The 69,103-nt window shown below is 46.2% G+C and overlaps 1 protein-coding gene across 1 annotated transcript; it reads left to right on the top strand.

Moving 5' to 3' along the window:
• The first annotated feature begins 8,592 nt into the window (after nucleotides 1-8,592).
• Nucleotides 8,593-52,666, top strand: TTLL8 (tubulin tyrosine ligase like 8). Its single transcript, XM_012556577.1, has 12 exons — nucleotides 8,593-8,599; nucleotides 8,750-8,841; nucleotides 16,386-16,524; nucleotides 17,212-17,285; nucleotides 17,488-17,616; nucleotides 18,964-19,078; nucleotides 20,587-20,709; nucleotides 31,200-31,389; nucleotides 42,669-42,817; nucleotides 48,770-49,013; nucleotides 50,193-50,628; nucleotides 51,815-52,666. The coding sequence occupies exons 1-12, from the start codon at nucleotides 8,593-8,595 to the stop codon at nucleotides 52,664-52,666; spliced, it is 2,550 nt and encodes an 849-aa protein (XP_012412031.1).
• Nucleotides 52,667-69,103: the final 16,437 nt, after the last annotated feature.

The raw sequence follows: 69,103 nt of genomic DNA, 5'->3' as shown, positions 1-69,103 counted from the left end.
AACATCATTTTGTGTTAGTTTGGATAGGTACTGTGTTTCTAGAAATTTATCCACTTCTAGGTTTTCAAATTTGTTGGAGTGTAGTTTTTCATAATACTCTGTTATGATCCTTTTTATTTCAGTTGGGTCTATTGTAATGTCCTCCATTTCATTTATTATTTGGTTTATTTGTGTCCTCTCCTGTTTTTCTTTTGTCATTTTGGCCAGTGTTTGTCGATTTTGTTGATTCTTTCAAAGAACCAAACTTTGGCGTTGTTGATTCTTTCTATTGTTTTTCTATTCTCTGTTTCATTTATTTCTGCTCTTCATTATTTCCATTCTTCTGGTGGCTGTAGGCTTCTTTTCCTGTTCTCTTTCTATTTGTTCGAGTTGTGTAGCTAATATTTTGATTTTGTCCCTTATTTCTTTTTTGATGTGTGCATCTACTGCTATAAATTGACCTCTGAGCACTGCTTTTGCTGTGTCCCAAAGATTTTGGTATGATGTGTTTTCATTCTCATTTGATTCTATGAATTTTTTGATTCCATCTTTGATTTCTTCTATTATCCAGTGATTTTTAAGCAAGATGTTAGTTTCCATGTAATTGATTTTTTTTTCCTTGCTCTTCCTGTTGTTGATTTTTACTTTGATAGTGTCGTGATAATACTTTGTATTATCTCAATGTTTTGGATTTTGTTGAGTGTTACTTTGTGGCCTAAGATGTGGTCTATCCTGGAGAATGTTCCATGTGCATTGGAAAAGAATGTGTACCTTGCAGCTGTTGAGTGGAGCATTCTATATATGTCTGTGAATTCAGGTAGGCTGATTGTGGCCTTTAGATCTTCTGTATCTTTGCGTGAGTTTCTTTCTAGATATTCTGTCCTTTACCGAGAGTGGTGTGTTGAAATCTACTATTATTAAGGAACTGTCAATTTCTCTTTCCAAAGCTGTTAGAGTTTGTTTTATGTATTTTGGAGCCCTGTCATTGGGTGCATAGATATTTATTATGGTTATGTTTTCCTGATGGATCATCCTTTTAATCATTATATAGTGCCCTTCTTTGTCTTTTATGGTGGATTTTGTTTTAAAGTCTATTTTATCTGAGATTAGTGTTGTCACACCTGCTCTTTTTTGGTAGCTGTTTGCTTGATATATTTTTTTCCATCCTTTGATTTCTAATAAATTTAATGTCTTTGTTTCTAAGGTGTGTCTCTTGTAGACAGCATATTGATGGATCTTGTTTTTTCTTTTTTTTTTTTTAATCCATTCTGTCACTCTGTGTCTCTTTATGGGTGCATCTAGGCCATTTACATGCAGTGTAATTATTGATAGGTGTGAGTTTATTGCTGTCATTTTGTAGTGCTTTTTTTGTGGTGCTGACGTTTTCTTTGTTCCTCTTACTCTCCTGTGCTGAATTCCTTTTGTTTGTGGGTTTTTTTTTTTCATTTCTTTTATTTTTGTAGACTTTGTTTTTACTGAGACTTTATGTTTTTCTTCTTTATTTTGATGAGTAGGTTTGTTAACTTTCTCTGTGGTTACCTTGAAATTTACCGTTATCTTCCTAGGTTTGAACCAGTCTTTTATTACTTGATATCACCTTGCCTTCCTCTTCATTAGAAAGTTTATACCTATACCGTTTATTCCCTCTTTTATTGTTTTGACATTGTTGTCATTTACAGATTAACTTCTCTGGTTCCCTGTTGTAGACATTTTAGTTTTGATAGTCCTTGAGAGTTCATTTCCTAGGTTGGTATCTGGCTGATGCGATCTTGCGTCCTAGATTTAGGCAGTTGTCTGATGTTGTTTGTTCTGAAAATGAAGGACTCCTTTTAATAATTCCTGTAAGTTTGGTTTGGTTTTTACATATTCCCTTAATTTCTGTTTATCTGGAAATGTCCTAATTTCATTGTCATATTTGAACAAGAGTTTTGCAGGATATATTATTCTTGGTTGGCAATTTTTTTCTTTCAAGGTTTTATATATGTCATCTCATTGTCTTCTTTCCTGCATGGTTTCTGCTGAGTAGTCCAAGCTTAGTCTTATTGCCCCTCTGTATGTGACTTTCATTTTTCTCAAGCTGCTCTCAGGATTCTTTCTTTGTCTTTGGTTTTAGTGAGTGTGATTATGATATGCCTTGGTGATTTTCTTTTGGGGTATATCCTATATGGGGTTCGTTGAGCTTCTTGGATGGTCAGCATTTCATCTTTCATGATATTAGGGAAGTTTTCTTTCAGCAATTCTTCAATGATCCTCTGTGTTTTCTGTTTTCTCCCTCTGTTCTGGAGCTCCCATCACTTGCAGATTTTTACTTTTGATTGTATCCTACATCATTCTCAGGGTTTCTTCATTTTTCTTCGTTCTTTTTTCTGATTTTTCTTCAAACAGAGTGGTATCTAAGTATTTGTCTTCAATTTCACTGAGCCTGTCTTCCATTGTTTCAAACCTACTCCTCAGGCCTTCTATGACACTGTCCATTTCTGAAATCTTGTTGTTTATATTTTGGATTTCTAATTGTTATTTTTGTATGATTTCTAGTTGTAAGTTTATTTTGACATTTTGTTCCTGTATTATTTTCCTGAATTCTTCCATTGTTTTGTCTGTATTTTCCATGATTTTGTCTGCCTTTTCCATGAATTCGTCTATTTTTTCCTCATTTTTGTCTGCTTTTTGCTTCAACTCTTGGATAGCTCTGAATATTAGAGATTTGAATTCTCTATCAAGTAGTTCCAGTGCCTTTTCTTCTACTTGAAAGTTATCTGGTATTTATTTTGGATGCCTACTGGAACCATCCTGTCCTGTTTTTCTTAATATGCTTTGATATTGTCAGCTGTCTTTGGGACACTCGGTGGTTATTTTCTTCATTTATTGATTTTAGATTTGTTTGTTTTGTCCTGCTGTATTTGGTTATGCCTGAGCAGGCAGGCTGTGCATTCTTTGTTGTTTGCTCATCTGTGAATATGATACTTTTCACCTCCTTCTCCAATGGGCGGGGTCAGTTGCTCAGCTGTGGTGCAGCAGGGCAGGTCCAGCTGAAGGGGAGGGGCTGGGATGGATTGTTTGTGGCACGTCCTGGGGCCTACACGGCTGGGAAGTCAGTGCAGGGCAGGTTCCGGTAGGCCATGCCTGTGCTGCTCAAGGGTGCGATGTTCAGCATACAGTGCAGATAGGCAGGAGGGAGGGGATAGATTGTGATGTGTTGGTATGGGAAAGAAGAGAGAGAGGAGAAAGAAACAGAAGCAAAAAAAAAAAAGTGCTGAGGGGTCTGCTGTTGGAGTGGATAGATGGGAAACCAAGAGATAAAGAAAAAGAAAAAAAGAAAAAGTAAATAAATAAAAATTTTTAAAAAAGAAAGAAGTGTCCGCAGAGATCCCCCTGGCGACCAGGGAAGTGGCTCCCAGGCCTTGAGGCATAGACTGTCTAGAAGAGGCAGAGATGGAAACACAGCATCAGGTATTCAGGAGGCAGGAGAAGAAGGAAAGTAGAGATGAGAAACAGAAACGAAGAAAAAGTAAAAGAAAAAAATTAAAAAAAAAAAAGAAATGCCCCCAGGGATCCCACCTGTGTGACTGTGCAGACTAGAGAAGTGGCTCCCAAGCTGCACAGTACAGATATTCAGGAGACAGGAAAAGAAGGTAAGTAGAGAAAGACAAGAAACCGAGAAATGAAGAAAAACAAGAAGGAAAAAAGCAAACAAACAAAGCAAAACAAACAGAAAAAAAGGCCCCAGGGATCCCACCAGCCTGGCGGAAGCAGTTCCCCAGCTGAGCGGCACTTCACAGCCTGTCAAGAAGAAGCAAAAATGGCACATGGGGCCAAGTGTTCGAGAGAAAGGACGGGAGGAGGTAAGAGGCAGGGAAGAAACCAAAATCAGCCAAAAAAACCACCATCAACAGCAAAGAGATGGCACTGAAGGAGCCGGCCAGTATGGGTGGGGCGAATCCAAGCAGCATGGAGCCAGTGCCTACCAGCCAAGCAACCGTGGTCTGCTGGGAAGTGGTGGAGGCCGATTAGGGGGAAGAAGCGTGTATAGCTGGTTACCAGGTGCTCTGTCTCCTGCTGGCAGCTTCTTGAAGCTGCTTTCCTGTACTCCCTGTCTTCCGATCTCCAACAGAAGTCCAAGATGGTGAATCTGTGCTGCATCAGCTGATAGTGGACCTCCGCTCATTATCTCTCCTTGCTCTCTGTTCTCTGTCAGTTTCTTATTCCAGTCGGTGCTTGGTTGAGTTCTTTATCTCTTCATTTGACGCTTAGGGTTCCAGGATTGATGTTTGTCTCTGTTTTACTTAGTTTTTTGAGTCTTTGCTGTGGAGGGTGGGCGTGGTGTTCTGTCTATACTGCCATGTTGGCTCCACTCTATCTTATAAACATTCTTGTGCTTGCTTTTTCGTCAGACATGACATTCATGTGTGTTGATAAATACCTAGGTCATGGGGTAAGTGTATATTTAGCTTTAGAAGGTACTACCAAGCAGTCTACCATCTGGGATGGGAGTTGCTCCACATCCTCACCAACAGTTGGTATTGTCGGTCATTGTCATTTTGAGCATTCTGGTGGATGTGTACTTGTATCTCACTGTAGTTTTAGTGGGCACTTACCTGACCAAGAACGATGTTGAGCACCCTTTCATGTTCTTATTGTTGGTCATTTGGAGTGCTTCTTTTATGGGGTGCCTGTTCCAGATCTTATGGCCATTATTAAATTGGGTTGTGGGCTTTATTGATTTGTAGAAATTCTTTGCATTCTGGATAGAGTCCTTTGTCAGATAAATGTATTATAAATATCTCCTGCTAGTCTATGGCTAACCTTTTCACCCTCTAATGATTCCTTTTGTAATTGGAACTCAATTCTAATGAAGTCCAATTTGTCAATCTTCTATAGTTAGTGATTTTTGTGTCTTATTTAAGAAATATTTGCCTATTCCAATGTCCAGAAGGTATCTTATGTTTCCTTTTAGAAGTTTTATCATTGTATTTTTCACAGTTAGATTTCCAAGCCATTGGAATTGACTGTCATTTGTGGGGTAAGGTAGGGACCCATGGGTCAGTTTTCATTTTTTTCCCATATGAATATCCAGTTGATCCAACCTCTAAATTTCAATGCCACCCTGTTGAAAATCAGGCATGGATATATTTCTGGGTTCTCCATTCTGTTCTATTGGTCTATCTGTCCATCTTATTCCAATACCACACTGTTTTATAATTCTTGATATCTGGTAGTACAAGTCCTCTGACTTTGTTCTTCTTTAAGATTGTTTAGGTTTTCTTAGCCTTTTGCATTGCTATAGAAATTCTGGAATCAAATTGTCACACCCACCTCCTCAACACACAAATCTTGCTGAGACTTTAATTGTGATTACACTGAATATATAGATCATCTTGTGGAAGGATTAACATACTAACAATATTGAGTCTTCCAATCAGTGAACATTTAGTTCTTCTTTAATTATCTCAGCAGTGTTTTGTACTTTTGAGTGTACAGGTATGCAAGACCTCTTTTGTTAGATTTTTTTCCCCTAGGTATTTGATTTTTTTAAAATTCTGTAGTAGATGGTACTGTTCTTGACTTTCATTTTCTAATTGTTTCCAGTATTTAGAAATACAATTGACTTGGTATTTGGTGACCTTGCTAACTATATGTACTACTTCTAGTAGTTTGTAGACTCATTAATATTTTCTACATACACAATCATCTGCAAATCTTTTCAATTTTTATACTTTTATTTCCTTTTCATGGTGATAGTGGATATCATTGTTTTGTTCTCAAACTTGGGGAAAGTGCTCAGTATTTCGTCATGAAATATTATGTTACTATAGCCTTTAAAGGAAGTTCCCTTTTATTCCTGATTTACTGAGAGCTTCAAAAATGAAGTTATTACATTTATAATATGCTTTCTTCTGTCTCTATTGAGATGTTACTGTTTTTTCTCCTTTAGTCTGTTAATGGTGGATTATGTTGATCAATTTTTCAAATATTCAACCAACTTTGCAGTCTAGGAAAAACCCACGTGGTCATGATGTATTATTTTTATATACCACCGGTTTCAATTTACAAATATTTTGTTTAAGATTTTGTGTCTATGTTTATGAGAGAAATTGACCTATACTATTTCTTGTCCTTGTCAGATTTTGGTATTACTTTTATGGCCTCATAAAAAGAGCTGGAAAGAGTATTTTATTTTCCTATTCACTGAGGGGTTTCTATAAGATTGGTATTTTTTCCCCTTAAGTGTTTGGAAAGATTCACTAATGATGCCAAACAGACTTGAAGTTTTTGTTGTGGGAAATGTTTTAATTATGGAGTGTTTTTTTTTTTTAAAACAGATATTGGCCTATTGATACTTTCTATTTCTTTTATATCAGTTTTGTTAAGCTGTGTTTTTCAAAGAAAGTGTCCATTTCATTTAAGCTGTTAAATTATTGGCATGTAGTTGTTTGTAATATTATTATCATTAATTTCTGTGCAATCTGTAGTGATGTTCCATTTCAAGTGTACAATTCCATGACATTAAGTACATTCACAATGTTGTACAGCCATCACTACTATTTCCAAAAACTTTTTCATCATCCCAAACAGAAACTCTGTATCCATTAAGCAATAACTCCTCATTCCTCCCTCCCACCAGCTCTTGGTAATCTCTAATCTGCTTTCTGCCTCTATGAATTTGCCTATTATAGATATTTCAAATAAGTAAGACCATACAGCGTTTGTCCTTTTGTGTCTGTCTTATTTCACTTACCATAATATTTTCGAGGTTCACCCATGTCACAGCATATATCAGAACTCCATTCCTTTTTATGGCTGAATAATATTCCATTGTATGAATATACTACGCTTTATCCATTCAGCTACTGAAGGACACTTGGGGTGTGTTCACCTTTTGGCACTTGTGAATAGTGCTGCAATGAACATTGGTGTGCAAGCATCTGTTTGAGTCCCTGCTTTCAAGTCTTGTGGTTGTACACCTAGGAACAGAACTGCTGGGTCATATGGTAATCCGAGGTAATTAACTTTTTGAGAAACCACGAAACTGTTTTCCACAGCAGCTGCACCATTTTGCATTCCCACCAGCAATGCACATGGGTCCAGATTCCTCCACATCCTCACCTCATTAAAAAACAAACAATCAAACCAGTTGCCCTTGGTTGATTCTGACTCAGAGCGACCCTACAGGACAGAGTAGAACTGCCCTACAGGGTTTCCAAGGCTGTAATCTTTACAGATGCAGACTGCATGAAGTAGCTGGTGGGTTTGAATCACTGACGTTTCAGTTAGCAGCAGAGCACTTAACCCCTGTGCCGTTGTACCACCAGGGCTCCTTACATCCTTGCCAGAGCTTGTTCTTCTCCATTTTTATGATAACAGCCATTCTAGTGGGTGTGAAATGGTATCTCACTGTGGTTTGGATTTGCAATTTCCGGATGGCTTGATGATGCTGAGCCCCTATCCCATGTACTTATTGGGCATTCATGTATCTTTTTATTTTTTGTAAAGCATCTGTTTAAGTATTTGCCGATTTTCTTATTGGATTGTTTGTCTTTTTATCACTGAATTCTTGGAGCTCATTCTTAATGTACTCTGGATATATGCCCTTTGTCAGATGTCTGTATTGTGGATATTTCCCCCAGTCTGTGGTTTGCATTTTTGTTTTCTTAACAGAACATTTTAACGAGCAAAACATTTTAATTTTGGTGAAGTCCGATTTACCAGTTTTTACTGCTGTGGTTAGTGCTTTCTGTCTAAGAAATGTTTGTCCAGCCCAGAATAGTGAAGATACTCTCCTGTGTTTTCTAGCAGGGGCTTTGTTTCAGCCTGTGAGCCATCTCATATTAACTTGTGTGCATGCTGCCAGGTCAGGGTTATGGCTCACCTTTTCCGTGTGGCTGTACAGTTGTTCCAGCACCATCCCCTTGGACTTGCTCTAGTGCTTTGGTGGAAATCATGTGGCCCCATATACGTGGGCTTCTGGAGGTCACCGCTGTGGAGGAGAAGCAGGTGTGAGGGCAGAAAGTTGGGTCTGGGCCTGGGTCTACAATACCTGGATTGCTTCTTGGGCGTCCTGGGAGACCGTGGATTCAGGAGCATTTGGAGGTCAGGGAAGGTCTGGGGGCATGCATGTATGAGACTGCTCAGGGAGTGGGGTGGCAGGCAAGCACAGAGGTCTGGGCCTCAGGCCCCACTTCCCTGTGCAGAGCTTGGGAAGCAGCTCTAGAAGCACCAGGATGGCAGGGAGGGGTGAAGCCAAGGGGAAAGAGGGGTGGCCAGCTGCGTATGCAGTGCTTCAGGAGGCCAGGATGGGGGCAGAGGATGGGTGGGAAGTGACCAACTGGCCTGAACATACTTATATTAGCCTGAGCTGTGTCTAGTGGAGGCCAAAAAAGTGAGTTCTAGAGACGGGACCAGGGAGATGAGCTGGGAGCTGTTGAGGTGTGTGGGTACAAAGAAGTGTTTATTTTTATTGTGGGGTGTGAGAGGAGGGGTCTGGGGGGAGGGGTGTGAGAGGAGGGATCTGCGGGGAGGGCGCAGTCGGCTGGGGTGATGGGACTGAATGTGGGCCCTGGGGTGGGCCGTGGAGACCCCTGAGGGCCTTGTGCTCTGAAGCAGGAGACAGCGCAGATGGCAGGTGTGTGGCTGGGCTGTGGGCAGGGACAAGGCAGAGGTGGAAGGGGTGAGGATGTTCACTAGACCTTGGTATCCCTGGTTTCCGGATGTCCCTCGGTTAGAGCGCTTTGATGCGCTTGCTTTTGCCTTGATGTTTGTTTCTCTTTTGCAGGATTAAAACGAGGAACTTCTCAAGACTTGGCCTCTTCCCCCAAATTAGACAGATACAAATTAGCAAAACAATTAACTGACAAAGCCATCAAGGTAAATGCTCTCTGGGACGCAACAGGGAGGGGGACTCTTTTAAAAATAGAAATTTGTGTTGGAATTTGGAGAGTCCAGTGGGTGCCCCAGGGTGGCGGTGTACCCGATGGTCACCCACTGTAGCCTCTGCCCTGCCCCTGGGCCTGCCGGCCACACTCACAGCCACCACGCCGAGACTGCACTAGCATTATTTTTTTATTTCAGTTGCACGTTTTGAAACAAGTAATACTTTCAAAATTCAAAAAGTACAGAGGCAGGAACTGTAAAAGGCCCCTTCCCCAGCCACCCGAGGTGATGTATCCACTGCGATGTGGGCGTACACCCTGAGTCCCCCTGCTTAAGAACACAATTAGTAACATGCTCTGCACCGGGCCTTGTACCTTGATTTTTCACTTACTGATCCTCGGTCGCTGTGAGTTGGAATTGACTCGATAGCAACAAGTTTACAGGGTTATATCCTGGAGATTGTTCCAAATTGTGAAGTTTGTTTATTTATTCTGGCAGGAAACACGTGGTTTCTGGATCAGGAACAGACTTTTAATGACTCACAGAGCATCTTGTGTGGGTTCCCCACACCCCTGTCCCCCCCGGGGGTGACTTGGTGGGGGCAGATGTCAGCTGTGTGTGCAGGGGGATTTGCACCAGAGGAGAGAAACCCCAGAATTACGTCTCTTGGAGCTTATACAGGGCAGCTGGTGCACCTACCCCTCTTCCCCTGGAGAGAGAGAGACCTGACCTTTTACCTTAGGATGTGAATAGATCCTTTCTAGGGCAAGGAGAAGAAGGCCCCCACTGGGAATATGTGTGCATAGTTCTGGGGAAAATAAGGACGGTGCTGTTATTTTTTGATAAGGAACCCTGGTGGTGCAATGGTTAAGTGCTTGCCTGCTAACTGAAAGGTTGTCAGTTTGAACCCACTATTGACTCCATGGGAGAAAAGACCTGACAATCTGCTGTTGTAAAGGTTATAGCGTAGGAAGCCCTATGGGGCAGTTTTACTGTCCTACAGAGTTGCTGTGGGTTGGAATCGACTTGACTGCGCATGACAGCAACAACAACAGTATTCTTTGAACAGGAGCCAATGTCTCCTCATCTACCACCCTAAGGAGCTGAGGAGCGAATGGCCCTGAGAAGCTGGACTATGTGAAGAAGAACATGGTATCAGGATTGGTGGAAGACTCATTAACAACCTGCATTATGCATATGACACAACCTTGCTTGCTGAAAGTGAAGAGGACTTGAAGCACTTACTGATGAAGATCAAAGACCACAGCCTTCAGTATGGATTACACCTCAACGTAAAGAAAACAAAAATCCTTACAACTGGACCAATAAGCAACATCATGATAAATGGAGAAAAGATTGAAGTTGTCAAAGATTTCATTTTACTTGGCTCCACAATCAACACCCATGGAAGCAGTAGCCAAGAAATCGAAAGATGCATTGCACTGGGCAAATCTGCTGCAAAAGTCCTCTTTAAAGTGTTGAAAAGCAAAGATGTCACCTTGAAGACTAAGGTGCGCCTGATCCAAGCCATGGTATTTTCAATAGCATCACACGCATGCGAAAGCTGGATGATGAATAAAGAGGACCAAAGAAGAATTGATGTCTTTGAATTGTGGTGTTGGTGAAGAATAGTGAATATACCATGGACTGCCAAAAGAATGAACAAATCTATCTTGGAAGAAGTACAACCAGAATGCTCCTTAGAAGCAAGGATGGTGAGACTACACCTTATATACTTTTGGACATGTTGTCAGGAAGGATCAGTCCCTGAAGAAGGACATCATGCTTGGTTAAGTAGAGGGTCAGCAAAAAAGAGGAAGACCCTTGATGAGATGGATTGACACAGTGGCTGCAACAATGGGCTCAAGCATAACAACGATTGTGAGGATGGCGCAGGACTGGACAGTGTTTCCTTCTGTGGCACATAGAGTCGCTATGAGTCGAATCCAACTCGACAGCACCTAACAGCAATAGTCTTATTGACTCCCCTTTGTAGGTGACTTTTCATTTTTCCCAAGCTGCTTTCAGAATTCTTTGTCTTTGGTTTTGGCAAATTTGATTATCATATGTCTTGGTGACTTTCTTTTGGGATGTATCCTGTATGGAGTTTGTTGAGCTTCTTGGGTGGATATCTTCTCATCTTTCATGATATCAGGGAAGTTTTCTGCCAGGAAATCTTTAACAGTTCTTTCTGTATTTTCCACTGCCTCCTCCCTGTTCTGGAACTCTAATGCACAAGTTTTTCTCTTGATAGTATCCAACGTAACACTTTCTTCATTCTTTTTTCTGATTTTTCCTCAAACAAATTGATGTCAAGGAATTTGTCTTCAAATTTACTGATTCTGTCATCCATTGTTTCAATTCTGTTCCAATATCCTTCTATTGAATTGTTTATTTCTGAAATTTTATTGTTAATCTTCTATATTTCGAGTTTTTTTTGTATAGTTTCTAATTGTCTATTTTGTTGTTTTGTTATTGTTTTCATGAATTCTTCTATCATTTTGTCTTTGCTTGTTTTCCTTGATTTCTTTCTTGATCTCTTGGAGAGTCCTGTATATTAGTCTTTTGAATTCTTTATCAGGTGGTTCCATTGCCATTTGTTCCTTTGGAAGACCTTCTGGTTCTTTATTTGGGTCACTTGCTGGAGCCATCTTGTCCTGCTTCTTTATGTGATTTGATATTGTTTCTTGTCTCTGAGGCATCAAGAAGCTATTATATTTATTTATTGTATGTTTGTTTGCTGCATCCTGAATTTTTCTTTTATTTTGATAAATCCAAGTAGGCTGGGCATGTGTGCTACCCTTGTCACTAATCTGGCAGCATTGAAGCTGTCACCTCCTGTCTGTGTGTGGATGGGGTAGTGACTGGATGTGTGAGTGTTTGAGTTCCTGTTTACTGGTGTTTCAGGGATGCTAAAGATGCAGCTGATATTTCTGGTGGGGTGATGTATCTGGCTGGCTGGTCACCTGGCCATGGGTGCAGGGGGCATTCTCCCTTGTCACTGGGTTGGGTGTTGGTGTGTGCGCTTGGCCGACTGCAGGGTGGTAGGGGTGAGGGTGCCCTGATCATCGGTCACTGGGTAGGTGGTGTGGAAATTCTCACCAGTGGTCCCAGGCATGCAGGGATGCATGAGGTTTTCAGAGCGGGCACAAGCCTCCAGTTGCAGGGGAGTGATGCAGGGGTGAGGCAGAGGGGGATGTCACCTGTCCACAGGAGCATGATTGGAAGTCATGCCCCTGTTCACTAGGGTGCATCGCAGGGGAGGTTTTCCAACCAGTAGGGAATAGGAGGCACCACCAGTCCTTGGTTCCCTGGCTCAAGTGACTGGAGGTAGTGGGAAGCACCACCGGTCTTCAGGCCCCTGGCACAGGCAGCTGGAGGGAGTGAGAGGAACTGCTGGCCCTCAGGCCCCTGGCACTGGTGCCTGGAGGGAGTGGGAGGCACAACCGACTCTCAGACCCCCAGTGCAGGTGGCCGGAGGGAGTAGGAGGCACCGTTGGTCCTCAGGACCCTAGCATGAGTTTCTGAGCAAACGGTGGGTGCCTTCAGTCTGTGCGCTCCTAGCTTAGGCGGCAGGGTGGTGGTGGACGCTGCTGGACTGTGATCGCATGCCAGGAGGGGGGATGGATGAGAAGGGTGGGGGGCCCCACAGGCCTGCAGGCCTCTGGCACAGGGGGTTGGGGTTGGTGCGATGGGTGGGGTGCATGCACTTAACTGTCTTTCACAGGGCAGGAAGCACCCCTGCTGGGCTCTGGATGTGAATGCAGAGTCACTCCTGCTTGGCTGCACCAGTTGATGAGGGTTTCAGTTGGAAACGTTGTTTGCTTTGTCTCAATATGGCTGTGCTGCGCAGGTTTGGCTAGCAGGGCGCCAGTGATCCGTACTTCTCCATGTCCACTGTTTTTATACTGTCTCTCCTTCCACTGGGTGCTCAGTCCAATTCTTCAGCCTTGTCTTTGGTGTTCAGGCTCTGAAGTCGTCATTTGCATTGGATTCACTTGTTTTCTTGGATCTTTGTTGTAAGAGGGATGTTATGAAGCATCTGACTACTCTGCCATCTTGGACCACCTCTGAAATCTGGTCTATTTAATATTAATATAGCCACTCCAGCTTTTTTTTTGACTAGTGTTAACATTGTATGTCTTTTTCTTTTAACTTATTTGTGTCTTTATACTTAATATGTGTTTCTTGTAGACAGCATATAATTGGGTCCTGCTTTTTTAAAAATTCTGTCTGACAATCTATGCCTTTTGATTGATTATTTTAGCCATTTACCTTTAATGTGATTTAATGTGATATGGTCTGGTTAAATCTGACATTTTGCTACTTGTTTTCTGTCTGTCCAATTTCGTCTTTGTTCTTTGTTTTCTCTTTTTTCTGTCTTGTTTTGGATTGATTGAGCATTTTTTATTTCTTTTTATCTCTTTTATTGGATTATGTAGTATGCTTCTTTTGTTTCTTTACTGGTTGTTTTAGGGTTTATGGTATACAACTTTATTACTGCCTACTTCAAATGTTATTATATCATTTCATGTATAGTATAACAACTTACAATAATATACATTTCTATTTTCCCTTTGGTGTTGTTAGCATTCATTTTGCTTCATTATTTTTGCTTTACACAGTCAATTATCATTTGCAAGATTAAAAAAAAAACTTTTCAAGTTACCCACTGTCTTATTCATCTAGTGGTGCTGTAACAGAAATACCACAAGTGGATAGCTTTAAAGAACAGAAGTTTATTCTCTCACAGTCTAGTAGGCTAGAAGTCCAAATTCAGGGTGTCAACTACAGGAGAAGGCTTTCTCTGTGAGCTCTGGAGGAAGGTTCTTGTCATCAATCTTTCCCTGGACTAGGAGTTTCTCCTCAAAGGAACCCCAGGTCCAAAGGATGAGCTCTGCTCCTGGTGCTGCTTTCTTGATAGTATGAGGTTCCCCTGTCTCTACTCACTTCTCTCTTTTATATCTCAGAAGAGATTGGCTTAAGACACAATCGAATCTTGTAGGTTGGGTTTACAAAATACTGCTAATCCCATCTCATCAACATCATAGAGACAGGATTTACAACGCATACAGAAATTTCATCAGATGACAAAATGGTGGAAAATCATACAATACTGAGAATCATGACCTAGCAAAGTTGACAGATATTTTGGGGGGACATAATTCAATCCATGATGCCCACATATTCGCAATGTCAAGTACTCTTCATTCCCTTGTATAGATAGATAGAGTTTTAAAAATCCAGTATGGCACACTTTGCCTTTAACTGGAGCATTTCAAATTAAACTAGCGCTAGTATAGCCAATGTCTTAGTTCATTCATTTGGTATGACCTGTCTGCTTGGTTGCTTGGTTTTCTTTTTCTCTCTTTTCATGCCTTCTTTTGGACTGATTATTTTTTTCTCATTCCATTTCTTTTTCTCTTATGAGTTAGATATCATACACTGTTTTATTCTTTTTGTGGTTCCCCTAGGAATTGTATTCTGCTGACTTATTATTAAAATTAATCAGTTTTCTAAAGTTAACCGATTTGACTAAAACTAAGCAGAGTGTTGGGGATGCCCAGGCAATCTTGCCAGAACCACGTCTCATCCACATCCCTGCTTGTCCACCTGCACAGCCAAGCAGTCTAAGGAGTCTCAGAGATGGCCTCTAACCTACCAAGTCTCTCTTGTGGGTGCCGGGACTTGAACTCACAGCTTCTAGCAGCAGGCACAGACTTTCTCTTGTACAGGCTCCTGGGTGTGGGTGTGCAGGTCCTATTGGGGCCTGTGTTAGTTAGCTATTGCTGCATAACAAGTTACCATAAATTTAGCAGCTTAAAGAAACACCCATTTATCATTTCAGTTTCTGTGGGCCCGAGTCTGAGCATGACTTAACTGGGTCCTCTGCTCAGGGCCTCACAATGCTGAAATCAAGGTGTTTCCTGGGCTGTGATCTCATCTGGAGGTTCAGCTAGGAAAGGATCCTCTTCCAAGCTCCCTCTGAATATTGGCAGAATTCATTTCTTTGTGGATGCAGAATTTGTGGCAGGTTGCTTCTTGAAAGCCAGCAACAGAGAGCGAGTCTCTGCTGCTTTGAGTCTGTATCATCAGGGAGGGCTTGGACCATCATTTAAAGGACTCACCTAATTAGGTCAGGCCCACTCAGGATTACCTGTCTTGATTAACTCAAGGTCCACTGATTAGTGACCTTAATTACATCTGAAAAATCTTACCACCTTTGTTCTATACTGCAATATAATCACAGGAGTGATATCCTACCACCTTTTCAATGTCCTGTTGGTTTAGAAGCAGGTAACAGGTTCCATCCGCAGTCAAGGCAAGGGGACAACATGATGGCATGACCCATTGGGTTCACTTAGAGTCTATCCACTGCAAGCATTGTTTCTTGCTCACACCAATTTCCATGGTAGCTGGGCAGCTTTCCAAGGCAGCTGTCCCCTAGACACCTGCTCCCACACACTTGGGAGACCCTGCTGCTGCTCCTCTGGCCCCCCTGGGCAGCTGATGACTCCCCAACTCCCTGTCCTCAAACCTCAGGCACCCACACACCCCTCCCCACTCACAAAGTATGAGGGACACTCACCCTTCACAGAGAAAGGCACCCCTCGGTGCCCATCACAATCCACAGACCCCCTGACTGCATGGCCCTGCCGTCTCTGCTCCCTCCTTCCGAATCCAGCCCTTGCCTGGAGTTCAGGATCAGCTCTGGAGGTGTCAGGAAGGGCCACATTCCTGCTTGCCTCATGGCCTCCTAGTCGTGTATGTGTGTGTGGTGAATGTGTGAATGTATGTGTGAATGTGTGTGCAAGTGTGTGTATGCATGTGACTTGTGTGAGCGTATACGTGTTTATATGTGTGAGTGTGTGTCTGAGTATGCGAATGAATGCATGAGTTGTGTGTGTGAATATATCCTTGTGAGCTTGTGTCTGCTTGAATGCATGTATGAGTTTTGTGTTTGACTACGGGTGTGTATGAGTGTTAGTTGTGTGAGTGTATATGTGTATGTGAATGTGTGAGTTGAGTGTATGTGAGCATATATGTTTGAATATGAGTATCTGCACATATTAATGTGAGTTGTGTGTGTGAATTTGAGTGTGTATGAGTGTGACTATGTACATGAGTTGTGTGTGAATGTGACTGTGAATGAGTGTGTGTGTGAACACCTCTGTGTACAAGACCCCATGAGGAAGCAGGAACACACAGAACAGAGTGACTGTCCTTCAGCGCCCCTCTCTTGCCGCATACCTGCATGCACACCTGCAGCCTCACACCTGCACGCACACCTGTGCCCACACACCTGCGTCCACACACCTCTGCCTGCACGCCTGCGCCCACACACCTGCACACACACCTGTGCCCACACACCTGCATCCATGTCCCTCAGGTGCTCCTGGAGTTTCTCCTTTAGCAGAACTGTGGTGTCTTCCTATTGGTGTATGGGGTCAATCTTATTCTGCTTTAAGAACTTCTGCCAAGAAATAATTAACCTGCTTTTCAATTCTTTAGTTTAAAATATGTTCTTATAATTTTAGGAAAAAAAGATTTTTTCTATCTATGGACACTACCCGGTGATCCGGGCGGCTCTGCGAAGGAAGGGCTGGGTGGAGAAGAAGTTCCACTTTGTACCCAAGGTCATTCCACGTGTGGAAGACGAAAGTGAAGGGGTGACTGGTAGAGTATTTAAGGCGTTTTGTCTCACTGTAAGATGTGTGGTGTGTGCTTTGTTGCAAAGACAAGAAGTAAGTGGACCCCGTCCGGGGCAGCAATGCTGGCCTCTCCTGGCATGCTTGGTTTCCTGGTTCCATGTCTGAGTCTTACTCGTCCCTTCCTTTGGGGGTGGAGCACCTTGGAGAGGCCCTTTTGACCCCTGGTGTTGGTCACATCTTGGTGTCCCTAATGTCCATGCCCAGGCCAGGTCTCATTCTGTGTCTGGACAATTTCTGCTGACCTCCAGACCCCTGACCACCCCTCCTCCATCAGACATCCCTCCTTCATAGAACGTTTCCCCCATAGAACAACCCTCTCCCAATGGGATGCGCCTCCATTAGACGCCCTGCCTCCATTGGGATTCCCCTCTCCTGATGGGACACCCGTCCTCCAGTGGGATGCCCCTCCTCCCCATCCCCTCACTGTCCATCATGCCTCACTGCAGGACGTCTGGGCCTCAGGGGAGGGAGAGAGCCACTCCAGGTTCTTGCCCCAGCGCGGTGTCAGCAGCGGACTTGCCTTGAGCCCGACTTGGATTGGTCAGGATGGGGCCAGGCTTACAGAGGGGTGCTGCTCTGGGAGGGGGTCTACCTGTGATCAGGCGCTCAGCCTTCACTGTCCCCGACCTCTCTCCCTGTGCTTCATTTGCAGATAGCAAAGGCACTGAACACAAACAGAACCCAGAAATGACTTTCAGGAAGACAGAGGACATCCATGACGTGATGGTAGGCCCCTGGTTTCACACTCGTGGGGCATGAGGGGTGGTGCCAGAGCTGCCCCAGGACCAGGCTGAAGCCAGGAGGGCGGGCGGGACCCTCTGTGGACATGGGGCTGGGTGCCTCCCCATCACACGTTCTTTCCTGACACCCCGACTAGTCTAAAGAACATGAACCGAGTTCTGGGTACTGATAGAGTTTTTCTTGCCAGTCTAGGCTGGTAAAACATGAAATGCCTTACTTCCTCTGGACCATCAAAAGGGACATCGTAGATCATCACAGTCTGAACTGCGACCAGATGTTGAACCACTACGGGAAGACAGCCTCATTCACCACCAAGGTGCGTGGGGCCCCGCACACCCGCCAAGAACCTTCCGGCCCCCCAGCTCTGCCGGGGCCAGAGGTCGACCGCTGAGTTCCCACTTGCTCCCGGGGAGGGCAGCAGGCGGGGCTGCTGTAAAGAACAGACAGCTGTTCTCTCACAGTCTGGAGGCTAGAAGTTCAAGTCAGATCTGGCCCAGCTGATTCTTCTGTGGCCTTTCTCCTAGTCTCTGGTGTCTGCCTGCAATCCTTGGTGTTCCTTTGCTGGTAGACAGGCCCTCACATGGGGCCTTGCCATCCACTGGGAGTGGTAGAGGGGCCTCCCTCGGGGTGCAGGGTCACATGTCGTCTTGGGGATGAAGTTTCTGCTCTTGTGTCCCAGGGGACCCACCTTGATGTGTGGGCAGGATGCCCCTCCCTGGTCACTGCCCCTGCAATGCAGGGGTCAGTCCACACCCTGCCACCCCCAGGCTTCTCCGCTAGTCAGGGTTACCCCATTGTGGGCCCCGGGCTGATGTGTGCAGCCACGCCCCGGGGGGCCCATAGAGGGAGGGCGGCCATTGGTCAGGGGTGGACGCCCTGCTGTGCTGGGGTGACCAGGTGTGGACAGGGCATGGTTTGGCCAGTTCTCAAGGCCAGACAGGTGGGGCCAGGGCCATGCCCAGACACGCTCCACCCAGCCAGACTCCTTTCTGCCCCTCACCCTGTACCCTGTTGGTGTCCTGCGTGGCCCCAAGGACCAGGGTGGGGGAGTGTGGCAAGGAGGAGTATGGTGTGGCTGGAGCTGGCCAGGGGCATGAGAGTGGGGTGAGTGCCCCCCAGCTGCCCGATGAGTGAGTGAGTGAGTATGGGGCTGGGGCAGTGCAGGAGGCCCTGCAGGCGGGAGGGGTGGGCTGGCTGAGCTACAGGAGAGTTGTGGGGAGGCGAGGGGGCAGCGCCTGGCTCCCGAAGCGCAGGGGCCTGTGGGTGGGAGGTGGCTCCGGAGGCCAGGCCTGGGCCTTGGTGGCCCTGGGGCTGGGAGAGTGGCTGTGGGGACTTACCTCCTGCTGGCCTGGTGGGCTCCTGCAGCCATGGCCACAGGCCAGCATTGATCAGCACTGCCCCACCCACCTGCGACCCCTAGGGCCCCACTGTGGCCCTCGTCCTGCGTCCTGGGCCTGAGTGGACAGGAGACCACAGGCGGGTCTTCCCAGAGGGGCTGCCCCTGGGCCTGGGGGGACTGGCCTGCATGGCTGGGGGCGAGGGGCTGGTCTGGGGGCCTGGAGTCCCCTCCAGGAGGCAGGCCCAGGGAGCACCCAGTCTGCCTGTGGATGGCCGGCCCTGGGTTTGTGCACGAGGTGGCCCTGACTCCCCTCTGTCTCCGGAGATCGGGCTGTGTGTGAGCATGCGGAGCCTGCCATGGTACGTCCAGGCCAACCCTGACTCCTTCTTCCCGCGCTGCTATGGCCTCTGCACAGACAGCGAGAAGCAGGAGTTCCTGGGTGAGTGGACGGCAGTGTAGGGCCTGCAGGGCCGTCTGGGCAGGGCTGGCCTCTTGAGGCCTCTTGGCCTGTGGCCTCTACTGAAGGCCCGCAGGCCGCCTCTGAATGGGGGTGTGACACGCAGGGGCACGCGGGAGGCCGGTGGGGGAGGGGGGAGGGAGGCCAGGAGCGGGGCGTCTCTGTCTTGCTCTGTTGACCTCAGGGATGGCCCACGGCCCAGTCTGGCATCCAGGGAAGGTGTGCATGGCAGAAGTCAGACCCCTGTCAGGTCCCTGGTGGGGATGGAAGGAAGGGTCCCTGGTTAGACCTAGTTAGACCTGGCCGGGAGGCCACAGGAGAGAAAAGGGGAAGGTCAGAGCAGGTGGGGCGCGTCCACTCCAGGGAGGGACCCCATGTCCCACGATCACCCGCCTGCACTATGGCCCTGACCCCACCCTGGGGCGCCTCAGGCAGCCAGCAGCTGCAGCCTCATAGACCAGGTCCCCGGAGAGCATGTTCCAGCAGAGAGGGAGCAGGAGAGAGACTCATGAGCAGAAGAGGGGGGCCACATGGAGGGGGTGCTGGGCGGGGGTGGGATGGGGGAGGGCCGTCAGAGTAGGGGCAGGGGGGCAGCAGCAGACGTGTGGGAGGGGCCCAAGGGGAGCAGGGGGAACTTGTTCTTAATGGAGGCAAGAAGCGGGCATGGGGTGAGCTCTGTGATTTAGGGGTGGCAGCAGCTCTGTTGCAGGGAGTGGATGTGCAGTGCAAGCTGAACAGCAGGAGGGAGGGGCTGCCTCCACTTTGATGGGGAAGGAGCCGGCTTGGGCGGGAGGATGGGGGGTCCGTGATCTCCACAGATGTCCGGAGGGGGCCGAGGGGGCAGCAGGCAGTGGGAGGCAGAGCCTGGAGGGGTGGCGCCAGAGGCACGAGGAGGTGTGCAGAGTGCTCCCAGCAGCCTTGCCGGCCTTCCCAGGATGCTGACCGGCTGTGTGCAGCCACCCTTCGGTCAGAGCCGGCCCAGCCCTGCCTTCCGCCTTCTGCACTTGGTAGGCACGGGCAGGAGGTCCTGGGGAGGGCAGGCTTCCTGAGATGGGAGCCATTGGTCCTGCTGCTGTCAGCCAGGGAGATTCTAGAAAGATCCCTCTGATGCAGTGTGAATGACAGACTGATGGGGGGGGCGGTCTGAGGACAGAGGACCAGGGAGAGGACCTCGTGGCTGTGGAGAGAGTGGCCCTGGGAGGGAGGAGAGGCCGAGGGGCAGGAACCAGGCAGAGAGTTCGAGGGTGGGGGGGGGCGTCCCAGGGCTGGGCCTGTTGATGGGGGCTGGAGGCCTGTTGGTGTGACCAGTCGAGGCAGACCTTTTTCAGCCCTCAGCCCCATCCGTCATAGTGAGAGGGAGGAAGACAGGGTTTGGGGGAGGCGGCGGGCCTGGGGGAGCCACTGGGCTGCGGGGCAGGAGCGAGGCCCACCTGCCCCTGGAGCCACCATGACCTGGCAGGCAGAGGGGGCGAGGCCTGGTGTCCTTCCAGATGACTTCCGGCGCACTGTGGCTTCCAGCATCCTCAAGTGGGTTGTCAGCCACCAGAGCTGCAAGGCCAAGCTCAAGAACAGGCGGGAGGAGGCCGGCGACAGTTACCCCAGCCACAGGAAAGGTGCGTTGGGGCAGGGCAGGCATGGGTGGGGCCTCCCCCTGGGCATCTCCCCTCTCAATCCCAATGCCAGCAGGGTTGGTTCCTCCTGGAGGCTCTGACGGAGAATCCATTCCATGCCTTTCTCCCAGCTTCTTACAGCTACCAGTGATCTTGGTTGTTTGCCGGTACAATCTACAGTCTACAGTCCCCAGGCTTTGACTTGTAGCTGCGTCACTCCAGTCTCTCCTCCATTTTCTCTCTGTTTTGTCGTATTCACCCCTATCGTGTGCATCTGCTTCAGTCTGGATACTTTCTAGTGACCTGTTTCAGATTCACTGATCTTGCCCATGCTTTACCCAGGTCTCTGTTAAGCCTATCGAATGAATTTCTCATGTCATATTTTCCTTTGGGAGCCCTGGTGGCGCAGCGGTTAAAGTACCTGTCTGCTCACAGAAAGGTCAGCAGCTTGAACCCACCAGCTGCTCTGTGGCAGAAAGATGTGGCAGTCTGCTTCTGTAAAGATTACAGCCTTGGAAACCCTATGGGGCAGTTCTGCTCTGTCCTCTAGGATTCCTATGAGTCTGAATTGACTCGATGGCAGTGGGTGTGGGTAGTACTTTCATTAGGTTGGTTTAAAAAACAGTCTCCATCTATCTGATCAAATTCTTCATCTCTTCAAGCATGTTGTATTTTTCCACTAGACCCCTTAGCCTTTTTATCTTAGTTATTTTAAAATACCTGTCTGATAATTCCACAGATCAGGGCCATTTATAGGTCTTTCCCTTTTGACTGCATCCTTTCTTGACTCCCATTTTGTTACTTTTTCATGTGTCTTATAATTTTCGATTATATGCTAGACAGTTTGCATTAAAGAACAGCAGAGACTGAAGTGAATGATATTTATCTCTGTCTGGCCTCCAGAGTGGGGATGAGCCCATCTCATTTGTAGTTAAGCTGAGTGTGGGCTTTGTGGGTGCTTTAGTTTTATTCCATTCACCACTGGCTTCCAAATGTTTTGATGATGGGATCAGGGCTTTCCCTTGAGCAGGACTTGGGATCTGAGCACTGGTAAGATTTTGGAGATCTGCCTGTGCTTCACAGCAGAGCAGACAGTTTCAGAACTGCGGGATAACTCTCTGCCTTACAGCCTGGCTTCCAGGTTTTGGGGTTGCTGGGGGTGTCTCTTTGCTCTCATCTGTGCCCCCTGCTTTCTGTACCTGGCAGATCTCTTTCAGGCCCATTGCCCTTTCCCACTTGAACTTGATGAAGGCCTAGGATGCCTGGGAGGGATTTTTCTCATCCCTCCTGCCCTATCCCAGTCTTTCCTAGCTGAAATCCTGGAATACCTGGAGACTTTCCTTCTGCTCTCCTACCCTCTTCTGGGGATGGCAGACTTGCACTCTAGGGAGGCATGTCTGGGGGGCCCTCTCTCAGCCCTCTTTCCCTGCCCCAACTTTTGGTGTGTGATCCCTGATACTTGGAGAAGAGCCATGGGAGTTCCTTGGGGTTAGAATCTGTCATGCCAGCACACGTGTCCACTCATGATCGCCAGAGTCCTACTGGCCTCATATCTGTACCTCTGGCGGATTCCTCTTTCTCCTACTGTTCCACCAGGGATGACAGCATTCCTGGGTCTCCTCTGTCTATGAAGATCTCATCATTTTTTTTTTTTTTTTTTTACTTTATTTAGATTTCTTTGTCTCCTCAGTTCTTTTATGCGTCTTAAAAACCATGATTTTGTAGCGTATCCAGCGTGTTTTGATTGTTAGGGTGGGAGCCATGGTTTTTTAGGGTTTTCTACATCAAAACAGAAACAGAGCTGTCCCATAGGGGTTTTAATTTGCACTTTCCTGTAATTATTAAGGTTGGGCATTTTATTGGCCATTCATATTACTTCTGTAAGATGTCCATGTCTTTTGCCCAGTATTCTGTTAGACTGTTTGTCTTTATCTGATTAATTCTCGGGAATTCTTTATATAGTCTGGATAGAAATCCTTTGTCAATTATATGTGTAGTAAATATTTTACCCCAGGTTGTGACCGATCTTTTCATTTATGGTGTCTCTTGATGAATATAATTTCTTGAATTTAATAGAGTCAAATTTATCATTCTTTTCTGTTTGGGTTTGTGCTTTGAGAATCTTATTTAATAAATCTTCTTCTATCCCATAAAGATATCCTTTTATACTTCTATAAGTTTTAAAGTTTTCCTCTCTTGTTTGAATATCTGATTCATCAAGAATTGATCTTTGTGGATGAGGTAAGGTAAGGATCCAATAGTTTTCCTCCAAGTGGACAACCACTTACCCCAGCACCATTCATAGAATGACACAGCCTTTCACCTGGGATGCCATCTCTGTCCCTTGGAAAGTTTTCATATATTCAGAACTTGTTTCTGGGTTCTCTATTCTGCAATATCGCTCCATTTGTCCACCCCTTCACCACTACCCCATAGTCTTAACTGCTTTAATTCCAAGGTATCTTGATATATGACAGGAAACGTCCCCTCATCCTGTACTTCCTGTTCAAAATTGTCTTGTTTTCCTGGCCCTTGTTCTCAACTAGCCGAGTTCCATTAAGATCCTGTTGCAATTTTGATTGCAGTGGCATTGAATCTATAAATAATTTGAGGAGATATGACATCTTTACAATATTGAATTTCCTCACTCATAAACAAGCCATTACTTTGTGTTTATTTAAGACTCCTTTAATATCTGTCAACAGAATCTGAAAATGTTTTCCCATAAATGTCTTGCACATTATTTTCAAATTTTAACCCTAGATGCCTTTATATTTTGTTGTTATTAAAAATATCTTATGGTTAAGTTTTGTTGTAGGTATAAAGAAATGAAATTTCTTTTAAATAATATACACAGGATTTTTGCTGTTGTTGGGTGCCATTGGGTCGGTTCCAACTCATAGCGACCCTATGTACAACAGAACAAAGCCCTGCCCAATCCTGCGCCATCCTCACAATTGTTGCTATGTTTAAGTCCATTGTCGCAGCCACTGTGTCAATCCATCTCTTTGAGGGTCTTCCTCTTTTTCTCTCACCCTGTACTCACCAGTCATGATGTCCTTCTCCAGGGACTGGTCCCTCCTGATAACATGTCCAAAGTACATGAGACAAAGTCTCACCATGCTTGTTTCTAAGGATACTCTGGTCGTACTTCTTCCAAGACAGATTTGTTCATTTTTCTGGCAGTCCATAGTATGTTCATATTCTTTGCAAACACCATAATTCAAATGCATCAATTCTTCTTCAATCTTCCTTATTCATTGTCCAGCTTTTGCAAGCACATGAGGCAATTGAAAAATACCATGGCTTGAGTCAGGCACACCTTAGTCCTCAAAGTGACATCTTTCCTTTTTAACACTTTAAAGAGGTCTTTTGCAGCAGATTTGCCCCATGCATTACATCATTTGATTTCTTGACTGCTGCTTCCATGGGTGTTGATTGTGGCTCCCAGTAAAATGAAATCCTTTACAATTTCAATATTTTCTCTGTTTATCATGATGTTGCTTATTGGTCCAGTTGTGAGGATTTTTGTTTTCTTTATGTTGAGGTGTAATCCATACTGAAGGCTGTAGTCCTTGATCTTTGATCTTCATCAGTGTTTCAAGTCCTCTTCACTTTCAGCAAGCAAGGTTGTGTCATCTGAGTAACTCAAGTTGTTAATGAGTCTTCCTCCTATCCTGATGCCGTGCTCTTCTTCATATAGTCCAGCTTCTGGCATTATTTGCCCAGCGTACAGACTGAATAAATATGGTAAAGGGATACAACCCTGACACACACCTTTCCTGACTTTAAACCATGCAGTATCCCCTATTCTGTTCAAACGACTGCCTCTTGGTCTATGTACAGGTTCCTCATGAGCACAATTAAGTATTCTGGAATTCCCATTCTTCACAATATTATCCATAATTTGTTATGATCCACAGAGTCAAATGCCTTTTCATAGTCAATAGAACACAGGTAAACATCTCTCTGGTATTCTCTGCTTTCAGTGACTATGACATCAGCAATGATATTCCTGGTTCCACATCCTCTTCTGAATCTGGCTTGAATTTCTGGCAGTTCCCTGTTGATGTACTGCTGCAACCATTTTTTAATTATCTTTAGCATGATTTTACATGCATGTGATATTAATGATATTGTTCAATAATTTCCACATTTTGTTGGATCGCTGTTTTTTTGGAGTGGGCACAAATGTGGATCTCTTCCAGTCTGTTAGCCAGGTAGCTGTCTTCCAAATTTCCTGGCATAGACCAGTGAGAAATTCTAGTGTTGCATCTGTTTGTTGCAACATCTTAATTGGTATTCCATCAATTCCTGGAGCCTTATTTTCCGCCGGTGCCTTCAGTGCAGCTTGGACTTCTTCCTTCACTACCATCAGTTCTTGATCACGTGCTACCTCCTGAAATGGATGAACATCAACCAATTCTTTTTGGTACCGTGACTCTGTGTATTCCTTCCATCTGCTTTTGATGCTTTTCCTGCATCATTCAATATTTTGCCCATAGAATTCTTCAATATTGTAACTCAAAGTTTGAATTTTTTCTTCAGTTCCTTCAGCTTGAGAAATGCTCAGCGTGTTCTCTTTTGATTTTCTAATTTCAGATCTTTTCACATTTCATTATAATACTTTACTATGTATTCTTGAGCCACCTTTGAAATCTTCTGTTTAGCTCTTTTACTTCATCATTTCCTCTGCTCACTTTAGCTATTGTACATTCGAGAGCAAGTTTCAGAGTCTCTTCTGACATCCATTTTGGTCTTTCTTTCTCGTCTTTTTAATGACCTTTTACTTTCTTCATGTATGATGTCCTTGATGTCATCCCACAACTCATATAGTCTTCAGTCATTAGTGTTCAGTGCATCAAATCTATTCTTGGAATGGTCTCTAAATTCAGGAGGGATATACTCAAGATGGTATTTTAGCTCCCTTGGACTTATTTTAATTTTCTTCAACTCCAACTTGAACTTGCATAGGAACAATTGAAGGTCTGTTCCGCAGTCGGCCGCTGGCCTTGTTTTGACTGATGATTTTGAGCTTCTCCATTGTCTGTCTCCACAGATTTAGCTGATTTGATTCCTGTGTATTATATCTGGCGAGGTTCACGTGTATAGTCACAATTTATGTTGCTTAAAAAAAGGTATTTCCAATAAAAAAGTAGTTGGTCTTGCAAAATTCTGTCATGAGATCTCCGGCATTGTTTCTGTCACCAAGGCCTATTTTCAAAACTACTGATGCTTCTTGTTTCCAACTGTTGCATTCCAGTCACTAGTTATTATCAATACATCTTGATTGCGTTTGATCAATTTCAGACTGCAGAAGTTGGTAAAAATCTTCAATTTCTTCATCTTCGGCATTATTTTTTGGTGTGCAAATTTGAATAATAGTGTTAACTGGTCTTCCCTGTAGGCATATGGATATTCTCCTATCACTGACAGCACTGTATTTCAGGATAGATCTTGAAATAGTCTTTTTGATGATGAACGTAATGCCATTCTTCTTCAGTTTGTCATTCCTGGCATAGTAGACCATATGATTGTCTGATTCAAAATGGCCAATACCAGTCAATTTCAGCTCACTAATGCCTAGGATGTCAACCTTTATGTATTCCATTTCATTTTTGACAACTTCCAATTTTCCTAGATTCATACTTTGTGCATTCCAAGTTCTGATTATTAATGTATGTTTACAGCTATTTCTTCTCATTTTGAGTCGTGCCACCTCAGCCAACGAAGGTCTCGAAAGCTTTACTCCTTCCATGTCATTAAGGTTGACTCTACTTTGAGGAGGCATCTCTTCTCCAGTAGTATTTTGCGTGTCTTCCAACCTGAGGGCCTCATCTTCCTACAGTGTATCAGACAAAGTTCAGCTGCTATTCATAAGGTTTTCACTGGCCAGTTTTTTCAGAAGTAGACCACCAGGTCCTTCTTCCTAGTCTGCCTTAATTTGGAAGCTTCAGTGAAACCTGTTTAGCACGGATGACCCTGCTAGTATTTGAAATACCGGTGGCAAAGCTTCCAGCATCACAGCAACATGCAAGCCACCACAGTATGACAAACTGACAAACGGTGGCTATTTTTGTTAGAACCTCTTAATTCTAATAATTTGACTGTAGATTCTTTAGAGATTTTTTTTTTATAGACAGTTGCATCATCTGTTAATAAGAAGAGTTTGGAGTTTGGTTTTAAGAACTTGAATCTTTTTTACTTTCATTCATTTTCTTGCCTTACTGTGCTAGATAAGAGAATAGATAACCTTGTCTTAACCTCAATTTTAAAGGAAATACTTCTAACAATTCACAAGTGATTTGAAGTTTGCTGTGAATTTTTTGTATGTACTCTTTTTTTATTTCCTTAACAAAGTCCCCTTCTGTTCCCAGCCAACATTTTTGTTTCTTTTTAAATCAGAGATGCAGGTTGAATTATCTTTGGCCATCTTTCCCCTGCTGTTATCCCAGGACTGCAATCCCCCAGCTTGTGTGTTATTGACCCACCAGTGTTGAAAGTATCGTCTACAGTGTGCTTGATGAGCTCTAGCATGTCCTTGTCTCTGGATCCTCATAAATCCCCTCTGAGGTCTACAGGCCAGATACCGCTGCCCGTCACAGACAAGGAGACTGAGCCTGCGAGTGGAGTGAATTGCTGAGGGTCAGATATCTGAAAATAGCGCAGAGTTTGGATTTGAACTCAGAACTTGTGACTGCCAATCCTGAGCTCTTTGCCTATTGCCCATTCTAATCAGCATGTTTTCCACCACCCATTTGTCAGTATATCCTACTGTGTTGACTTGTGTATTACTGTGATGCTGGAAAATACCAGCTTAAAATACCAGCAGGGTCACTCATGGTGGACAGGTTTCAGCAGAGTTTCCAGGCTAAGATAGACTAGGAAGGAAGGCCTGGAAATCTACTTCTGAAAACCAGCCCATGAAAATCCTATGGATCCCAGTAGAACATTGTCCAATATAGTGCTGGAAGATGAGCTTCTCAGGTTGGAAGGCACTCAAAATACACAGTGGCTGTAACAGTGGACTCAAGCATACCAACAACCATGAAGATGGCTCAGGATAGGTCAACATTTCGTTCTACAAGGGATTGTTCATAGGGTTGCCCTGAGTTGGAACTAACTTGAAGGCAACAAACAGTAACATGTTAATCTTTTGTCTGTTATTTCTTTTATCACTTTCTCCTGGTCTGTTGCTTATCTTTTTACTTGGTTCATTGTGTCTCTTCTGTGTAGGAGTTTTCAGTTCTGGGTAAAATTATATTTACCAATCTCTCCTTTTATGGTTTTTGCCTTTTGGGTATTAAGAAGTTTTTATCAACTCCAACTTCAAAGCATATTAGCCTATGATTTTTTTCTAACGCTTTTATAGTTCTCCCTCCCTTCCTTCCTCTCTCAGTTTACATTTAGTCCTCTGATCCACATGGAATTTATTAATTTTATAGAGATCAAATTTTAATTTTTGTTCCATGTGGATAATCAGTTGTTTCCAAACCACTCACTGGGTATTCCATTTTGTCCCCACTTACTTGAAATGCCATCTTTAAGAGTCCTTTCAGGAATTTTGCTTCTGTTCTCTTGATCTATTTGATAACTTTGGTGCCATTACCATTCTAACTACTATAGCTTTATAATATGTTTGCTGTCAGCTAGAGTAAGTTCCCACACCCCTCTTTTCTTCTTTTTAAAAAGTAATTTGGCTATTTTTACATGGATAACCTGCCATATGAATTTTCTAATCAGCTTGCCAAAATTTATGAACAATTCTTTTGGAATTTTGATTAGGATTGATTGAAATTGTAGATCAATTTAGAGAGATTGCACAGTTTACAATATTGAGACTTTTAGTAATTTCTTACATTTTTAGTATCCTCTAAACATTCTACGTATGAGTTAATACCATTTTTAAAAAACGTATGAACATATAAGAAATTTAGAAGACAGTAATCTGACCAACAGACTGGAAGAGATACATAATTGTGCCCATTCCAAAGAACGATGATCCAACAGAATGCGGAAATTATTGACCAATATTATCAATATGACGTGCAAGTAAAATTATGCTGAAGATAAAAACGGTTGCAGCAGTACATCGACAAGGAACTGCCGGAAATTCAAGCCAGATTCAGAAGAGGACATGGAACCAGGAATATTATTGCTGATGTCAGATGGATCCTGGCTCAAAGCAGAGAATATCAGAAAGATGTTTACCTGTGTTTTATTGACTACGAAAAGGCATTCGACTGTGTGGATCATAATAAATTATAGATAAATTGCGAAGAATGGGAATTCCAGAACACTTAATTGTGCTCATGAGGAACCTGTACATAGACCAAGAGGCAGTCGTTTGAACACAATAGGGGATACTGCATGGTTTAAAGTCAGGAAAGGTGTGTGTCAGGGTTGTATCCCTTTACCATATTTATTCAGTCTGTACGCTGGGCAAATAATGCCAGAAGCTGGACTATATGAAGAAGAACATGGCATCAGGATAGGAGGAAGACTCATTAACAACTTGAGTTACTCAGATGACACAACCTTGCTTGCTGAAAGTGAAGAGGACTTGAAACACTTACTGATGAAGATCAAAGATCAAGGACTACAGCCTTCAGTATGGATTACACCTCAACATAAAGAAAACAAAACTCCTCATAACTGAACCAATAAGCAACATCATGATAAACTGAGGAAAGATTGAAGTCGTCAAGGATTTCATTTTACTTGGATCCACAATCAACACCCATGGAAGCAGCAGTCAGGAAAGCACAGTACGTATTGCATGGGGCAAATCTGCTGCAAAAGACCTCTTTAAAGTGTTAAAAAGCAAAGATGTCACTTTGAGGACTAAGGTGTGCCTGACCCAAGCTGTGGTGTTTTCATTCGCCTCATATGCATGTGAAAGCTGAACCATGAATAAGGAAGATCAAAGAAGAATTGACACCTTTGAGACTGTTGAATATACCATGGACTGGCAAAAGAATGAACAAATCTGTCTTGGAAGAAGTACAGCCAGAATGCTCCTTAGAAGCAATGATGATGAAACTTCGTCTCACATACTTTAGACGGAGGGACCAGTCCCTGGAGAAGGACATCATGCTTGGTAAAGTAGAGGATCAGCGAAAAAGAGGAAGACACTCAACGCGATAGATTGACACAGTGGCGGCAACAGTGGACTTAAAAATAACGATTGTAAGCATGGCACTGGACCGGGCAGTGTTTAGTTCTGTTGTACATGGGGTCACTGTGAGTCAGCACCAACCTGACAGCATCTAACAACAACAACAACATGAACATACAGGAAAAAGGACTGTGGGACATACACCAAATCAAAGCACTGCTCATTTCCTCCAAATCTTTTACTTATATTCCCTTTCTAATCTCTAATTTTCTTTCTTTCTTTCTTTTTTTTTTTTTTTTACTGTTTTCCTAATCAGATTTAGCTGAGATTTCTCCGTTTTTATTGCTGTGTTTTTCTGCTCCCCTCCTCACTCCAAGGCTACTGGATTTGATTCCACCAATTTTCTGTTACTAATTTGTATAACTTTGTTTTGATTTTATTATCTACCCCTCCAATGTTTTTGTATTCCTCTTTGGTCTTTCTATAAAATCTTAGATGGAATCCATAAATTATTTTTCTTTCTCTCCTTTTCATGATAAGAGGACTAAAGGCTATGAATTTACCTCTGAGTACAGCTGAGGCCACATCCTATGGATTTTGAGTACACCATAGTTGGTGGTGTTGTTTTCATACATCTTCCAAGTAGCCCTTTCAGCCTGTTTCTGGATTCCTCTTCCCACCCCATAGCTACTTGGATAGTTGGTTGTTCTGAGTCCATCCTCCACATTCCTAATATGGAGGCCAGGTTTCTTTGAGTCGTCTAGGCCATTTCAGATTTGCCTTCACCTTGATGAGGGATGCCTACTCTGCCATTCAGTGCTTCCTGAGACTCACCAGAGTTTCATAGGTTCAGGGTGGAGGGTGAGATGCTGTGTGAGTGCTCTGAAAAACACTAGAGAAATACAGGGAGGTGGCTCCTCCTAATAGCCCTGAGGGCTTGTGGGCATCGATGGAGCTCAGGTTTGTTTGTTCACAAAGTATTCAATAAATACAAAGAATGTGCTCGGAAAATTACAGGCTTTGTGGAGAGTTCCTAAGAAGTACTTTCTCATTCCTACCTGGGGAGCTGTGAGTTTCTTTGCAGGGCATGTGTGTGGGCGGGGGAGGGGTGGTGCGGAGCATGGAAGGTGTGTACACAGAACAGTCAGAAGGCAGATTCAGGAGCGAGGACAAAGGTTACCTGCCCAGATTCAGGAGTGACGTCCAGGTGGCTGCCCAGAGAAGCCACGTGGCACAGCCGGAGTGGGGTGGCCTCTGTCCAAGGTGTCTCATGACCCCCTGCCCAGTGGCCAGTGCCCAGGTGGCACCGCTCCACTGGGGCAGGAGGGCTTCCCCATGGCAGTCCCCACTCCATATGCCTGTGCTTGGGTTTCAGATGCCGAGCACACTGATGCCAAGATGCTCACGGGCCTTCCAGGGCAGCTCATTGACACCGCGTGCAGGGTGTGCCAGGCCTACCTGGGGCAGCTGGAGCATGAGGACGTTGATGTCTCCGAAGACGCCACTGAGGACCTCACTGAGGACGAATGGAATGACCTGACCCAGCAGTACTACTCCCTCGTCCAGTAAGAAACACCCCGTCAGAGCCCTTGGGGTACACCGCGTGTCAGTGTGTCACTCAGGATGGGGGGTTCAGGAGTGGCCCAGGAAACTGCAGCCTGTGGAGCATCTGGGGTGCCCGTCTGGGCATTTGGGGTGCCTGTCTGAGCATCTGGGGCTCCCAAGCCTCCTGCTAGCCAATAGGAGGGTAATATCCCCCTTGGGGGTGCCTTTGGGTAACAGCCTGATGCACCTTCCAAACCCCTTTAGCATCTCTTATCTCATTTGAGCCCCACACAGCCCTATGAGACAGGCAGAGCAGGTAGAACGCATCCCATTTTACAGCCAGGCCTCCTGGCTCGCTCTGGGAAATCGGCAAGGGGCTGGCAGCCGCGATGCTTGTTCCCAGACCTCCTGGCTCCTCTGCTTCCATCGCTCTCGCTGCCCTGGAGGTCCAAAGGCTGCCCAGCCTTTCTTCCCCTCTCCTGAGGGCCAGGGGTCTAGCACCCCCTTCCAAGAGGCCAGCAGAGAGAGGAGCTGGGGCCGAGGGGACACAAGTCAGAAAGTGGGGCCATGTTTCTGAGGCTCTGCCTGCATCCCACACACACCACCCCAGGTTGTTCCTCCAGTACGGCCTCCTTCTGAACTAATCAAGCGGTTTTCCTCCTTTTCATTTTTACTGAGGTTAACATAGATATGGTAAAGTGCACAAAGTGTACAAAACATGCTTGGCCAGCGTGATGAGATTTTGCATGTGTGCTCCCCTGTGTACTTACCATGCCAATCGAGATATAGTACATTTCCAGCCCTCCCTCTCCGGGCCCTCTCGTAGCCCTTCCCTAGCAGAACCCCTGGTAGGCCACCTCCATCTTGATTCCTACCACCGTTGTCTTGATGGAGTCGTGCAGTCTGCACTGTCCGGCTCGTGGCTGTTTGGCTAGACAAGCCTGTGAGAGCACCCCCGGGTGCACGCAGCAGCAGCCTGTCCTTTCCATTGCTGTGTGGTGCCCATTCTATCAAGATGTTGTTATTGTTTTTGTTGCCATCAAGTCAGCTCCGACTCACGGCGACCTTATGTACAATGGAACAAAACGCCGTCTAGTCCTGCCCATCTTCGTCATCATTGGTATGTTTGAGCCCATTGTTGTATCTATGGTGTCAATCCATCTCCTGGAGGGTTTTCCTCATTTTTGCTGACCTTTTACTTTACCAAACATGATGTCCTTTTCTAGCGAATAGTTTTTCTTGGTGATGTATCCAAAGTGAGCCCAAGTTTTGCCATCCTCTTTTTTGGTTTGTTCTTCTGGCAGTCCACAGTCTATTCAGTATTCTTTGCCAACACCATGGTTCAGACACATTAGTTCTTCTTCTCTCTTGCTTTTTCATTGTCCAGCTTTCACACGCATTTATGAAGCGATTGAAAAGACCATGGCTTAGGTTAGGTGCACCTTAGTCTCCAAAGTGACATCTTTTCTTTGTAAAACATATGCCCCAGTTTATTCACCTGTTCCGAGGTGGGTGGGCACGTGGGTGACTTGCAGCATTTGAGCAGCTTTGAAGTGGTTGTGCAGACCTACGCTCTTGACAGCAGTGGGCGTGCTCTGTGTCACAATCCCAGACAGTGCCCGGGACTGCCATCCTTCCATCTTTCCATTCCGGCCATCTCGTTGTGGTTTGAGTTTGCATTTCTCTGATAACCAGTGATGTTAAACATGGTTTCATATGCTTATTGGCCGTTTAGCTATTTTTGTCTTATGAAGTGCTTGTGCAAATCCTTCTCCCATTTTAAAATCAGGTTGATCTCTGTCTTAGTGATTTGTAAGAGTTCTTTGTATGTTCCTCATACAGTCCTTTGTTGGATATCTGCGATAAGAATCACTTTTCTCCATCGATGTATGACTTGTCTTGTCTTTTTACTCTGTTAATGGTGGGTTTTCTTTCTTTTGTTTTTTTTTGTTTTTTGTTTTTTGTATTTTACATAATACATTTTTATTGTAGTGAAAATATACATAACAAAATAATTTTTACAGGTACAATTCAGTGACGCCGATTACCTTCTTCAATTAACGGTGTTTTTTATGAAGTCCAGTTTATTTTCATTTTTCTGTCATAGTTGGTGCATTCAGTGTCTTGTTTAAGAAGTCTGAGAAGATGATATTCTGTGATTTTCTCTAGAAAGTTTACTCTTTTCCTTTTCATATTTAGCTTTTCATGACTCATCTTGAATTAACTGTCGTGAGAGTAAGAAGTAGGGACCAGGTCCTTTTTATATACAGATATTCACTAAGGATAAAGAACAAATATGAATTTTCTTTAGACTTGTGTCTGGCCCAGCACATGATCTGTTTTGACAGCTGTTTGATGTACACTTGCTAGGGGGTGTGCTCTGTTCTAAAAACGTCAGTTAGGTCAAGTTCATTGATAATACCATTCACATCTACATCCTTACTGATCATTCTGTCTGCTTGTTCAAGAAGACGTCAAGAGAGTTAAGTAAAAATCCTCAGCTATGTGTGAGGATTCTCTGATTTCTCTAATTCTGTGAGTCCCTGGGTGGTACAAACAGTTTGCACTCGACTACTAGGCAAAAGGTTGGCTGTTCGAACTCACTCAGAGGCACCTCAGATAAAAGGCCTGGCAATCTACTTTCGAAAGGTTACATCCTTGAAAACCCTGTGGAGCAGTTCTACTCTGCATACATGGGGTCACCATGGGTCGGAATCAACTAGACAGCAACAACATTTGCTTAAATGTTTTGATGCCATGTTATTCGGTACATCCAATTTTGGATTGTTTTGTTTTCCTTTGATTGAATCATTTTATCATTATGAATGTCCTCTTTAGTTCCATTAATACTTCTTGCCTAAATTCTACTTTTCTGATATTAGCTTTCTTTTGGCTAATGTTTGCAAGGTGTCTTCCCCCCGCCTCCCTCACCATTTACTTTCACATTAGTGGTGCCTTTATATTTAAAGTGGGTCTGATACAGAGGGCACATGTTGATGGCCAGGTCTTGTTTTCGTTGTCCGATCTTACAATCTCCTCCTGATCTTCATTGGACTGTTTGTCTCACGTCTCACATGGTTTTGGTTCCTCTATTTACTTATTTATTTTTATTGTGCTTTTGATGAACGTTTACAGAGCAAATTAGTTTCTCATTAAACAGTTAGCACATATATTGTTTTGTGACATTGGTTGCCAACCCCATGATGTGTTAACATTCTTCCCTTCTTGACCTTGGGTTCCCTATTACCAGCTTTCCTGTTCCCTCCTGCCTTCTCATCTTTGCCCCTGGGCTGGTGTGCCCATTTAGTCTTGTTTTGTTTTATGGGCCTGTCTAATCTTTGGCTGAAGGGTGAACCTCAGGAGTGACTTCAGTACTGAGTTAAAAGGGTGTCCAGGGGCCATACTCTTGGGGTTTCTTCAGTCTCTATCAGACCAGTAAGTTTGACCTTTTTTTTGTGAGTTAGAATTTTGTTCTACATTTATCTCCAGCTCTGTCCAGGACCCTCAACTGTGATCCCTGTCAGAGCAGTCAGTGATGGTAGCCGGGCACCATCTAGTTGTGCTGGACTCAGCCTGGTGGAGGTAGTTGTGGTCTGTTAGTCCTTTGGACTAATCTTTCCCTTGTGTCTTTGATTCTCTTCATTCTCCCTTGCTCCAGATGGGGTAGGACCAGTGGAATAGCTTAGATGGATGCTCAACAAGCTTTTAAGACCCCAGATCCTCTTTTTATTTTTTAATGATTCCTTCTTTTTGTGAAATAGATATTTTTAGCGTATCATCGTCTTGGTTGTTCTTTCTCTACTGTGTTTTTGAGTTGTTTTCCTAGTCCTTGCTGAAGGGATTACAATATGCATCTTCATTTATCAAAATCTACTTCAGATGACTACTAACTTAATTCCGGTAAAATATGGAGACTTTGCTCCAGTATAACCCCATGTCCTCTCACCTCCTTTGTGCTATTATTGTCCTATATGTTACGTCTGTGTATGTTACAAATTCAACAATCCAGTGTTATGACTTTTGTTTTATGCAGATATATGGCTTCTAAAGAATTTAAAAGACTATATATATATATACATATATATATATATATATATATCCCAAACCCACTGCCATCGAGTCAATTCTGACTCATACCGACCACATAGCATAGGGTCTCCAGGGTTGTAAATCTCTACAGAAGCAGACGGCCACATCTTTCTCTGGTGGAGCCGCTGGTGGTTTTGAACCATCAGCCTTTGAGTTAGCAGTTGATCACTTACCACTGTGCCACCAGGGCTCCTATATATATGAAGCCCTGGTGGTGCAGTGGTTAAAGTGATTGTGTATCAACTGTGTATGTATCCACATATATATGCATATACATATATATAGTCTTTTAAATTTACCCTCATATTTACCCTTTCCTGTGTTCTTCATTTTTTCCTGTGAATTTAAGTTACCATCTGGTGTCATATCTTTTCAACCTGAAGAATTTCCTTTAGTATTTCTTCTGCCATCTCAACTCTGCTATTGAATCCTATAGTGAATTTTTTAGTTTAATGATTGTACTTTTCAACTCCAAAATTTCCATCTTATTCTTTTTAATAATTCCTACATTATTGAAATTCTCTATTTTGTTTAGTCATTTCCATCATAACCCATTGCCATCAAGTCAATTCCAACTCATAGCGATCCTATAGGACAGAATAGAACTGTCCCATAGGGTTTCCAAGGAGCAGCTGGTGGATTCAAACTGCTGACCTTTTGGTTAGCAGCTGAGCTCTTAACCACTGCACCAGCAGGGCTCCATTTCCATTGTAAACCGAAAAAACCAAACCCATTGAGTTGAGTCGATACCAAATCATAGCGACCCTATCATACATTCCTTTAATTCTAATTTAAACATGGTGTCCTTTAGTTATTTCAACATATTTATAATAGCCAGTTAAGGACAATACCTGGGGACCCTCAGAGATATTTCCTATTGACTGCTTTTTTTCCCTGAGTAGGGTCACACTTTACTGTTCTTTGCATGCCTCGTAATTTTCTTTTGAAAATGGGACATTTTAGGTAATATTACTGTAGCGAGTCTGAATTCTTATCCCCCATCCTTGAGAGTTTTTTATGCTATTTGTTTGTTTAGTAACTTCCAAATCTGTGGAATCTGTTTCCCCTGTGTTGTGTGGGCACTATTGTCTCTGCTCAGTTTTAAAAAAATTCTTATGTTTGTTCTTATGTTCCTAGGGTTGGACTCTGTCTGAATAGCTTGGTAGTTAGGCAATGATTGGTCAGCAGTTGTGCTCAAATATCCCAATCCATTACGGTTCCACTCACTGACAAAAAATCTATTGTGGGTTGGGGAATGCACTCAAAATTTAGGACGTTTCCAAGTCTGTGCAAGATTTTACTTTCTACTGTGCCCTCTTGCATCTCCTCTGTGTATGCATGGAGCCTTCCAATCAGCCAGCAAGGTGTGGAGAGCTTATCAAAGGCCCTCTATGGCTGTCTCATTTACTGAATCTGTCTGTTAAATTTCTGTCTAGTCATTTGGTCCATTGCTTCCCTCACTAGCATTGACCCTCTCATTCATTTGCCACCAAGATTGCTATTGCTACACACAATTCCACTAAGCATAGGATTTTTGTACTCTGCTCCAAATCAAGTGAGCCCCTCCAGCAGCAAAACAGCTAATTTTCAGAGCTTTTCCACCATAATTAAACTACTGTGCCGACCGAAGTGCACGAGTGTGGGAGAATAGGAAAATGTCCTGGCAAGAACACCACAGATTCCCACTATTCTTACCACAGGTCCCGTACTTCTTCATGAATAACTGCTTCTCAATTTTTTGTATGCATTTGTTTGACTTTCAGAGGCCTGAAATGATTATTTTTGACAATTTTGTCCAGTTTTATCTTTCTTTTATGGGAAGAAGATTTGCTGAGCTTCTCACTCTGCCACACCAGAAATCTTGCCTCTATTTTTATTTTGCCTTGGTCATTGGTCATAAGATTCCTTCTGCATGCCTAGTAATTTTCCACTGGAATACTGACATTATGTACTGGTTGCGCAGTGGTTAAGAGCTCGGCTGCTAACCAAAAGGTCAGCAGTTCGAATCTACTAGCTGCTACTTGGAAACCCTATGGGGCAGTTCTACTCTGTCTTGTAGGGTCACTATGAGTGAGAATCGACTCAACAGCAATGGGTTTAGTTTTTTCTTTTTTTGTAAAAAACCCATTGCTGTTGAGTCGACTCCAACTCATAGTGACCCTAAAGGACAGAGTAGAACTGCCCCATAGAGTTTCCAGGGAGCACCTGATGGATTCGAAGTGCTGACCTTTTAGTTAGCAGCCATAGCTCTTAACCACTGCCCCACCAGGGTTTCCATCTTAGGCATTAGTAAATTGAAATGGACTAGTATTGGCCATTTTGAATCAGATAATCTTATGGTCTACTATGCTGGGAATGACAAATTGAAGAAGAATGGGGTCACAATCATAACCAAAAAGAAGAATTCAAGATCTATCCTGAAGTACAACCCTGTCAGTAATAGGATAATATCCATATATCTACAAGGAAGACCAGTATATATGACTGTTATTCAAATTTACCCGCCAACCACTAATGCCAAAGATGAAAAAATCGATCGAGGATTTTTACCAACTTCTGCCGTCTGAAACTGATCAAACATGCAATCAGGATGCATTGATAATTACTGGTGATTGGAATGAGAAAGCTAGAAACAAAGAAGAAGGATCGGTAGTTGGAAAATATGACATTGGTGATAGAAACGACGCTGGAGATCACATGATAGAATTTTGCAAGACCAATGATTTCATTGCAGATACCTTTTTTCAACAACATAAACAGTGACTATACACATGGACCTCACTAGATGGAATACACAGGAACCAAATCAACTATATTGTGGAAAGAGATGATGGAGAGGCTCAATATCATCAGTCAGAACAAGGTCACGGGCCGACTGCAGAACAGACCATCAATTGCTCATATGCTAGTTAAGCTGAAGATGAAGAAAATTTTAAAAAGTCCACAAGAGCCAAAGTATGACCTTGAGTATATCCCACCTGAATTTAGAGACCATCTCAAGAATAGATTTGATGCACTGAACACAAATGACCGAAGACCAGATGAGTTGTGGGATATTATCAAGAACATTATATATGAAGAAAGCAAAAGGTCATTAAAAAGACAGGAAATAAAGAAAAGGCCAAAATGGATGTCAGAGAGACTCTGAAACTTGCTTTTGAACATAGAATAGCTAAAGCACACAGAAGAAATGATGAAGTAAAAACATTGAACGGAAGATTTCAAAGCGCAGCTCAGGAAGACAAAGTATTATAATGAAATGGGCAAAGACCTGGAGTTAGGAAACCAAAAGGGAAGGACACACTTGGCATTTCTCGAACTGAAAGAACTAAATAGAAAAAATTCAAGCCTCAAGTTGCAATATTGAAGAATTCTATGGGCAAAAAATTGAGTAACACAGGTAGCATCAAAAGAAGATGAAAAGAATATGCAGAGTCACTGTACCAAAAATAATTGGTCGATGTTGAACCACTTCAGGAGGTAGCATATGATCAAGAACCAGCGATACTGAAGGAAGAAGTCCAAGCTGCACTGTAGGCATTGGAGAAAACGAGGCTTCAGGAATTGACAGAATACCAATTGAGATGTTTCAACAAAGGGATGCAATGCTGAAAGTGCTCACTCATCTATGCCAAGAAATTTGGAAGACAGCTACCTGGTCAACCGACTGGAAGAGATCCATATTTGTGCCCATTCCGAAGAAAGGTGATCCAACAGAATGTGGAAATTATTGAACGACATCGTCAATATGACACACAAGTAAAATTTTGCTCAAGATCATTCAAAAGCGGCTGCAGCAGTTTATCAACAGGGAACTTCCAGAAATTTAGGCCGGATTCAGAAGACGCTGTGGAACCAGGGATATCATTGCTGACGTCAGATGGATCCTGGTTGAAAGCAGACAATACCAGAAAGATGTTTACCTATGTTTTATTGACTATGCTGAAGCATTCGACTGTGTGGATCATAACAAATTATGAATCACGTTGAGAAGAATGGGACTTCCAGAACACTTAATTGTGCACATGCAGAACCTGAACATAGACCAAGAGGCAATTGTTCCAACAGAACAAGGGGATACTGCATGGCTTAAAATCAGGAAAGGTGTGCGTCAGGGTTGTATCCTTTCACCATACTTATTCAACCTGTATGCTGAGCAAATGATCCAAGAAGCTGGACTATATGAAGAAGAACATGGCATCAGGATTGGAGGAAGACTTATCAACAACCTGCATGACGCAGATGATACAACGTAGCTTGCTGAAAGTGAAGAGGACTTGAAGCACTTATTGATGAAGATCAAAGACCACAGCCTTCAGCATGGATTACACCTCAACATAGAGAAGACAAAAATCCTCACAACTGGACCAATAAGCAACATCACGATAAACAGAGGAAATACTGAAGTTGTCAAGGATTTCATTTTATTTGGATCCACAATCAACACCCACGGAAGCAGCAGTCAGGAAGTCAAGCAACGCACTGCTTTGGGCAAATCTGCTGCAAAAGACCTCTTTAAAGTGTCAAAATGCAAAGATGTCACTTTAAGGACTGAGGTGCCCCTGACCCAAGCCATGGTGTTTTCAATGGCCTCATGAGCATTCGAAACCTGGGCAATTAATAAGGAAACCTGGAGAAGAATCGATGCATTTGAATTATGACGTTGGTGAGGAATATTAAATATACTGTGGACTGCCAGAAGAAGGAACAAATCTGTCCTGGAAGAAGAAGTACAGCCAGAATGCTCCTTGGAAATGAGGATGGCGAGACTTCATCTCACATAATTTAGACATGTTACCAGGCGGGACCAGACCCTGGAGAAGGACATCATGTTTGGTAAGGTAGAGGGTCAGCAAAAAAGAGGAAGACCCTTGACAAGGTGGATTGACACAGTGGCTGCAGCAATGGACTCAAACATAGCAGCGACTCATTGGGTCACTATGAGTCGGAACTGACCCAACTGCACCTAACAACAACGACGTTTCCGACAGAAGTCTCACACCCCGAGAGTATAAAGAATGTCTATAAGCTCGTATGAAGATATAAGCAATCCTGTTGAATATGGTCCAAAGACTTGTTCAGGTGCTTCAAGAACGAAGACGTCCAAATGGCGGAGAAGCGGGCACTCTACTTCAGGACAGGGTCTTATCCCTCAGGGAAGGGAGGAAATGCCCAGAGCCACCACAGGGTGGCAGCATTGGACCCCACACGCTTCCCCGTGGCGCCCACAGCCCAAGCCCTGTGGGGTGGGCTCTGGGGGCCCGTCCCGCCCTTGCTCGCTGTGGTCCTCACGTGGAGCCTGCTGAGTTGCTAAGGACCCCTTTCCACTCAGTCTGCTCCCAGCTCCTTTACGCGTGGAGGCTTAGGGCCCCCAGAGGCTGTGTTGGTCAGAAGGGACCCAGAGAGCCCCGGATGCTGTGCTCACTTACCCCAAGATCTGCGGGGACGGTAGTTTGTTCTCCGACGATTATCGATTACTGGATGTGTCTGATGCTGGCTCCTGAAACGTGGCCGGCTCACGCGCCCTCCTCGCTGGTCTCAGGGACATCGTGGCTCTGGCGTCCTCCGTTACCTCCCTCGGAGGCAGAGACCAAAACCAGCAAGCCAGCCGCTGTGGTGTCAACTCTGACTCACGGCGACCCCATGTTTGTCAGAGCAGAGCTGCGCCCCACAGGGCTTTCAGTGGCCGATTGTTTGGAAGTAGATCACCAGGCCTTTCTTCCAAAGCTACTCTGGGTGGACTCAAACCTCCAACCTTTTGGTTGGCAACCCAGTGTGTTAACTGTTTGCACCACCCAGCGACTCCGAGGCAGAAACTACAGGACACTTACTAATGGGATGGTGCTCCCATCAAAACGCCACTTCTGCTGGGACCTCTTCAGGCCCAGGGACTTCAGGTGTCCTTGGGGAGGGACCGTGGGAACACTGCTTCCCTCCCACGGGAAGGTAGCTGCTGCTTCTCTTCCAAAGGAGCTCAAGAAGCAAGCCCTGGCCGAGGCCGTGTTAGCATCCAGGTCAGCTGGAGCTCGCGGGACCCCTCGGGCAGCTGTGTCTCAGCTGGCACATGGATGCTTTCCGTGACCCGCCTTACCCAGCTGTAACGGTTGGCGGCCAGTCCACAACCAGGAAGGACTGGTGGAGAGAGCTGGTGGGGACCAGCGCCCCCTCCACCATGTCCTGGTGATGGCCGAGCGCTTGTCCTGTCCTGGGGTCGGACTCTGCAGGGCAGGGCTGCAGAGGGGGCCTTGGCAGTCCTGCGGGCCCCACTCAGCATGTCCGGTTAGAACCAGGGAGAGTGGACCAGCCTGGCCCGGCCTCTGCTCAGGCGCCCAGGGAGGGCCCTGCACCCCCGGCAGCTCTTCCGTCTGTCCGCAGCCCAGCTCCACGGTGCCAGGGGACCTCCCCCACTGCAGGGTCAGGGTCATCTCACTGCTCCTGTCATACTGTCCCCGACCCCCAGGAGATGTAGTGGAGTATCCCCTCTCTGACCTTGGCATCCCCCTTCCGGGGGTGTAGTGCAGCCCGTGGCCTTGGAGCCAGCCATGACCCCCGTCCTTTGCTTCAGCGCTTTGTCCAGCACCGTGGACTTAGCCCCGTGTGACTGGGTTTCTCCACGTGTGGCCTGGGTCCAGTGGGGCCCTGTGGGTGGCTGGTGGCACTGGATGGGTTCCCCTATCCCGGGCAGAGACAGTGCATCCCGAGCAGCACTAAAGCTGCTGAAACAGCCGCACCGATCAGCCTTTTCTGTATCCCCTTAAATCCATTAAGGCCCGGTAAGTCACTCACTGGGGTACGATCTGCGCGGCCACCAACAGGGGCCTTGGGTTGCACTGACAACCAGCTTTGAGGGACAGCATGTGGCTGAAGAGACACAGGGCAGGCTGGCGTGGGCAGTGCTGGGTTTCTCTGGGGAGACCCTGCACTGGCTGAGGGTGGCTGTGAGCGCAGGCTGGCACCTGGGGGCCTTGCTCCGGGGCCTGTCATGGCCCCAGGCACCCAGCTCCTTGAGTCTGTGCACCATCTCGGTTATTTTAACTCAGTGCCTGGGAAGTGGACTCAGGGTGTGTTGCCGGGTGTCCCCGGGTGGGCGAGCAAAAGTTCTAGGTCTGCCGTCGCCCCGTTCCCAGCGGGCCGTCTGCTGGCACATTGCTGAGTGCCCCCAGGGCCCGGCGCCCCCCACCTCCCGCCGCTTTCTGACTTTGCCTTGTAGTGGCGATGCCTTCATCCCCAACTCCAGGAATTACCTACCGCAGTGCCAGGCTCTGCTTAGCAAGATCACGGCCGTCAACCCACAGACGGAGATCGACGGCATCCGAAACATTTGGATCATTAAGCCTGCTGCTAAATCACGGGGCAGAGGTAAGTCCTTGGGCGTGGGTTTTCTCTTGGCTTCAGCCCGGCGATGCATTTGGGTCAGAAGGTCTGTCATTTATCCATTCATTCATTCATCAAAGGCTTCTGAACGCCCTGTGTGCTTTGCACTGCCCTGTAGACTAGGAGAGTCTCCGCACTCGTGGCTCTGGGGGAGCAGACTGCCTGCTGGTTGGAACGAAGTGCTGAATGACAAGTTCTGGGCAGGGTCCAGGCCCCAGGGGAGGCACCTGAACACTTTGGGCCATCAGGATTATGTCCTGGAGGAAGAAAGTGTCTAAACTGAGACTGGTCTTCACAGCTGATGCTCCCAACAGTGCTGGATTCAACTTCCCTAATATTTAATTAGGATTTCCCACCGTCGGTGTTATTGTCATTCGTTGCCATCAAGTCAGCCCCCAACTCATGGTGACCCCACGCACAGCAGAGCAAAACACTACCCAGTCCTGCGCCATCCCCATGATGAGTTGCAGATGGGACCATTGTGATACGTGAGGTTTCACTGGCTGATCTTCAGAAGTAGATCACCAAGTCTCTCTTCCTAGTCCATCTTAGTCTGGAAGCTCTGCTGAAACCTGTTCAGTAATACAGCAACATGCAGGCCTCCGCTGACAGACGGGTCGTGGCTGTGCATGAGGAGCACTGGCCGGGAATTGAACCCTGGTCTCCGCATGGGAGGCGAGAGTCTTGCCACTGAACCCCCACGGCCCCTTCCCATCTATATCCACAGGGTAAACTGGTCTGTAGTTTTATTCTTTTTATTACCTCCCTCAATCTTGGCAACAGGTTTGTGCTAGCCTCTGAAATGGACGCCCGTCCCTCGGCAGTTCTGCATCGCTCACCTGCGGCCAGCAGACTGTTGGAGGCAGAGCCTCGGCACCTTTAAAATTTCGTCTGTAGTGACTGGTCTGTTCAGTTTTTCTGCCGCATCTTCTTGAATCTCATCTACAATTTTATTCTCTTTTTTATTCCTAACGGTGACTATTGTGTTTAATTTCTTTTACGTTTTTGTTACGTGCCATCAAGACAGTTCTGACTCATGGCGACCCCATGTACAACAGAACGAAACGCTGCCTGGTCCTGTGCCATCCTCACAATCATTGTTATGCTTGAGCCCATTGTTGCAGCCACTGTGTCAACGCATCTTGTTGAAGGTCTTCCTCTTTTTCACTGATCCTCCACTTTACCAAGCATGGTGTCCTTCTCCAGGGATTGGTCCCTCCTGATAACATGTACAAAGTATGTGAGACGAAGTCTTGCCATCCTCCCTTCTAAGGAGCATTCTGGCTGTACTTCTTCCAAGACAGATTTGTTTGTTCTTTGGGCAGTCCATGTTATATTCATTATTCTTCACCAACACCATAGTTCAAAAGCATCAATTCTTTGGTCCTCCTTACTCATTGTCCACCTTTCACATGCATATGAAGTGATTGAAAACACCATGGCTTGGGTCAGGTGCACCTTTGTCCTCAAAGTGACATCTTTGCTTTTTAACACTTTACAGAGAGATTTTACAGCAGATTTGCCCAATGCAATGCTTCGGTTGATTTCTTGACTGCTGCTTCCATGGGAGTTGATTATGGATCCAAGTAAAATGAAATCCTTGACAATTTTCTTTTATAGAAACAGAATTTCAAGGTAGTTTCCTAATTATATTCATTTTTCCAAAGAACCAGCTTTTAGTTGCATTTTTCAATTGTCCTGTGAGGTTATCCACCACCCCCCACCCCAGCTCTGACTTAAATGCTAAAACTAAATCTTTCTTTTGTAATAGTAAAACTTGAAGGCCAAAATATAACCAATATCACTGAATAATTTGTGTAGAAATTGTTAAATGGGAACCTTGTTGTGTAAACTTTCACCTAAACACAATAAAATAATATTTTTTTTTAAAAAAGCTTTAAGGCCATGAAATTTCCTCTGAATACAGCTTTAGCTGCACCTTATTCCTTAGGTTACGTAAACCAAAACCAAACCCGTTGCCACTAAGTTGATTCCGACTCATATTGACCCTAGAGGACAGAGTAGAATTGTCCCATAGGGTTTCCAAGGAGTGGCTGATGGATTTGAACTGCCAACTTTTTGGTTAGTAGCTGAGCTCTTAACCACTTTGCCACTAGGGCTCCTAGATTATATATATATGCATGTTCTTATTTTCCTTTGTATCTAAACAGACCTTATATTTAGTTTGGCTATTCTATTTGCCTCTTGAGTTACTTCGAAATTTTGTTCTTTTAATTCAAAAGTGGTTAGTTTTTATGGGATTTTTTAATCTTTATTAGTTTGTAGTTTATTACATTTGGTAATAAACATACTCCGTCCGCAAACATTCTTGGCTCCCCCAGCCCAGGGTCCCCAGCTGTCCTGTGAGCTCCCACCTGCCTGGCCGCATGTTAGCCCCCCACCCCGGGTCTGTCCTGAGCTGCCTCCCCAGCCCCCTGCACGGCTCCCTCCCAGACTCAGACTGTCTGCTGGTAGCACCCTCATCCGGCCCATCAGGCTGAACTTCTTCCACCGGGATGCTCCGCGGACGCCTCACACCCAACTGTTCACGTCCAAACTTACCTTCTCCTTGCCTGGACCTGCGTTTCCATCGCGTCCCACCTCAGGAAAGAGCAGCTCCATTTGCCTTCACCGCACTGCGGCCTCTCACCTCGCATGGAGATGTCGGAGCCTCTGCTGTGCTGGCTGCGTGGACCATGCCCACCGCAACCCCACGCGGTCCACCCATGCCTCTCCCCCATTGCCATCTCCAGCCCCACCCACTTCTGCCTCCACCCATCCAGCCAGAGGCCTGGGAATTCCTTAGCATGTGTAAAATAACTCTGTAATTTGGAAGAGTTTAAGACTCGCTAGAAAACGAAAAAAAAAAAAAAAAAACCTTACAGAGTATTTACCCAATTGAGTTGAAAACGTTATGTCCACACAAAAACTGCACACAAGTGTTTATAGCAGTTTTTTTCATAATTTCCCAAAACTGAAAGGAACCAAGATGTCCTTCAATGGGTGAATGGATAAACACACTGTGGTACAGCCACACAACAAAGTATTCTTCAACGATAAAAAGAAATGAGCTGTCAAGCCCCAAAAAGACATGGAGGAGCTTCCCGTGCACATCGCTGGGTGAAAGAAGCTGGTCTGACAAGACAACACGCTGTGTGACTCCAACTGCATGACATCGCGGCAAAGGCAAAACCACGGAGACGGTGAGGAGATCCGTGGTTGCCGGGCTTCAGGCGGAGGGGAGAGGAAGGACCAGGTGGAGCCCAGGCATTCTGCGGGCCGTGGAACTATTCTGCACGATGCTGTCGTGGTGAACACATGACATCATGCATTTGTCAAAACCCACAGGACCACACAACACGAAGAGCCAGCCCTCATGTAAAGTATGGACTTCGGTTACTAATGATGTATCCGTGTTGGTCCGTCAGTTACAGGACATGGGCCACGTGCATGTAAGAGGGTGACAGTAGGAGAAAATGCAAAGGGGAGAGGGGAGCAGGGATCTGGAACTCCCTGTACTGTTTGCTTCATTTTTCTGTAAATCTGAAACTAAACAATAGTCTAATAACTGTACTTTAAAAAGACCAGCCTCTACCTGACAAGCCTTTACCTGACCAGCCCCACCTGACCAGCCTCACCTGACCAACCTCACCTGACCCACCTCACCTGACCAGCCTCTACCTGTCCAGCCTCACCTGACCAGTCTCTACCTGATCAGCCCCACCTGACCAGCGGCACCTGGCCAGCCTCACCTGACCCGTCTCTACCTGACCAGCCTCACCTGACCATTCTCTGCCTGACCAGCCTCACCTGACCAGTCTCTCCTGGACCAGTCTCTACCTGGCTGGTCTTTCTGGCCGCACATGCAAACTGCTCACTTCCTTTGAAACAAGTCAGAAACAGACCAAGGAGTGGATTCCTTTCATTTGTCCCTCCCCTCCCCTGACCTCAACCCTCTCCTCCCAGGGGTCCTGGGCATCCATCAGGTGGAAACCCAGGAGTTGTGCCAGATGGGGGTGCCACCTGCCCCCTACTCCACTTCCTTGCCCTCCCTTCTGCCCGCCAGGCCCTCCCCTGCCTCAGTTTACTGTTCTCTCCATTATTCCTGGCAGCACCCAGTGACACTTAGACTCTCTTCTCAGGAAGCGTGAGAGTGCGCCTCCCCGTAGGCGCCCAGCCAGCCCAGTGCCTGGCGCTCTCTGCCGGCCTCTGGCTGGGCCCGCCACGTGGGTGTGGGAACCTCAGTGGTTTGTTGCTTTGTCCCAGGCTCCCATTTCAGGATGACCCGGTTGCAACCGACTACAACTTAGTACAGTAACGTCTTATACTGTGAAGCTTCTTTAATTTCAAATCATTGCTGCAGAGGAGAGTTTTGACTTCATGACGGGAGAAGAATGCAGCCCGAAGACGGTGTCCCACCTTCACAACAGGACCTGCCGGTCTGACTCTGGAGGAGGGACTGGGCGTGCTTACGCTGACGTTTGGGATGCGTAGGTCCTGGAGAAGCACCTCATGTGCACGCGAAAGCTGGACCATGAGAAAGGAAGATCGAAGGAGAATTGAGCGCATTAGAACTGTGGTCTTGGCAAAGAATATTGAATATACCGAGGGCTGCCAGAAGAACAAACAAATCTGTTTTAGAAGAAATACAACCAGAATGCTCCTTACAAGCCAGGATGGTGAGATTTCAGCTCGCTTACTTTGGACATATCAGGAAGGACTAATCACTAGAAAAAGACATCACGGTGGTAGAGGGTCAGCAAAATGAAGGAAACCCTCAACGAGATGGATTGACACAGCAGATACAACAATGGGCTCAAGCACAGCAATGGTCGTGACAATGACATAGAACCGAAAAAACCAAATCCACTGCTGTTGAGTCAATTCCGACTCATAACAACCCTATAGGACAGAGTAGTACTTCCCATAAGGTTTCCAAGGCTGTAAATCATTAAGGAAACAGACTGCCACATCCTGCTCCCAAGGAGCAGCTGGCGGGTTTGAACCACTGACCTTTTGGTTAGCAGCTGAGCACTTTAACCACTGTGCCACCAGGGCTCCTTGAAGATGGCTTAGGAGCAGGCAGTGTTTTGTTCTGTTATACATGAGGTCGCCATGAGTCTGAGCCAACTCAATGGTAAGGAAAACAAACCCAGGAAAGCACCTGAGATACCTGTGCAGGGAGAGCCCCCTCGTGTCCCATGCCTCTGGGCCCTGGTGGACGGAGCTCCCCTCCACCCCTGCATCAGCCAGGAGAGGCCAGACTGTGTCGCGTCAAAAACAGCCCCAAAGCCTGGTAGCTTTCACCACCGTCATGCTTGTCATCCATTGTGGGTTGGCCTGGGAGGATGGCGGGGGGGTCTGCCCATCACTGTCCCCCCACACACCATCTGTGACCTTTCCACTGAAGCTTCAGGTTGTCACCGCAGGGGAGGAGAGGGCTGAGGGTCTGCTGCTGGCATGAAATGCTACAGTACAGAGATGCTTCTGCCACGTGTCACCCGCTACCACTCACCCCGTGGCATGTCTGAGTCTGATGGGGGTGGGAGGTTGTGCTCCTCCTACGCAAGTCGGGGGAGCAAATGTCCCCCGATCCTGCCCTTCCTCCCACTCATCAAAGCACCCTTTAGTCCCTGGCCTCACCAGAACCCAGGCCCCCTGGATCCCCCATCCCTGCCTGGTGGCCAGTCTGTGAGCCCTGTGAGAGCCCCTGTCCTGTTCACACCACATCGCAGAGCATGGCATCCAGCTGGTGCTCAGCCACTGCTCCCATCCCTGAGACTGTGTCTACTTTGGAGCTGGCCCCGGTGGGTGGCCTCCCCACCCCCAGCCCAGCCATCCTGCCTCCTGGTCCCTGACCCAGGAGGCGTGTGGTGCCAGGTACGATGTGGGCCACCCCAGGTGGCTGCGTGCTTGGCTGATGGTGCCATCTTGCAGACATCGTGTGCATGGACCGCGTGGAGGAGATCCTGGAGCTGGTGGCCGGAGACCAGGTCTCTGCCAAGGACAACAGGTGGGTAGCCCAGAAGTACATCGAGACGCCGCTGCTCATCTACGACACCAAGTTCGACATCCGGCAGTGGTTTCTCGTTACGGACTGGAACCCCCTGACCATCTGGTTCTACAAGGAAAGCTACCTGCGTTTCTCCACGCAGCGCTTTTCCCTGGACAACCTGGACAGGTAGGTGGGCCGGGCCGCTGCAAGAGGGGCACAGGGGGGAAACGCAGGCACCAAAGCTGGTGCTCCTCACCCCACGCTGCGCACTTCCCGCAGAACGTCTGTCAGAGGCGCCAAGAGCCCGCGATGGGCCAGCCACCTACTGCACAGCCCAGCAAAGGCTTGGGCCGCCTGGTGGGAGGTGCTGTGCCCCGGCCAGAGAGTGAGTGGCCCGCTGCTGGGCCTGGGTCTGCACGCTCTGTGGGCTGCCCTGTGCTCCCGGGGCCCGTGAGGCTCAGGACGCTCCGTGGAGGGAGAGGTGCCAGTTCCTCCAGGGCCTCAGGTGGGCACAGCCCCTCTGCCCTGTGCAGCCCCTCCAGCCTCTCAGTAGCTGGGCATGGCCCGTAGCCCCTGCAATGGACTGTGCAGCAATTGGGCCCTCCCTTGGGGAGCCCCGATGACCCGTGGGGTCCCTCAGGTGCGGAGCCACAGCAATTGTTGGCTGTCTGAGCTGCTGAGCAGTGGGGGCAGCCTCTGACGAGGTGGCCTGTAGGACCGAGGAAGTGGCTGAAGTGGCTCCCAGGGAGACTCAGTCAAGCCCTGGGAGCCCCACCCACCGCCACAGCCCCTAAGATGTGAGGGGGTGCCTGCCAGGGCCAGGACCAGAGGTGCTGAGATGGCGCTGGCAGCACTGGGGCTGAAGCCCTCCAGACAGAGAAACTGAGCCTCCAGGAGGTCGCTACTTGCCAGAGGCTCCTGGTCGGTGCACCAGCCTCATAGGCTTCTAGGAGTCCCGGGATGGTGCAAACGGTTGTTATGCTTGGCTGCTAACTGAAAGGCTGATGGTTCAAGTCCACCCAGAGGCACCTTGGAAGAAAGGCCTGGCTGTGTACTTCTGAGAAATCAGCCACTGAAAACGCTGTGGAGCACGGTTCTGCTCTGACGCACACAGGGTCATCATGAGTCAGGGTGGACTCAATAGCAACTGTTTTTTATTTTATTTTATTTTATTTTTCTGTGGGCTCCTACCCTGCTCTGTCCACCTCCCTGGTACAGTCCCTGGTGTCCCCCCAGCCAGACAAAGGGCTGTCCCAGGCTGCTTCCTGGGCAGAGGAGCTGATGGGGGCCTGCCTCCCTCAGCCTGAGCCCCTCCTGGGGCAGGTCCTCCCTGGAGACAGGTCCCTGATGCCCTGTCCCCCACAGTGCCATCCACCTGTGCAACAACTCCATCCAGAAGCATCTCAAGAACGCCAAGGACCGCAGCCCACTGCTGCCATGCCACAACATGTGGACCAGCACCAAGTTCCAGGAGTACCTGCAGCGCCGGGGCCGTGGCACCCTCTGGAGCAGCGTCATCTACCCGTCCATGAAGAGGGCCATCACCAACACCATGAAGGTGGCCCAGGACCACGTGGAGGCCCGCAAGAACAGCTTCGAGCTCTATGGCGCGGACTTCATCCTCAGCAAGGACTTTAGACCCTGGCTCATTGAGATCAACTCCAGCCCTACCATGCACCCCTCCACGCCCGTCACTGCCCAGCTCTGTGCCCAGGTGCAGGAAGACACCATCAAGGTGGTGGTGGACCGCAAGCTCGACCGAAACTGTGACATCGGCAACTTTGAGCTGCTCTGGAGACAGGTGAGTGGGAGACAGGTGAGAGGGAGACAGGTGAGTGGAAGACAGGTGAGTGGGCACCTGCCTCCGGCTCTGGACCCCTGAGGCTCTCTTCTGGGGCTCTGCCTTACAGCTCAGGTGGTATGGACTCCCCTGCCCCCGGTCACTGGGATAGGACAGAGCTGCTGGCTGCCAGCCAGCTGGGCCACAGAGGACATGGACTGTGTCATGTCCCGTGGGCCAGGTGAGCACATTGGAGGGCCTGGGCCGAGCACTGAGCGTGACACCGGCCTCTCTCACCGCGGGCTGCATGCCTCAGCTGAAATAAGCGAAGGAATGGCCTCGGGTGGTCCTGGGGGCCTGTTATCAGCCCCAGTCGCCTGTCATCAGCTGCAGTCACCTGTCATCAGCCCCAGTCACCTGCGTGCCTGGCCTTCTCTGCTCATCCCCGCTGCCTGACTCCATAGCCAAGGGGATGGGGGTGGCCTGGACGCGCCTCAGCCTCCAGCCCTTCTGGACTGTCTATTCCAGACCCACAGGTCCTGTCCATGTGTGAACACCACGTCCCCCTTCAGGGTCAGCCCAGAGCCCCTCCTCTCCCCGGAGCCCTGCTTGGGGCTCAGTGGCTGCCATACGCAGCCTTTGAACCCTGGCCATCCTGGTGCTGCTGTGCAGCGCCTGCCCCTCGTGGCCTGGCTATGCTGCTGGACCGCAAGTCCCTGGGGCGGGCCCTGCTCCTAGAGGACACTTTAGGTCTCCCTGACAGAGGCCCCTGCAGGCGGCCAAGCCATCGTGAGTGTGGCCAGGTGCCTGTTTGTGACCTTTGTACTGGCCCCTCAGAGCTATAGGGAGGGACGTGTGGTCCCTGGGTGCGGGCCGCCCTTTTGGTGGCAGGAGATTTGCTTCCTGCCTGGAGGGCTTCCTTTTCCCATAGGCTGGGGGGGATCAGGAGTCCCTGGGTGGCACAAACAGTTAAGCTCTCAACTACTGACTGAAAGGTTGGCGGTTCTAGTCCACTCAGAGGCACCTCAGAAGAAAGGCCTGGTGATCTGCTTCCAAAAAATCAGCCGCGGAAAACCCTATGGAGCACAGTTCTACTCTGACACTCATGGGGTCGCCCTGAGTCAGGGTGGACGCCACAGCGACTAGTTTAGTTTGGGTTGAGCACCCCTGTCACAGCCAGCGCCCTTGACTGCCGCCCCCTCCCCAGCCAACGGTGGAGCTGCCGCCGTTCAGCGGGTCGGACCTCTGCGTGGAAGGCGTCAGCTTCAGGAAGGCCAGGAAGCAAAGCTCTCCCATCTGCAACTGTCACTTCGCCATGCCGCTCTCAGGTACCCAGCTGCTAAAAGGGAAGTGCCCTTCGGCCATTCCGGACCCGGCGCGAGGACTGCCCCGAGCCACGCCCCCGCAGGCCTTGAGACTGAGAGACGACAAGGTACTTTCATGCACCTTACCTGCGCCCCTACGGCGGCCGTCCGAGCGGAGCTGCGCGCCGCGGGCCGGCGGCCCCGCGCCGGGCGGGAGGATAGCGCTCCCGGCCTTCCACTTCCAGCGCGTAGACGGTCAGGCCTCGAGGGCCGCGGTGGCCAAAGCAGCGTCTGCGAGGCCCCTGGAGCCAAACGCATTAAAGGCGCACCCACTGGCGGCCACGCCCCGCGGCGGGAAGGCGGTGGAGGGCTCTTTATTTCAGCCGCCCAGAGCGCCAGGTAACAGCTGCGGGGGAGCGTGGGGGTGTCCGCGTCGTGTCCCCAGGGGGGCTGAGACCCACCTGTCCTGGGCTCTGGGCGCCGGCCGGGAGCGTCCCCGTCGGAACGCTGGCCAGAGCTGGGGCAGGGTTTGGAGGCGCGCACCCGTCTGGGCCGGCACAGGGCGTCGGTCCCGGTGTGAGCCGGCCGGCGTGGAACTGCCGCTGGGACTCAGGGACCTGGGCCCCCCGCAGCAGTCCCAGCGGCCCCCTAGCAGCCGTGGGCTCTTCCCTCTTGGGGTCTCAGGGTTCCCTCTGATGACCCAGCGGTCACCTCCGTCTTGCTGCCTCCTGGAGGCTAGTGCTATCAGAGTTTGAGTAGCCATCCCAGCAGCGCCCAAGGCCACGGGGGCCGGGGCAGTGACCGCTGGGCTGTGAGTTCTGGTTTTTGAAGCTTGATGGGGCGGCTGCCCCTCACCGCCCCCGGCTCGGCTGGTCTGCTCAGCTCAGACCCAGGTGGGGGCCCTGGGTACCGTCGCTGCTGCAGCGGAATGCCGAGGTCAGGGCGGTGTTTGTACTGGCAGGGGCTCAGAGAGCGTCCGTGGGAGACACGGGCAAACCCACTCCCCACCTTGTCTGCCCCAGGAGACCGGGTATGTGCACTTTTGTCCCTCCCAGGAACACTGTTCCCTTTCGCTGTCACCCTCCCAGACCCAAGGCCTCTGCCAGCTTTGTGTCTTCTTTGTAACATCCACGTATGCTGTCCGTCTGTCTGTCGGTTTTCTGTCCCCACTAGACTGTAAGGTCCTTGGGATAGGGGTTCCTACAGCTGTCTTCACCTTGCATCCCAGCATCTGGGGCCGTGCCTGCGTGGCGTAGCTGCACAGCCCGTGATTGTTGGGGGACGCATGAATAGGTTGTCCTGCCGGGGGGCTGGCCCCAGCCACAGGGGCTTGCAGAGCCCACAGTGCGCTTGGAGGCTGACACCAGCCTGGCTGCCCTTCACCCCACATCCTTCCGGTCAGCAAGGCCTATTGGCCCTACTGCTGGGCACCCACCATCCCGATTCAAGTGTTCCCAGTTGTACTTTTATAAAAAGGTGTCTCCTGGAACACCGGGGCCATCCTACAGGGGCCATCCTAGGGGAGCGCCGGGGTCGTGGGGGCACACCTGTGCAGCGGAGCGGGGGATAGCCCTTTTGCTTTTGTCTAGTCATGTTGTCTAAATGCACCTGTTTTCAGACGTTCGTTGGCCATCTGGTTTCCTCTCCTGGAAAGAACCTGCTCAGATCTTTTGTCCAATTGCCACAGCGTCATCTGTCCTTACTTACTGATTTACAGGAGCGCTGTCTGCCCTGGGCGCTTGTCCTTTTCCGTTAATTTTGTGTTGCAAATATTGTCTCCCACTTTATGCAATAAAGCTAATTGCTAATTTGGGGTGCTTTCACTTTTTAAGAAGCACATCATATTATGCATTATTTGGGGACTCAGGTTCTCACTGCTTCTCACATTGCTAAGATTCGCCTATGTCATTGTAGGTCACACTGTGGCGCATTCTTTTGTGTGAATGTATCACCACTGCTTTCCTTGGCTGTGCAGTTAGATTGTTTCCAGGTTTTGCTCTTGTGACCTGTGCCGCTATGAACGTTCTGATACGTGCCCCTCGTTACACATGCGCGAGAGTTTCTCCTGCATATATACCTAGGGATGGAATTGCTAGATCACAGGAGAAGTGGGTGTTCAATTTTAAGAGATAACAACTGTTTTCGAAAGTGCTTGGAATACTTTCTACTCCCACCAAGGATGTACAGGAGCTCGAAAGGGACCACAGAATCACCCACCCTTGGAGTGGTCACGCCTCCCAATCTTCGCCAGTCGAGTGGGTCGAAGGAAGCATCTTGTTGTGGTCTTGAGCCGCGCTTCACTGATTCCTGGGATTCAGTATCTCAGCGCGTGTGTGTTGGTTGTGCACACGTCCTCCTCTGTGAAATGTCTGCTCACCTTTGCCCATTTTCCTGTAGGGTGTCTGTACTCACAGCTTCTATCGTTAGTAGCTTCTCCCAGTTTGTAACTTGTGTTTCCAGTTTTGTTTTTTTTTACATTTTTTTATTGTACTTTAGATGAAGGTTTACAGAACAAATAGTTTCTCATTGAACAGTCAGTACACATATTGTTTTATGACATTGGTTAACAACCCCATGACATGTCAACACTCCCTTCCTGACCTTGGAGGACCTTTTTTTTTTTTTTTTGGTGAAAATGTACATAGCCAAAGTTACACAATTTCAAATATTTCTACATGTACACTTCAGTGACATCGGTTACATTCTTCCAGTTGTGCCGCTATTCTCACTATCCCTTTCCAAATTATTCCATCACCATTGTCTTCAACTCACTGCCCCCTAGACTTCCCATCAAAACCCCTGAGTTGCTATTGTCAATTTGATTTCACATAGATAATTCTTTCGTTTTATTTATTTATTTATTTAGATGAAGATTTACAGAATAGTTTCTCATTAAACAGTTAGTACACATATTGTCCTATGACAAAGGTTAACAACCCCAGGACATGTCAACACTGTCCCTTCTTAACCTTGGGTTCCCTATCACCAGTTTTCCTGTCCCCTCCTGCCTTCTAGTCCTTGTCCCTGGACTATTGTGCCCCATTAGTCCCGTTTTGTTTTATGGGGCTGTCCAATCCTCGGTTGAATGGTGAACTTTGGGAGTGACTTCACCACTGAGCTAAAATGGTGTCTGGGGACCATGCTCTCGGGGTTTCTCCAGTCTCTGTCAGGCCAGTAAATCTGGTCTCTTTTTTTGTGAGTTAGAATTATGCTCTACATCCTTCTCCAGCTCTGTCCAGAACCCTCTGTTGTGATCCTGGTCAGAGCCGTCAGTGGTGGTAGCCGGGCACCATCTAGCTGTCCTGGACTCAGTCTGGTGGAGGCCGTGGAAGCTGTGGTCCATTAGTCCTTTGGACTAATCTTTTCTTTGTATCCTGTTCTCTTCATTCTCCCTTGCTCCCAAAGGGGTGAGACCAGTGGAGTATCTTAGATGGCCGCTCACAGGCTTTTAAGACCCCAGATGCTATTCACCAAGGTAGAATGTAGAACACTGTCTTTATAAACTGTTATGCCAATCCAGTTTTTTAAAGGTGTCTTTTAGAGAACAGAACTTGTTCATTTTAATAGGACCGATGTTATCAATCTTTTTGTTTTAGTCAGTGTTACGTAGGATTGCTATGAGTCGGAATCGATTTGACGGCAACAGGTTTTGGTTTTTTGGTTTAATTTTGTTTTAAGAAATCTTTCCTTGCCACAATGTCTAAACGAGTATTTACTGTATTTATTACTAAGCGTTTCAAATTTTTGTTTTTGACGTATAAGTCCTCAATCCATCTGGAGTTGAATTTTTTATATATGGTGTGAAGTAAGGATCAAATTTTGTCTTTTTCTGTATGGATAACCATTTTTTCCAGTCATTTATTTAAAAAGCTTTTCCTTTTACCCACTGCACTGATATTCCACTGCTGTAGATATGCATGACTATTTCTGAAGTTTCTGTTCTATTCCACTGGTGGATCTGTAGATCCCTGCACCAGTGCCACACTGTCTTAATCACCCCGCATGGAAGCAGCAGTCTGCTGTAAAATCTCTCTTTAAAGTGTTAAAAAGCAAACATGTCACTTTGAGGACAAAGGTGCACCTGACCCAAGCCATGGTGTTTTCAATCACTTCATATGCATGTGAAAGGTGGACAATGAATAAGGAGGACCAAAGAAGAATTGATGGTGTTGGTGAAGAATAATGAACATAACATGGACTGCCCAAAGAGCAAACAAATCTGTCTTGGAAGAAGTACAGCCAGAGTGCTCCTTAGAAGGGAGGATGGCAAGACTTCTTCTCACATACTTTGTACATGTTATCAGGAGGGACCAATCCCTGGAGAAGGACACCATGCTTGGTAAAGCAGAGGGTGAGCAAAAAAGAGGAAGACCCTCAATGAGATGGATTGACACAGTGGCTGCAACAATGGGCTCAAGCGTAACAATGATTGTGAGGATGGCATAAGACCAGGCAGTGTTTCGTTCTGTTGTACATAGGGTCGCTATGAGTTGGAACCAATGGACGGCACCTAACAACAACCACAACAATGCCTAGGATATCAATCATCAAGTGTTCCATTTCATTTTTGACAACTTCCAATTTTCCTTGATTCATACTTCGTACATTCCATGTTCCGATTACTGATGGATGTTGGCAGCTCTTTTTTCTCATTTTGAGTAGTGCCATATCAGCAAATGAAGGTCCCAAAAGCTTTACTCCATCCATGTCATTAAGGTCGACTCCATTATGAGGAGGCAGTTCTTCCCCTGTTGTATTTTGAGTACCTTCCAACCTAAGGGACTCATCTTCCTGCACTCTATGAGACAACGTTCCACTGCTATTCGTAAGGTTTCCACTGGATAGTTTTTTCACAAGTAGATCGAAAGATCATTATTGCTAATCTTAGTCTGGAAGCTTTGCTGAAATCTGTCCACCACAGGTGACCATAGTGGTATTTGAAATACTGGTGACATAGCTTCTACCATCACAGCAACACGCAAGCCACCACAGTATGACAGACTGACATGAAGAAAGCAAAAAGTCGTTAATAAGACAGAAAAAAAAGACCAAAATGGATTTCAGAAGAGACTCGGAAACTTGCTGTTGAACATAAAGTAGCTAAAGTGAACAGAAGAAACAATGAAGTAAAAGAGCTGTATAGAAGATTTCAGAGGATGGCTTGAGAAGACAAAGTATTATAATGAAATGTGCAAAGCCCTGGAGCTAGAAAACCAAAAGGAAGGAAGATGCTTGGCATTTCTCAAGCTGAAAAAACTGAAGAAAAAATTCAAGTCTCAAGTTGCAATATTGAAGGATTTTATGAGCAAAAAATTGAACAACGCAGGAAACATCAAAAGAAGATGGAAGGAATACAGAGTCACTGTAACAAAAAGAATTCATCAGTGTTTAACCATTAAAGAAGGTAGCAGATGATCAAGAACGGACGGTACTGAAGGAAGAAGTTCAAACTGCGCTGAAAGCATTAGCACAAGACAAGGCTCCAGGAATTGAAAGAATAGCAACTGAGATGTTTCAACAAGTGGATACAGTGTTGGGGTTGCTCACTTGTCTATGCCAAGAAATTTGGAAGACAGCTACCTGGCCAATCGATTGGAAGAAATCCATATTTGTGCCCATTCCAAAGAAAGGTGATCCAACAGAATGTAGAAATTATCGAATAATATCATTAATATCACACACAAGGAAAATTTTGCTGAAGGTCATTCAAAATCGGTTACAACAATACATCGACAGGGAACTGCCAGAAATTCAAGCTGGATTCAGAAGAGGACATGGAACAAGAGACATTATTGCTGATGTCAGATAAATCATGGTTGAAAGCAGAGAGTACCAGAAGGATGTTTACCTGTATTTTATTGACTATGCAGAGGCATTCGACTGTGTGGATCATGACAAATTATGGACAACATTGGGAAGAATGGGAATTCCAGAACACTTAATTGTGCTCATGAGGAACCTGTACATAGACCAAGAGGCAGTTGTTCAAACAGAACTAGAGGATACTGTGTGGTTTAAAGCCAGTAAAGGTGTGTGTCAGGGTTGTATCCTCTCACCATATTTATACAATCTGTATGCTGAGCAAATAACCTGAGAAGCTGGGCTATATGAAGAATGGGGCACCAGGATTGGAGGAAGACTCATTAACAACTTGCTATATGCAGATGACACAACCTTGCTTACTGAAAGTGAAGAGGACTTGAAGCACTTATTGATGAAGATCAAAGACCACAGCCTTCAGTATGGATTACACCTCAACATAAAGAAAACAAAAATCCTTACAACTGGACCAATAAGCAACATCATGATAAACAGAGAAAAGATTGAGGTTGTCAAGGATTTCATTTTACTTGGATCCACAATCAACACCCATGGAAGCGGCAGTCAAGAAATCAGACGATGCATTACACTGGGCAAGTCTACTGCAAAAGATCTCTTTAAAGTGTTAAAAAGCAAAGATGTCACTTTAAGGACTAAGGTGTGCTTGACCCAAGCCATGGTGTTTTCAATTACCACTCATGCATGTGAAAGCTGCACAATGAATAAGGTAGACAGAAGAAGAATTAATGCCTTTGAATTATGGTGTGGGTGAAGAATATTGAATATACCATGGACTGCCAGAAGAATGAACAAATCTGTCTTGGAAGAAGTACAGCCAGAATGCTCATTAGAAGCAATGATAGTGAAACTTCATCTCACATATTTTGGACATATTATCAGGAGGGACCAATCCTTGAAGAAGGACATCACGCTTGGTAAAATAGAAGTTCAGCGAAAAAGAGGAAGATTCTCAACAAGATGGATTGACACAGTGGCTGCAACAATGGGCTCAAACATAGCAACAACTGTGAGGATGGCGCAAGACCCAGCAGTGTTTCATTCTGTTGTACACAGGGTCGCTATGAATCAGAATCAACTTGACAGCACCTAACAACAACAATAGTAGATATGTAGTGGATTCACTTTGTGGTTTTAATTTTCATTTCCCTGATGACTAATGAAGTTGAACATTGTTATGGATTGAATTATATCCCCCAAAATATGCGTTGTAAATCCTAACTTCTATGCCTGTGGTTATAATCCCATTTGGGAATGGGTTATCTTTCTTATGTTAATGAGACAGGATAGTGTAGGGTGTAGCTTGAGTCAATCTCTTTTGAGTTATGAAAGATATTAAACAAGCAAGAGAAGCAGAGATGAGGGAAGAGAGATGCCAAGCTACATGAAGATCACCCAGAAGCAGAAGCTCAGAGACAAGGACTTTCCTCCAGAGCCAACAGAGGAAGCCTTCCCATAGAGCTGGCACCCTGAATTTGGAATTCTAGCCACCTAAACTGTGAGAAAATTTGTTTGTTAAAGCCACCCACTTGAGGTATTTCTGTTATAGCAGTGCTAGGTAAGTAAGATAGAATTGGGTACCAGAAGAATGGGGTGTTGCTCTAACAGATTCCTAAATTGTGGAAGCAGTTTTGGAATTGGGTAATGGGTAGAGACTGGAAGAGTTTTAAGGTGCCTGATAATAAAAGAGCCCTGGTGTCACAGTGGTTGAAGTGACTGACTGCTAACTGAAAGTTCAGCAGTTTGAAACTACCAGTGGCTCCGCAGGAGAAAGATGTGGCAGCTGGCTTCCATAGAGATTGACAGCCTTGGACAGCAGTGGGAATGGTAAAAGGCAATCTGCCTTGAAGAGTCTGTTGGTAGAATTATGGATATCAAAGACAATTCTGGTGAGGGCTCATAAGGAAGTGAGGAGAGCGTTAGAGAAAATCTCTATCGTCTTAGAGAATACATTCGGTGCCAGCAACAGAATGTTGCTAGAAATGTGGACGTTAAATGTGCTTCTGGTGAGCCTTTAAAAGAAAATGATGAACATGTGATTTGACAATAGAAGAAGGGTAATGCTTTTATGCAGTGGCAAAGAACTTGTCTGAATTATGTTCAAAAGTTTGGTGAAAGGTAGAACTTGTAAGTGATGAAGTTGGATATCTGGCTGAGGAGATTTCTAAGCAAGATCTTAAAGGGGTCACATGGTTTCACCATGCTGTTTATAGTAAAATGCAAGAGGAAAGAGACGAACTTAAAAATGAACTGTGCAAAATGAAAACAAAGCTTAAAGATTCGGAAAATTCTGTTGTACAAAATAAGGACACATGTCCTAGAATGTTCACCAAGGACTTGGCTACAGAAACTTTTGTTAAAGAGATTAAACCTGCAACTGATGGATCTAACCAACGACCACAGCAGAAAACTCATCAGCTTAGACTGCAGAGGACAGAGGAAGAACAAAAGGAAAGAACGCTGTCTGCCCCTTGGCATTCTACTGGCAGGAAACAGGCCAGAGGAGCTGCATCTCTTGTCCTCCAAGAAAGAAAAGGATCATCCCTGGAGCAGCTCAGAGATCAGCAGAACTGTTGGAAGGAACATGGGAAGCAGGGCCTTCTTGGTTTCAAAGAGTGGGGTCACAGTCTCCTGGATCTCAAAGGGTGGGGCCACAGCCTCCAAGGTTTCAAAGAGTCGGATCTTTGCTAACTCGGCTCCGGAGTGTGGGGCTGCTGTTAAGGTGTGCCAGGGGGCTAGGGCCACCACCAAAAGCTGAGGGGGCAGGGCTGCCATGCCCAAGGGGTAGAAGAATGGGGCCTGCCGGGGCCGAGTAGGTGGGGTTGCCACGCAGAGGGACTAGGAGAATTGTTATTGTTGTTGTCAGGTGCCATCAAGTCAGTTCCGACTCATAGCGACCCCGTGCACCACAGAACGAAACACTGTCCTGCGCCATGCTCACAATCGTTGTTATCCTTGAGCCCATTGTTGAAGCCACTGTGTCAATCCATCTCATTGAAGGTCTTCCTCTTTTTCGCTGACCCTCTACTTTACCAAGCATGATGTCCTTCTCCAGCTAGGACAATGGGGCCTCCTAAAACTGAGGAAACAGAGTTGCCATCCCAGAGGGCCTGGAAGGCAGAGCTGAAGCCCAGGGCCGAAGGTCCTCCACCCAGAATCCAGAGGGCATGGCCAAGACCCAGGGCATGCCCAGATGGTTTCAGAGAAGAGATGATTATTTTCAAGCCTTGAGAGCTAATGTAAATTGTTCTGCTGCGTTTCGGACTTGCTTGGTGCCTGTTATCCCTTCTTTCTCTCCAATTCCTCTCATTTGTAATGGAAATATCTACCTTGTGCCTATTCCACCATTGTTCTTTGGAAACAGATAACTTGCAGTCTAGATTTCACAGATTCACAGATGAAGAGGAATTTTCCGCAGGGATAGAATACGCCCAAAGTCTCACCCATTTTTTATTTAGATGATTCAGAGGATGCTGTTTAAGACTTGGAGTTGATTTAAGACTTTTGAGATGATGTGATGGGGTGAATGTGTTTTGCATGTGGCAAGGACATGAATTTTGAGGGCCAAAGGGTGGAATGTTATGGATTGAATTATGCCCCTCAAAAATACGTGTTGTAAATCCTAACTTCTATGTCTGTAGTTTTAATCCCATTTGGGGATGGGTTGTCTTTGTTATGTTAATGAGGCAGGATTAGTGTAGCGTGTGTCTTGAGTCAATCTCTTTTGAGATATGAAAGAGATTAAACAAGGAAGCAAGAGAAGCAGAGATAGGGGAAGAGAGATGTCAAGCCACTTGAAGATCACCCAGGAGCAGAAGCTCAGAAGCGACAAGGACCTTCCTCCAGAGCTGACAGACAGAGAGAGACTTCCCTTAGAGCTGGTGCCTTAAATGTGGGCTTCTAGCCTCCTAAACTGTGAGAAAATAAACTTCTGCTTATTAAAGCCATCCACTTGAGGTATTTCTGTTATAGCAGCACTGGATAACTAAGACAAACGTCTTTTCATATTTATGGCCCATTTGTATATCCTCTTTGCACTTTCTCTTTGGACAGATTTTTCTATTCACCTATTCTTTCTCATTATTAGTTTATTGTGGTAAAATACATACAACAAAAAATTGCCATTTTAACCATTTTAAGTGTACAATTCAATGGGTTTAATTACATTCGCCATGTTGTGCAACCATTTCCACTATCTGTTTCCAAAAACTTTCCCATCACCCCAAACAAAAGCTCTGTGCCTGCCAAGCAATAACTCCTCATGCCCCATTACCCCAGTCCCTGGGGACCTCTAATCTTTCTGTCTCTGGAGGTACCTGTTCTGGACATTTCATTTAAGTAGACTCATTACAATATTTGTCCTTTATTGTCTGACTTACTCAGCATAATATCCTTGAAGATTCACCCACATGGTAGCATGTATCAAAACTTCGTTTCTCTTTATGGCAGAATAATATTTCATTGCATGTACACATCACTTTTTTTTTAAATCCATGCATCTGTCGATGGACATTGTGTTGTTTCCACCTTTTGGCTATTTTGACTAGTGTTGCAGTGAATATTGACGTACAAGTATCTGTTTGAGTCCCTGCTTTTAAGACTTTGAAAATTGAAAGTGAAATTGCTAGGTCATATGGCAATTCTATGTTTAACTTTTTGAGGAATTGACAAACTGTTTTCCACAGAGGCTGAACCATTTTATATCCCTACCAGCAATGCTCCAATTTCTCTACATCCTCACCAACCCTTGTTATTTTGTGTGGGTATTTTTTTTTTTTTTTTTTAATAATAGCCATCCTACTGGGTGTGAAGTGATATCTAATTGTGGTTTTGATTTGCATTTCCCTAGTGACTAATAAAAGGAGCCCTGGTGGCACAGTGGGTAAAGTGATCGACTGTTAACCAAAAGGTCAGCAGTTGAAAACCACCAGTAGCTCTGCGGGAGAAAGATGTGGCAGTCTGCTTCCGAAAATATTTACAGCCTTGGAAACCCTATGGCGTCGCTTTGAGTTGAAATCAACTTGATGGCAGTGGGTTGGGTTTTTTAATGATCAATAAAGGAGCTCTGATTACAGTCTAGAAAAAACTCTATGAGGCAGTTCTACTCTATCACATGGGGTCACTATGAGTCAAAAATTGATTCAACGGTACCTAACAATGACTAATAACATTAAGCATCTTTTCAAGTGCTTACTGATTGTATATCTTATTTGGAGAAGTGTCTTTTCAAGCCCTTTGTCCCTTTTTAAATTGGGTTGTTTGTTTTTTTGTTGTTGAGTTGTCAGACCTCTATGTCTATTCTGGATATTAAACTCTTATCAGATATATGGTTCTCAAGTATTTTCTCCCGTTCTATAGGTTGTCTCTTCATTTTCTTGATAAAGTCCTTTGATGCAAAAAAGTTTTAAATTTTGATGAAGGCCATTTTATCTCTTTTTTTTTTTTTGCTCACGCTTTTGGTGTCATATCTAAGAATCCATTGTCAGAAACAAGGTCCTGAAGCTTTCTCCCTATGTTTTCTAAGAGTTTTACAGTTTTAGTTCTTGTATTTCAGTCATTGATCCATTTTGAATTAATTTTGTAGATGATGTGAGGTAGGGGTCCAACTTTATTCCTTTGCATGTGGAAATCCTGTTGTCCCGGCACCGTTTGTTGAAGAGATTCTTCTTTCCAAATTGAATGGACTTGGCACCTTTGTCAAAAATCAATTGTCCATAGATGTCGGGTTTATTGGCTGTAAAAATGACATGGCAGAGGTGTCTGACCTCCTCTAACTTCACAAAGAGGAAGGAGACTCAAGATTAACAACTCAAGGCTGATTACCACCAATTCTGACACCAACCTCCTCTCCCACAGCACTCTCTACTTCTCTGCTGGGTTCGGTAATTCATCGAAATGGCCACAGAACTCACAGACCACACTCACAGTGATGGGATTTATTAGGGAAGTAACAGGTTACAATTCAGGTTCAGGAATGCTCAGGATACAGTTCTTTGATCAGGATAGCCTCTTCTCAGCTGTACCCGAAGGCAGGCCTCTCTTTGGCCCCTAGGCCTCTGCCCTGCTCTTTTAGTTCTGCTGATAAGTACCCAGAGGCACTCCGCTCTGCCAGTAAACCTCGGCCTGAAGGTGTTCAGCTCTAGCTCCGTGGTTCAGGAAACCTAGCTCCACCAAGTGCCCAGAAGTACCCTACTCTGCCAGCAAGCCCCCTGCCCAAAGGCACTCAGCTGTCTTGCTCCGTGGGCCGGGAAGACCACCACACTGTCTCCTGCCTCTGCTGCTACCGTTTCTCTGCCTCTGCTTCTCACCATATGTTTGATGTTACAGCTCTCCCTCTCAGTCTCCTGGTTTCAGGAGCTTCTCAGCAAAGGGATCCCCGGTCCAAAGGATGCACTCCACTCCTCGTTCTTTCTTGGTGGTGGTGAGATCCTCTCTTCCCGCCTTTAGGGTGGCTCATTTTAAGCCTAGCATGATGGCAAAACAGACCAAATCCCCTCATTAGGGCTTCATATACCTTATTTGCATGGCCCCACTCAATCATTTTGTGTGAATCACAAAGACTATGGCTAGAAGGGCCATATTAAGTAATTCACTACACCACATTGGCCTATTCTTATTGACCTGTAGGAATCCTCCATATTTTCTGGACAGGAGTCCTCTGGTGGGTACGAGTATTGAAAATATCTTTCCCTGCTCTATGGTTTGCCTTTCACTCTCTTAGTATCTTTTGATGCATAGAAATTGTTAATTTCAACCAAGTCCAATATACACTTTTTTATTTTATGATTAGCATTTTTTGCATTTGGCTTAATAAATTTTCACCTATCCTGAAGTTATAAAAATAGTCACTACTGTTTTCTTCTAAAAGTTGTATTGTTTCACCTTTCACATTTAGATCTATAGTCCATCTGGAATTGTTTTTCTGTGTGGTGTGAGGCAGCAGTCAAGATTAATTGTTTTTCCATATGGATATCCAAGTGATTCAGCATGATATAGTGAAAAGACTATATTTTCCCCACTGTGCTGTGTCATTATTATAAAATCAGTTTCTGGACTCTGTTCTTGTTGTGTGCCATCGAGTCGATTCCAACTCAAAGCAACCCTATGGGGCAGAGTAGAACTGCCACCATAGGGCTTCCAAGGCTGTAAATCTTTATGGGAGCAGATGGCCACATTCTCTCCTACAGAGCAGCTAGTGGATTCAAACCACCAACGTTTCAGTTAGCAGCTGAGTGCTTAACCACTGCACCACCAGGGCTCCTTGGCTTACAACTGCAAGCATTTATTTATCACTGGTCTGCATGTGAGCTGTAGCTTTGCTGGTTCCACTAGAGTAGCCTGAGCTTGGCTGCAGGCTGGGTTCAGATATGCTCCATGTGTCTCCTTCTGGGACTAGTGGCTCCCTAAAGAATCTTCTTCACCTGGCAGATAGCATAGACATGAGAGGGCAAGCCAAACTACGCAAGCATTAGAAAGCCTCTACACCCGTTATGTCTGCAAACATTCCACTGGCCAAACTCAGGTCGGAGGGTGGGGAAGTATACTCTGCATCAGGGGAAGGAGGAGAGGAGTGGATGTTTCTAAACAATAATCAAATATACAACAGTCTAACCTCTTGGTCACAATTATTCACTGCCCTCCTGTAAGCACAATACACTCACCCCCCTCCCACTCCAAAAGTCTTCAGTCTTGGCTCCAAGTCCAGTATCTCCTGATTCTACATCAGTTCCTGATACCACTCTTGATCTGGATAACTAGGAACCAAAAAGACAAGTTGTCAGGTCTGGTGTTTACTTTCCCTTTTCTTACAAGGTATTAACTTAGCCTGTTACTGCTTCATGGATGCTGGCAGAAGACATAAGATTCCTGGGTCAGAGACAAAAGACTTCATGGCACAGCAGGCAGTATGAGCATCAGCTTATCTGTGTCCCATGGAAGTGATGTGATATGGTCCAGATGGATGCTGCACACAGTAGGTTTGCGTCACACCTAAGGAACATTGAACTTGGGGAATCCACTGACTTTATAGCAAGCATTGACCAAGCCTACTCTTTGTCCTGGAGAGAGGTATTACCTCATCCCTCAAGGTTGCTTCCTGAGAAAGGGCCCAGGTAAAGGGCTGTCAGGACCTTATATTCTTGGCATAACCAACAAAATATGTAGGAGTGCACAAGCAACCCAAGAAGACAGTCTTTCCCAATAATCTACCTCTCGGTTCTACACTATCTTAACCTTTGGTGAATTTTCACGTGAGTCTGCCACTCCTCCAACCACTCTGATTAATCTGAACAGCAGAGGCTGGGACCAAGTCCATTCAGTTTGTCTCATGCAACATTTTTTAAGGCTACTAGCAACAGGACTGCACGCAATAGGATGAAGCCAACCTGCAGCTTTGATCCTACCCATGTCCTCCAGGTCTAGACTCAGCCAGCTCTGGGTAAGTCCCAGGGGGACCTGCAGGTCTTATTTCAGACAGCCAGGGTATAGTCTATTGTGAATTTGTTATCCATTTTGACCCACACAAGGGAGCTTATATGACCTCTGATCTTTGGTGTCATTGCCAATACAGGGGACAGTAGGTGGCGTGAAAAGCAACCCCCAGAACCAATGGAGAAACATTCCATGGTCCACTCTCCCCCACATACAAACACAGAACCCAAAGGGGCACAAGTCACTTAAATTTGGGACTTGCTGTTAAACTTGATTTGGCTAAGCCATATGAGCAGCATCACCAAGAAGTTGCAGACTTGCTCACCATATGTAGCATAGCACAAGCTGGTTTCTAGCATGTGGATGGGGATGGGAAGCCCAGCGGTGGGTCCAATTACCAGTGCTGCTTGATTGCTTCACAAGGCTGTGTCCTGGATCCACAGGACAGAGACAGCATTAACTGTTGCCTTTCTGTCAACTCCCAGGGTCTAAGAAGTTGCCTCCCCAGGTGCTGGGAGTCTTGTTCTCCCTCTATGGTCACAAAATCAGCTCCATGTTTTCTTCAATCATCCCCTATTCACATCCAGACCTTTCATCTGGAAGGAGTAGGTGTGAGATGGACAAGGGCATTTTTACAAAATTTACAGAGACCCACTATTCCCCCCCACTTTGGCCCAAGAAGATGGACTCAATGAGCAGTGTACTCAACCAGTAGCCCCCGTCTTCATGCTCAAAGACCATGCCAATCCAACAAGGTGGCAAAGCCAGAATTAAGTTTGAATCCTATAGACCCCTCGTGGTTGGGCTTCCACCAGAGGGTGCACCAACCAGGCTGACCTGGGACTGCTGTTAGGGGAAGAGAGAAGCACTGTGTCCAGGGATGGTCAGGGAAAAATCCCAAATACACTTCAAAATACACTTTGATAACCCCACATCCCTTTTGTCCTGAACATTTCCCTGGAGGTGGTCAAGAGGTGATGAATCTTTTCAAGAGATGGCCACACCCATTAGGAGGAGGTAAGGGAAGTAGAGTCAGAAGTTTTTTTGAGTTGACTTTGAGGAAGTCATTCCAACACTGGACAATACAAACCACTGTCAGACTGTGGATCAAGGGTCAGCAAACTACAACCCACAGGCCAAATCCAGCCTGAGGCCTGTTTTTGTATCGTCTGTGAGCTAAGAATGGTTTCTACATTTTTAAAGGGTTGTAAAAAAGCAATAAAGAAGAATATGTGACAGAGACTTTAAGTGGCCCACAAAGACTAAAAGATCTGTCATCTGACTCTTAACAGAAAAATTTCACCAACTCTAGCTATAGCTGGTCTGGAAAGCTGAAACGTGACACAGAATAGTTTCAAGGGTCATAGTGGTGTGACCAGAGTCAGCTGATCAGAGCACTGGCACTGTAACCTGCCAGTGTCAGCAGCGGTGAAACCGCACAGATAACCCTGAGAGGCATCATGGTCCAATTTAGTCAGTCTGCCATGAGGGTGTTGTGAGCTGATGTAGTCAGTCTGCCAGGTGCGGGTAGGGGTCTCCTTCACTGCAAGTCAAATGAGCCATCTTTTGGAAGGAGTCATGAGTTTGATATGCAGTGGCTGTTTCTCTCTCATAAACAGAGTCATTTGCTGGGTGCCCAGTCCATGATGGTGGGTGTGTTACCAGGTCTGGTATGATAATGGATCTGGTGGCAATGGTGGCCATCCAGACAGTGCAGACTTGATCCTCAGCTTAATTCCACTTGGTCTTATCAGAGAATGTCTCTTACAGTGAGCGTCTACCTGCATGATGCCAACTGTCCAATTGGCAGTCACAATCTGTTTTCACAGCTCACAGTCCCAAAAAGGAGTATCTTTAATCTGCCAGTCTATAGTCGTCCAAGTGGCAGACTAGATGGCTAGGCCATTGCCAACAGCCCAAGGGTCAGTAGAAACATAACAAGGTTTATCAGGGAAACTGCTGGCCAGAGCCAAGAAGACAGTCTTGAGTATTCCCAAGGTCCCAAAGTGCCACTCAGCATTTGGTTTCACACAAGCAGCACAGAGGCTGAGCAGCAGCAGCCCAACAGACACCATCAGGTTTCAACTTACCAAGCAATTAGTGAACCCATTACAGTGAGGGGCCCATTGAGACTGAGGCTTTGCTTCAGATCAGGAGCAGAGAATAGTTTCCCCTAAAAGGGGTGGTTGCCAATTTATCATGTAACACCAACGTGGCCCTGGAGCCAGGTCACCTGCATTCCTGAATATACCAATTCCATCTGACTAGTAAGGTCTGTCGCTATGAGTTGGAATCGACGAGACAGCAGTGGGTTTTTTTGGTTTCATCATCGAGTCCAAGTTGACCCACCTTACAGTGGGGATATCAAGTCAGAGAGTCACAAAATCTCCATGACAAGGTGTTCCATTTTAACAAGAGCTTAGGAGCAGGTTCATGGCTGCCCTGTAAGCAAGGGGGCTGTGCTCAGGCAGGTGGCGCTGCTCCACAGGGAGGTGTCCTCTGAGCTCTCCATGATCAGTGAGTCTTAACTAAAGCTATGCTTTCCCTTTCTCCTTCTGTGATTCCATATTGCTTCTGCTGGACCAGTCCAGAGGGGACAGGAAGGTGAGTTGGAGGGATGACCTACAGGTCCCAGTATTACCTCTCTCCATATGTCAGCCCTGAATGGGAGAATCTAACACTTATGGGATGGGATAGTGTAGGCGCCTAACACATTAATGTCTATTATACATTCCGATGACACAAGAGAACATCAAAAAGCACCAGGGCTCTACCCATAGGGCCATTTTAACTTCCCTTCTCCACTGTGAGCCTTATCCAAACCCCATTAGTTGAAACCCCAAAGAGCTTACCATGTGTGCGAGTTCGGTGCTACAGCAACAACTGCCCAGAGAGTACATTTTCCCTGGGTGGGAGTGTGAGGG

This window comes from Trichechus manatus, unplaced genomic scaffold (assembly GCF_000243295.1).
Source record: "Trichechus manatus latirostris isolate Lorelei unplaced genomic scaffold, TriManLat1.0 scaffold00069, whole genome shotgun sequence".
Lineage (NCBI taxonomy): Eukaryota > Metazoa > Chordata > Mammalia > Sirenia > Trichechidae > Trichechus > Trichechus manatus.
This window is presented reverse-complemented; position numbering and strand designations above follow the sequence as displayed.

Coding starts and splice junctions, on each gene's coding strand:
- TTLL8 (XM_012556577.1), top strand. Junction 8,842..16,385: donor TAACTGACAAAGCCATCAAG/GTAAATGCTCTC, acceptor TTATAATTTTAG/GAAAAAAAGATTTTTTCTAT. Junction 16,525..17,211: donor CGAAAGTGAAGGGGTGACTG/GTAGAGTATTTA, acceptor CTTCATTTGCAG/ATAGCAAAGGCACTGAACAC.